This window comes from Primulina eburnea, chromosome 16, assembly GCF_022965805.1.
Source record: "Primulina eburnea isolate SZY01 chromosome 16, ASM2296580v1, whole genome shotgun sequence".
Taxonomy (NCBI): domain Eukaryota; kingdom Viridiplantae; phylum Streptophyta; class Magnoliopsida; order Lamiales; family Gesneriaceae; genus Primulina; species Primulina eburnea.
The window spans coordinates 14,727,617-14,799,705 of NC_133116.1; the positions used below are offsets into that span (position 1 = coordinate 14,727,617).

A 72,089-nucleotide genomic window follows, 5' to 3' on the forward strand; every position below is an offset into this window, starting at 1 on the left:
AACCACAAAAAATAAAGTTACATGCAACAACATCATCTGGTTCTTCTTGTGCCTGTTCTTCCGTCAATGCAAATACCCTGGCCTGCTGTCTCAGAGGCTGGCTAACTGTCTGGCTTCCTCCTGGCCTCGGTTGTGACTGTGTAATGTGATAACTGCAATTTATTGTAGTTTTATTACTTGTTTTTAACTTGGAATTTTGTGATTCTTGAGCAGGTTTTATTTGATTTGTTGTTGTTTTTGTTATTGTAGTTTGGAAGCTTAGAAATGAGAATTTGGAGTAGTATAGTGATGAATTAGAAGGTGCAAAGGATTTTTCTGCCGAAGCAGCACCGCACCCGCGGTCCCTCCTAGCACCGCACCCGCTGTCTCACATGTTTGAAGAATGATTTTTGTTGCGAAGCACGACCGCACCCGTGGTCCTACTTACACCGCACCCGCGGTCATGCACAGACAGAGTCCGGAAATTCTGAAACTTTGGTGTGCTGCGCATGGGAGTTGCTGACTTTGATGTTTTGCGTATAAGATTTGTCTAGGACTATAAAAGGCCTCTATTATTCATCATGTAGGTCATAGAGGAGCAAAGGAAAAGGGTGGAGGCTACAAAGAAGAGATTGAAGATCTTGGGAAAGTTCTTGCACAATTTTGGACAGAAATTTCATTACACTCCAAAACTCTTGTTCTAAGTTCTTCTTTCTTTATTTTTACTCTTATTTGATATGTTTTGTTTAAGATTCATGTATTGTTGTGTTATTTTTATTATGAACTAATTTTTATTTCTAGAGGAATGATGGAACAAAAATAGAAACCATGTGTTGGGATTTATGATTTATGCTATATAAGTTTTCTTATTGTTCATTTGTGTTTTTCCAATCTTAATGCTTTCAATTTATTGGCCATATCTTGAATGATTCTTATGTTTATAAATTATCACTTGGAAAAGGGAATTTATAAACAAGAAAGGGAAAAATACATCAATGGTATTTATATAGTTCGGGAGGACATCTATTTCTATTGAAGCCATAAAAAGAAGTTAGTGCTTATTGTGTTATTTAATTATAGATTGTTGATGGGGACGTTACAATCTTTTGTTAGATAATTAGTATCTACTTAGCACTCGGGAGACGGAGTAGATAATTATAGAATTCTTGGCTAATGAATAAGAAGGACATTTATAATATAGCTACACAAAATAGCACATGGTGGATAGTTGCGTGAAATTGGACCACTAGATCTTTATTTCCATCATTGTTCAACTTTGTTTGGTACTACAATTAAATTTATTTTCAATCTAGTTATTTAAGTGAACAAATCTGTTAATTGAATATTCTAAATAAAGTCGAGACTATTTTAATTACAAGCATTAATATAAATTTAGAAATACATTCCTCGTGGGATCGATACTTGTACTCGAAATTACATTTTATTATAACTTGACGTCGTGCGCTTGCGAGCAATCAAGAAAACACGCAACAAGTTTTTGGCGCCGTTGGCGGGGAGTGTCAAATTTGAATTTATATTAGTATTGTTACCAATTAGTCTAGATTTTAATTTAGAGCTGCTTTTATTGTATTACATTGAACATTGATTTGTTTATTGTATTTGTTTGACAGTGCATGCGAAGATCGCAAAATCCTGACTTGCTTATCTTTGATCCTGAAATCGAAAGAACCGCAAGAAGATTAATAAAGGCAAGAAGAGAAGAGATTCGAGCAATGGCTGAAAATAGAGACAATGAAAATCCACCCCCTGCAATACCCATCAGAGATCATTTTAGGCCGGTATTGAATGCTCATTATTGGGGTATAGCACGAGGAACTATTAATGCAAACAACTTTGAGCTCAAGCCTGCATTGATAAACATGGTTCAACAGAATCAGTTTGGAGGAGCCGCTACTGCAGATCCTCATTTACATCTCAGAACATTCTTTGAAATTACTGACACGGTAAAAATAAATGATGTTTCTGATGATATAATTCGATTGTGTTTGTTTCCTTTTTCTCTTAGGGACCAAGCAAGAGGATGGCTCCAATCGCTTCCTTTGGGGAGTATCACTACCTGGCAGGATTTAGCAACCAAGTTTCTTGCAAAATATTTCCCACCTGCGAAGTCTGCACAGTTGAAAATTGAGATAAGTACTTTTAGGCAGACTGATTTTGAGCAATTATATGAAGCATGTGAACGGTATAAGGAGTTGTTGAGGAGATGTCCAAACCATGGTTTTGAAGATTGGGTACAGATTGAATTGTTTAATAATGGTTTGAATGGACAAACAAGATGCACTGTTGATGCAGCAGCTGGTGGCACGATATTTGCCAAATCACCCGATCAAGCATATGATTTGCTTGAACAGATGACCATTAACAGTTATCAGTGGCCGTCTGAAAGGTCAGGAGTAAAGAAGCAAGCTGGAATTTATGCCATAGATCCTATTACATCACTCACCGCTCAAGTTTCAGCTTTGACAACTCAAATTGCAGCAATGAATAAAGCTAGTACATCAGAGGTTGAAAATGCATCTGTTGTTACTGAAGAACCACATATTCCCGATGAGGCTCATTATATCAACAATAGGAATTTTGGTGGTTATGGAGGATATCGAGGTAACCCTCCCCCTAACACTTATCATCCTGGTTTGAGAAATCACGAAAATTTTTCATATGCTAATAATAAGAATGTGTTGAATCCTCCACCGGGGTTCAATGCATCAAAGGGGGAAGGAAAACCTTCACTTGAGGATCTTGTTGGAACATTTGTTGTTGAATCGAGTAAAAGGATGGCTAGGACTGAATCTCGTCTTGATGGCATGGAAACTCACATGGGAAATATGGGAGCCACAATGAAATCATTGGAGACACAGATTGGTCAGTTGGCTAATGCATTGAAAGATCAAAATAAAGGTCAATTCCCAAGTAACACTGAAGTGAATCCAAAGGAGCAATGCAAAGCTGTAACTTTGAGAAGTGGAAGAGAACTTGAGGGTAAAAATTCCAATGAGAAGGATGAGAAAGAGGTGACTGTTGAAGAAGTTGAAACTGAGGTTTCCAAAGCTGAAGTTGAAGTTGAACAACCTCCTGTATTCAAACCAATTCTTCCATATCCGCAGAGGTTCAAAAAGAAGAAATTGGATGAGCAATTTGCCAAATTTTTGGAAATTTTCAAGAAGATTCACATCAACATTCCATTTGCTGATGCTTTAGAGCAAATGCCAAACTATGCAAAGTTCATCAAAGATGTGATGTCAAAGAAGAGGAAGTTGCATGAGTTTGAGATAGTGAAGTTGACAGAAGAGTGTAGCGCCATACTCCAAAGGAAACTACCACAGAAACTCAAAGATCCAGTGAGTTTTACTATTCCTTGTGTTATTGGTGGTTCTAGAATAAATAAAACTTTATGTGATTTAGGTGCCAGTATTAATTTAATGCCTTTTTCTATTTACAGGACTTTAGAGCTTGGCGAGGTGAAGCCTAGCACTATTACTCTGCAGCTGGCGGACAGATCACTTACATATCCACGGGGTATAGTGGAGGATGTTCTGGTAAAGGTAGACAAATTTATATTTCCTGCTGACTTTGTCATTCTAGATATGGAAGAAGATCAGGACACTCCACTTATCTTTGGAAGGCCATTCTTGGCCACTGAAAAAGCTTTGATTGATGTGCACAAGGGTGAGCTTACATTGAGAGTAGGTGGAGAAGAAGTCATGTTCAAAATCTATAACACAATCAAAGAACCAAATGAGGTAAGTACTTGTAATAGTATTGATGTAATTGATTCATGTGTATCTCATGTTGGTGCAGGTAGATTGACAAAAGATTCCTTGGAGAGATGCTTGTTGGAATCCGCGTCTATACTGAATGAAGATGATTGGGACGTGCAAGAGGAGTTACTTGCTCTCGATACAGTGCCTAAAGAAAATATTGATGTGCATCATGTAGAGCTACTTGAAGATGCAAGTATAGAGGTACCAAAAGTATCCCCTGGATTGAAGGAACTTCCAAGTCACCTTTGTTATGCATTTTTAGGTGAAAATTCAACATATCCGGTAATCATCTCTTCTTTACTTACTTGTACTGAAAAAGAGAAATTGTTGAGGGTGTTGAGGGAATTTAAATCTGCTTTGGGATGGACAATTGCTGATATAAGGGGAATTAGCCCTACTGTTTGTATGCATAAAATCTTGATGCAGGAGTCATATTCACCCTATGTTGATCATCAGAGAAGGCTTAATCCAGCAATGAAAGAAGTTGTGAGGGCTGAGGTATTAAAAATGCTAAATGCTAGTGTTATTTATGCTATATCTGATAGCTCGTGGGTTTCACCAGTACAAGTAGTGCCTAAGAAGGGAGGAATAACTGTAGTGAGAAATGATAACAATGAATTGATTTCAACTCGTCCAGTGACTGGTTGGCGAGTATGCATAGACTACAGGAAACTGAATGATGCGACTAGGAAAGATCATTTTCCTCTTCCTTTTATTGACCAAATGCTTGATAGAGTTGGTGGTTATCATTATTATTGCTTTATAGATGGTTATTCAGGTTACAATCAGATTGTCATAGCACCGGAGGATCAGGAGAAGACTACCTTCACTTGCCCTTACGGTACATTTGCTTTTAGGAGAATGCCATTTGGATTGTGCAATGCACCTGCTACGTTTCAGAGGTATATGATGGCCATACTTTTTGACATGGTTGAGGAAATAATGGAGGTTATTAAGGATGATATTTCTGTGTTTGGTTCATCTTTTGATCACTGTTTGCAAAATCTGATGCTTGTTTTGCAGAGATGTCAGGCGAAGAATCTAGTTTTAAATTGGGAAAAATGTCACTTCATGGTTCCAGAAGGTATTGTGCTTGGCCATAAAATTTCGGCTAAAGGAATAGAAGTTGACAGAGCCAAAGTTGTGGCAATTGAAAATCTTCCACCACCAAAGAATGTTAGAGGGATCAGAAGCTTATTGGGACATGCTGGGTTTTATCGTCGTTATATTAAAGATTTCTCTAAAATTACTAGACCTTTATGTAATTTGTTAGAGAAAGATTCGACATTTATTTTTGACGATGATTGTTTGCAGGCGTTTAACAGGATCAAGAAAGCATTGATTTCTGCTCCCATTATGATAGTACCTGATTGGAAGGAGCCATTTGAGCTTATGTGTGATGCTAGCGACTATGCTGTGGGAGCAGCATTGGGACAGAGGCGAGACAAGATGTTCAAGGCTATTTAATATGCAAGTCGTACACTTAATGCAGCACAACAGAACTATACAACTACTGAGAAAGAGATGCTAGCAGTGGTGTTTGCATTTGACAAGTTCAGAACATATCTTATTGGCACTAAGGTAACTGTTTTCACTGACCATGCAGCTCTTCGCTATTTATTTGCCAAAAAGGATGCCAAGCCCAGGTTGATACGATGGATACTCCTACTTCAAGAATTTGACTTTGAAGTCAAAGACAAGAAGGGTTGTGAGAACCAGGTGGCAGATCACTTGTCACGACTAGAGCTTGAAGAAAGAACTGAAGGTGGAGCTATCAACGAGTCGTTTCCAGATGAACAACTTTTCAAGATAAGTGTTACACATCCGTGGTTTGCAGATATAGCTAATTTCCTTGCTGTAGGAGAATTACCTTCAGATTTAAATTATCATCAAAAGAAGAAATTTCTTCATGATGCCAAGTTTTATCTGTGGGACGATCCGTTCTTGTTCAAGAGATGCGCTGATCAGATAATCAGACGATGTGTAGCAGAGGAAGAAGCGGGTATGATTCTAGAGCAGTGTCATTCCTCACCCTACGGTGGACACTTTGGATAAATGCCAAAGAGTTGGCAATATTTCTAGACGACATGAATTACCACTAACAAATATTTTGGAGGTGGAACTTTTTGATGTCTGGGGTATTGATTTTATGGGTCCATTTCCATCCTCTTTTGGTCAATCTTACATTTTACTTGCTGTTGATTATGTGTCAAAGTGGGTGGAAGCAATCGCCACCAGTACAAATGATGCTAGAGTTGTTGTTAAGTTTGTCCACAGGAACATCTTCACAAGATTCGGAACACCTAGAGCCATTATCAGTGATGAAGGTACGCATTTCTGTAACAAAATTTTTAACTCACTATTGGCCAAGTATGATGTGAACCACAGGGTGACACTGGCATACCACCCGCAAGCTAATGGGCAAGCAGAAATATCCAACCGAGAGATCAAGCAAATACTAGAAAAGACCGTGAAGACAAACCGGAAGGATTGGGCGATCAAGCTAGATGATGCATTATGGGCGTACAGGACTGCATACAAGACCCCTATTGGGATGTCACCGTATAGTTTGGTCTTTGGGAAAGCTTGCCATCTGCCTTTGGAACTGGAGCACAAAGCATTTTGGGCTGTCAAAAAGCTCAATTTTGATATGGGAGCATCGGGAGAGCAACGACTGTTGCAGTTGAATGAGATGGAAGAATTCAGGAATGATGCTTACGAAAATGCCAAGATCTACAAGGAAAATACCAAGAAATGGCACGACAAGCAGATTCTTCGACGAGACTTCGAACCAGGACAACGGGTGTTACTATTCAATTCTCGACTGAGATTGTTTCCTGGTAAGTTAAAATCACGATGGTCTGGACCATTCACAGTCGAAACAGTGTACCCACACGGTGCAATTGAGTTGAAGTGCAATGAGGGACGAACTTTCAAGGTCAATGGACAGCGAGTTAAGGCATACTATGGAAATGAAGTAAGGCACCTTGACAACATTCATTTGGGCGGATCAACTTGATATAGACTGATGGTAGTCAGGCTGATGACGTTAAACCAAACGCTTATTGGGAGGCATCCCAAATTTTTTGTTTCTTGTTTGCATTGTTGATTTCGGTGTTGATTTTATTTTTGTATCATGTTATTTTTTGTATTGTATTTTTGATATAATGTGTGCTTATATCTTCCCAAAATTTAATGAATCCCAATTGTTTTATTTTCAGGACTGAAAATTTGAAAAGAAAATATTTTGACGAAACAGGAGTGCCCCTGCGGTCTCATGTGCACTGCACCTGTGCTTGAGGTGCATTCAAAATACAAGAAAATTCGAAGCAGGAGTGTACCCGCAGTACAAAGACACCGCCCCTGCGCTAGGTGTGCCGAAGCACCACCGCACCCGCGGTGCTAACACAACCGCACCCGCGGTCGTGCAGTGTCGAACAAATGCATGAAATGCCGAACATGCACCGCACCCGCGGTCTTACATACGCTGCACCCGTGCTGCACAGCCCGAAGAAACACCGCACCCGCGGATAATTAAAATGAAAAATGTGCTGCAGCCCCGAACGTATACCGCACCCGCGGTCGCACCATTTAAAGAAAGAATCGGTCAGAAACACACATAAACGAAGAACACTTCTCACAATTCCCTCTTCCATTTCGAAATCTTAACTCCAACAAACACTCTTCACACTAAATTTTTATATTCCTTCAACAAAAGTTACCACTCCAAACCGAAAAGCTTCATTAATTCCATCAAATATCACATTCCTTTCCACCAAATTCAACATCAAACCTAGGGTTGAAAAGGGGCTCGAAAATTTCTTCAAGAATTTGAAGGAAACTTTGATTTTGTTCTTCAAGAAACAATTCAACACACCCAAGGTGAGCAAATTCATTGCAAATTTGTTGATAAATTCGAAAATTGTTGGTGATAGTTGCTTTGGAGGAAAAATTCATTTGGTGAAGCACATTCTTAATTTTGGGGATATATTGATTGATTGTTGTGTTCATTGTTGAGTTGTGGATATTGTGAGTAGTAGTTTGGGGGAGTGCAAGAATCCTTGTATTTTGAGAAGTGGGTTGAAGTGAAGTTACTGTTTGAAAGGTGTTCGATACAATGCCTCCAAGAAGAAAACTATCTAAGGGTGCATCATCCTCATCAAATGTGAATTACGATGCAAGTCGGTTTTATGATGAGAAGGCGGAGGAGCAATATGGCAAGATTTTGAATAGAAGCATTATAAAAGAAAGGGGATTTGATCTTAGTGCCCCTCATACTGAAATTGGACAAATGCTTAGGGCTCGGCAGTGGGAAGAATTTGGCAGGCAGCCACAAGATGCTGTCATTTGATTGGTGAGAGAGTTCTATGCTAACCTCAAGGTTAGGTATGATCGGTTGACGGTGTTTGTGCGAGGAAAATGGGTAGCCTTTGATGCACATACAATTAACACGTTATATGGTATCCTTGCAATCATGCACGACGAATATGAAGAATACAGGAACGAGCATGTTGATTATAACAGTATTCTTCAAACAATTTGCATACAGGGAGCCGAATGGAGAATGAGGGACGATGTGCACTTGAGCCTAGCAAAGTCTGATCTAAAGATTGTTGTGAAACATTGGTATTCATTCATTTCTGCTAGGATCAAGCCTACCGAACACACCACTACTGTCATCAAGGAGAGGGCCATCCTCACTTTTTGCATTATGACAGGGAAGACAATTGATCTAGGTCAATTGCTTCAAAATTCGATTCTCGACTATGCAAGAGGTAACTCTCCGAGTGGACTTCTCCACCCCTCTCTCATCATTGTTTTATGCCAACATGCGGGAGTTACTTGGGCTACGAATGAAGAGTTGTTGAAGCCAAAGAATGAAATTTTGGTTATTCAACCATTTGTGGGAGTCAGAAATGACCAAGCTGCAGCACGTAGAGCTGAAAGGGAATTCAATAGGAGAGCTGCAGAGAGACGTGACCAAGCCCAGGCTCAAGAACCACCACCGCAACAAAGGCACAGGAGAGACAGATTGACTATGTTGGAAGAGGACATGCGAGTTCAACGCCAAGAGATGGATGCATTTCGGTATAGAACCGATACATTCATGGGGTACATGATGGATTTCACATCGGTGTTGGCTCAGCAATTTCCATCTGCTTCCACTTCTGGTCATCCATTTCCACCTCCTCCACAGTGGCCACCCGTTTACCACCCGCCGGAGTTCCAACCACCCCACGACGACGAAGATGAGGATGATGGCAATGACCACTGACGGTCGTTGCCCAGTGTATGTGTATTCTTCTATTTATCATGCTTATTTACATCGAGGACGATGCACATGTTTAAGTTTGGGGGAGATTTAGTTTATTTTATTTGGTGTGTTTAAATTTTTTGTGTTTTATTTTATTTTATTTGGTGTGTTTATTTATTTAGGTTATTTTGTGTGTTTTTAGTCATGAAATTTTTTTATGAATTGGCCAATGATGAAAATATTTTGAAAAGAAAGGTCATGCATTACATTCATGTTAATCGATCAATTTGAAAAATTTAGAGAATAATCATGAGAATTGGTAAGTTTGAGAATTATAATTTCTATAAAACTTTGTGATTTTCATTGGATATTGAAATAAATTTTTTGCAAACACATAAATGATTGAGGCAATCTTTGATTTATTTGGGCTATTTATTGTAAGGCCCGAGAAATTTATCATGTTAATCCGAAATGATTTGACAATGGTTATTATAATCGGACACGATTCGCTGATAATTGACATGATTGAGGTTATACGGACTTGAATGAAGAAGCCGGGCGTCGTTGCATTATGAGCCAAGAGTTCGGACAGAATATGTGGCGCCCGAGCGGTAGAAAAGCACCGCCCGAGCGCCAATGTATCACAAGAAGAAATTCGGACAGAACTGGTGGCGCCCGAGCGGTAGAAAGTTACCGCTCGAGCGCCAATGGATTGTAAGTCAAGCACCGAACAGTATGTTCAGCGCCCGAGCGGTAGTTTATTACCGCCCGAGCGCCGCTGAAAGTTTGTGCAATTGTGACACGTTTCAGTTGCATGCACGGTGAGTATATATATATATATATATATATATACACGATTCTTGCTTCAGAAGAAAGGAGAAGAAATCGAGAAAAGGGCCGAGGAAGGTTATAGAAAATCATTACGCCTTTCGTGAGAAATCCGTCCGTCTGTTTTTGAATCCGATTACAGTACTGAGTTCCTGTCAGAGCAGGCTTCATCTGGATGTAAGTTTTGTTACGTTTAGACATGATTTGAAATTATGATATTGTCAGAATTGAATAAAAACCAGATATGGTGTTTCTGCTGCAATAGACATTGTATAATTGAAGTCAGATTAAAGAATAGACTGGTTATGCAATTGTTATGAATTTCAGAGTGAAATTGATTGAGATTTGATATCAGAATTGAGTTATTATTGATTTTGAGTGTACAGATATTGAGATTATGAAATGTACTGATATTGATTATGAATTCTGGTAGTATATCTGTGATGTTGAGATTGACGGGGTATCAAGACTGTATTGTTATGCCGTTAAAACATTAGTTGATTAGATTGATCAGATTCAGTAATGATTTCGATTGTAACGTGATATCGTTGATATGCATTAGATTGTACCTTGTTCAGATATGGATCTGATTATATACTGAGTTGAGTATTGATCAGAACAGGTTTTGAATCAAGATATAGACTGATATCGTATTTATGTGATTGTCATTGCCAGATCGGGTATGGACAGATCAGAATACAAGACTTCGTCTTCGTCAGAGCGGGAAGACAAATGTATAAATTAAATTGTGTTGGGATTGCACAACTCGAGTGTGGTTTGGCTCGAGTCTCCCTAAATCACATACTTAGTTTATTACATTGATATTTGTAATTGTTGAGATTGATGTTTTTAGTCTATTGATTCATAGCCACTGCATGTATCGTTTACTGATTTGTTGAGTCATTGGCTGAGTCGCCTAGTCACCGACTGATTCGTCTAGCTATCGGCTGTTTCGCCTAGCTATTGGCTGATTCGCTTAATTATTGACTGAGTCGTCTAGCTATCGGCTAATTCGCCTAGCTCTTGGCTGATTCGCTTAAATCTTGACTGAGTCGTCAATTCTGTGGCTGTTTCGCCCAGACATCGGGATCCCTAGGTTAGAGTTGAGTCGAGTCTGAGATGACGCGTTGTTTGAGTTGAGTTTGAGTCTGAGTATGATTCATTGCTTGTCAGTGATTTATGTTTCTGATTCGATACATGTTATGAATGTTGATTATATGCTTTTATATATGTTTCTATATGACTGCATGTTTACATTGTTTATACTGGGAGTTATTCTCACCGGAGTTATCCGGCTGTTGTCTTGTTTTGTATGTGTGATGACAACAGGTGGGGCAGGTTCAGGGTCAAAAAAAGAAAGAGGCTGGACTGGATAGCGTGGAGATCCGGGCTTCGAATCAACTTAGGATTCAGCACTGATATGTAGTTGAACCTAGTTGAATCCTTGTAGATAATACAGGATGTGTATGTTTATGTTTAATATGTAATTTGAATTTAATTACATTACGTTTCCGCTTTGTATATTAAAAGAAAAAATTTTAGACCCTGTTTATAATTGATTAATTAGTCCCAATGATGATTAAGAACTTGATTAGCGTCCGGGTCCCCACATTTATATTGTTCATAAACATTCATTTGAAGACCTTATGAGCCAATATGAACAAAGAATTGTGTTTTTGAAATTCCTTGGAAGCCAAGCACTTTTCTTTTTGAATATATATGTATTTGGTTGATGCATTGAGACACCATTTTCACGAGGATTAGATTCTACTCTGTGTTGGTGAATTGAGATTTTGTCTAGAACTATCCAAACATCACTCGAGGCGAAATACGGACAAATTATGATTTAGGAATGATTTAGGTGATTTTTGGATCGATTGAGCCTTTCAAGCTACCAAATAAAATTAATTTATCATTTTTCACCTCTTTGAGCTTATATGAATTTGAATGGCACACGTAAATATGTGTAAAAGACCCTCATTCGAATATTTTTTTCAAGTATCCCACAATTACCAACCTTTTGAATATCTTATACAATTATTTCCTACCTTCTCAAGGGAGTAAGAATTCAAAAGATTAAAGCAAGTGATATTCTCCTACAAAAGAAAACAAAAGAAAAATGAATGATTTTACATTGATGAAGTTGGAGAAAAAGGGGAGAAAAAGAGATGAAATGAATAAATAAAAAAAATGGAGATAAAAGAAATAGTGGAGTTTGCAAAAAGAGATGAAATTCAATTTACTCCCTTATTTGAACTCTTAATCTTTATTTGTAGCCATGAACCGAGGCCTAACATTATAACCATTTAAAATCCTATTAACCTAGTCATAGTTGTCCAAAATACTAGTGGAGAGTGATTGGGAGGATCTAGCTTATGGACAATTGATAAACACTTTCATTGAGTAAGAATCTTGATCAATTTTACACACACCTCATTGCATCAAATATTTATTGGGTATCCCTTTCTTGAATGAATATTGCGTCGAACCCAATTTTTACCGAAAAAGACCTTGTGTTGTGTGTTTGTAAAAATTTGAAATCAATTGAAAATGATTTGAAACATGGTTGAAGAGATTAGAAGTTAAGAGAATTAACTGATCACATGATTTTATCCGGATGAACTAGTGGTTGAATTGATGTGAATTGTGAATGCATGAAACGTTTTAAATTTATCTTGAGGCCAAGTTCTATAAAATATTTCATGATTTGTTTGGTTGTTTTTGTTGTTTTGTTTTGCTCTGGAATAGCAAATCTTAAGTTTTGGGGAGTTTGATAAGTGCAATTTATTGGACTTTTATTACTTGTTTTTAACTTGGAATTTTGTGATTCTTGAGCAGGTTTTATTTGATTTGTTGTTGTTTTTGTTATTGTAGTTTGGAAGCTTAGAAATGAGAATTTGGAGTAGTATAGTGATGAATTAGAAGGTGCAAAGGATTTTTCTGCCGAAGCAGCACCGCACCCGCGGTCCCTCCTAGCACCGCACCCGCGGTCTCACATGTTTGAAGAATGATTTTTGTTGCGAAGCACGACCGCACCCGCGGTCCTACTTACACCGCACCCGCGGTCATGCACAGACAGAGTCCGGAAATTCTGAAACTTTGGTGTGCTGCGCATGGGAGTTGCTGACTTTGATGTTTTGCGTATAAGATTTGTCTAGGACTATAAAAGGCCTCTATTATTCATCATCTAGGTCATAGAGGAGCAAAAGAAAAGGGTGGAGGCTACAAAGAAGAGATTGAAGATCTTGGGAAAGTTCTTGCACAATTTTGGACAGAAATTTCATTACACTCCAAAACTCTTGTTCTAAGTTCTTCTTTCTTTATTTTTACTCTTATTTGATATGTTTTGTTTAAGATTCATGTATTGTTGTGTTATTTTTATTATGAACTAATTTTTATTTCTAGAGGAATGATGGAACAAAAATAGAAACCATGTGTTGGGATTTATGATTTATGCTATATAAGTTTTCTTATTGTTCATTTGTGTTTTTCCAATCTTAATGCTTTCAATTTATTGGCCATATCTTGATTGATTCTTATGTTTATAAATTATCACTTGGAAAAGGGAATTTATAAACAAGAAAGGGAAAAATACATCAATGGTATTTATATAGTTCGGGAGGACATCTATTTCTATTGAAGCCATAAAAAGAAGTTAGTGCTTATTGTGTTATTTAATTATAGATTGTTGATGGGGACGTTACAATCCTTTGTTAGATAATTAGTATCTACTTAGCACTCGGGAGACGGAGTAGATAATTATAGAATTCTTGGCTAATGAATAAGAAGGACATTTATAATATAGCTACACAAAATAGCACATGGTGGATAGTTGCGTGAAATCGGACATCTAGATCTTTATTTCCATCATTGTTCAACTTTGTTTGGTACTACAATTAAATTTATTTTCAATCTAGTTATTGAAGTGAACAAATCTGTTAATTGAATATTCTAAATAAAGTCGAGACTATTTTAATTACAAGCATTAATATAAATTTAGAAATACATTCCTCGTGGGATCGACACTTGTACTCGAAATTAAATTTTACTATAACTTGACGTCGTGCGCTTGCGAGCAATCAAGAAAACACGCAACATAATGCCCGAAAATTTTTCTGTTGTAATTTGAAATGATTTATTGATAATTGATGTGATTATAGAAGGAAAGGATCAGACCGGGAAAGACGAGAAAAGACGTGAATTATGTGCGAGGATAGTACCCCTCGCGCATATGCGCTACATGATGCGCACACATGCGCGAGATGGGAAGAGGACCTCGCGCATATGCTCGAAGGTGAGCGCGCGCGCGCATAGCAGGAGATTATGCCAAGTCCAGAGAACCTCGCACATATAAGCGGAGATGGTGCGTGCATATGCGCGAGCTGCCGAGAAGAAAATGTTGAGACCAGTAGGTCTCGTGCATATGCGCTGAATTGTAATCCGAGTTCAGTACCGTGTTTATATTGACGAGAGCTTCAACCGGACGTAAGTTTTACTTAGTTTTGTTATGATTTGAAAATATGATACTGAAGGAATTTGACATGAATAATATATGGTGTTCTTAAGATGTTAGACATCGTATAATTGAAATTAGATTGAAGAACAGATACCGTATAAAATTGTTATGATTTTCAGAATGGATTTGATTTTTATTTGATATCAGATTTGTATTGTTATCGATTATGAGTTGTGGAAATTGATATCTGTTGATTTGTATTGCTGGGTATATTGAGACTGTGCAGTTATGCCATTGAAACAGAATTAGACGGAGTTCTGATTATATCCAGTATTGATTTGAGTGGTGTATTGATATTGTACTCTGATAGGACTCGTTTTTACGTGTTTTTAGTGTTGGTTTCGAATCGTATTCATACATCATATTAGTTTGTTTTAGTTTATTCTTGCATTTTGTTTGCATTATTTAGCATATGACTGATCTCGTGTGTTTTGTGGTATTTTGAAGGAATGGAACCAAATAGGGCAGAAAATGGGCACAACAACGAAGAAGCCTCGCTAGGGCGGTCAAAACTGACCGCCCCAGCGAGCATTCTAGCCTTACCGAGGATATCGAACAGAAGACCTCTCGCTAGGGCGGTTAAAACTGACCGTCCCAGCGAGACTGCTAGCCTGGACAAGAGAATTTAACAGAAGATCTCTCGCTCGGCGGTCAAAAGTGGCCGCCCCAGCGAGACTAGAGAGAAGGCTCAAAGTTTTTATTCGAGAGTCACTCGCCCCAGCGGTCAAAACCTACCGCCCTAGCGAGTCACGCGATCCAGCAAGATTCTGCGAGATTTGTTTCTATTTTCATGGACTCTATCCAAGACCACTAACCTAATACACGAGATTGGGCGCCTCTGGGAGGATTATTCATCATATTTTCATCATTTTTTCTGGGAGAGAAGGCGAGGAGTAAGGAAGACTTTCGAAGAACTCGAGAATTCCAAGCATCGCAGCCATCTTCCATCGTCATATTTAGTATTTTATTATTCAGTATTTTATTCTCTTGCATAGATTGTTGATTTCTAGTATGAATTTGGTTGGCTAAACTCTAAATTTGTTGGGATTTGAGGGGATCCTACCCGTACTCGTTGTTTAACATTATTTCTTGACGTTTTTACAAGTGATTTGTTTATGCTATTGTTATTTCTTGTTTCAAGCGAAGCCTAGCTATCTTCCTTTGATTATTGCATGTTGTTAACGATGTCGACAGACTAATTAACAATAGGATCGCATAGTATAAACCTCGGCCTTACAATTTTAGTAGACATACGGAATTGGGTACGTGTCGATAGTGATAGTTCACCCGGATAAAAGCTAGAGGATTCCATAGAACGTAAGGCGATCTTAAACTGTTAAATAATTGAGGACACTTGATTACTGCATGTTTATGATTAGTATTAATATAGCTCGACAGAGTATATTGATTAGTCTAGGGAATTCCGTCGAATGCACGAGTAAGAGTCGAGGGTAATTATTAAAACACGAGTGGTAGGTGAACTGATAATTCCCGACAAAGTCATCTTTCATTTGATTTAATCCAACTTAATCATTGCATTATTGCATACATTCTCTTTGTGCTTTAATTCTTTTAGTTATTTGATTTACATTAGTTTAATTACCAAACCACTTTATCGTTGCTAAAGAAATTTTAATTGAGAATAAAAAATTATTGTAACGCAGTCCCTGTGGATCGATACTCGTATTCACGTACGTTTATTATAACTTGACTATCGTGCACTTGCGATATTTAAATCGAGCTTTCATATATAAAACAAATTTTGGGACCATTCACTGTGCAAGTTTTGCTCGATCAAGTTTTTGGCGCCGTTGCCGGGGACTGTTGATTCACAATTTTTTATTTTTCATTTAAATTCTTTAGTATTATTTATTTCATTTTTATTTGATACTCTCATTGTGTTGCAGATTTTTCTTGTGGTGCATGCCAAGATCACTTGACGTGGAGCTTGAATTTGACCCTGAAATCGAAAGAACTTTCCGCAGACGAAGACAGCAACAAAGACTCAAAGAACAGATGGAAAGACACGAGCAAGAACGTGGAGAGGAACAGCGTGACAATAGACAAGTTGAGATACCACGTCGCATTCCGATGATGGATTATGCACAACCGTCTCTTGATGGAGCACGTCCAAGCATCGTGAGACCAGTCATCCGAGCTAACCAGTTTGAGATCAAGCCAGCTATCATTCAGATGATTCAAAACACTGTTCAATTTGGGGGAAGTGCACTTGACGACCCAAATTCTCATATAGCTGACTTTCTTGAAATTTGTGATACTTTTAAGTTTAATGGCGTATCTGATGATGCTGTTCGTTTGCGTTTATTTCCATTTTCACTAAGAGATAAAGCTAAGTCGTGGTTGAATTGTTTACCTGTAGGGTCTATCAATACATGGGAGGATATGGCAAAGGCATTCCTGACCAAGTACTTTCCTCCGTCGAAGACTATGAAGTTCAGAGCCGACATTACTACTTTTGCTCAACATGAGCTTGAGTCACTTTACGAAGCATGGGAGCGCTATAAGGACTTGTTGAGGAGATGTCCCCACCACGAGCTACCTCTCGGGTTAGTTGTTCAAACTTTCTACTACGGTCTGCTTACTTCTAACCGTACTATGATAGATGCTGCTGCCTGTGGTAACTTACTGAGGAAGACGGCTGAGGAAGGATATGAGTTATTAGAGAAGATGGCTGCTAGTAGCTATCAGCCTCAGTCTGATAGACAGAGACGAGGTGCTGGGGTTAATCAAGTTACTGATTTGTCTGCGGTGTCAGCACAGTTAGAGGCTTTGAACAGAAAGATTGATGGGATGAGTGCGAGTGGATCGGCTATGCGTCTGCAAGAAATTTTCTGTGATAAGTGTGGAGGTGAGCATGACGTGCAGGATTGCCAAGATGGAAATCCATTCTATGTGCCTGAAGGAGCACCGGTAAAGCAAGTGGTATTCCAGAACCGTCCAAGAAATGACCCGTATTCAAACACATATAATCCGGGATGGAGGAATCACCCAAACTTTTCATGGGGAGATCAAAACAACCAGAATCGCCAGCAAAGAGGTCCACCATATGGGATGCACCAAGGGTTCAAGCCAGAACCGCCTAGGGAGGAGAAGTCAAATTTAGAGCAAATGATGACTAAATTTATTTCTGCACCCAAGACGAGATTTCATAATCAGGATGCATCCATAAAAGGGTTAGAGAATCAAATTGGACAATTGGCTAAGTTAATTGCTAATAGGGAGCAAGGAACTTTGCCGAGCAACACGGAGACTAACCCGAGAGAGCATGTGAAAGCTGTGGAATTGCGCAGTGGAAAGGCAATTGAGTCTAAGGAGGAAAAGAACAAGCAAGGTGAGGATGAGGTGGAACAACAAGGAGGTAAGACTTCTAACTCTACTTTTACCCCTATTGCACCGAGTAAAATTGTTATCCCCCCACCTTTTCCTGCAGCACTGAAAAAAGCTAAGTTAGATGCACAATTTGGTAAATTTCTTGAGATATTCAAAAAATTGCATATTAACATTCCTTTTGCTGATGCTTTACTGAATATGCCAAGTTATGCAAAATTCTTGAAAGATATCTTAGCAAACAAGCGGAAGCTAGAAGATCATATGACTGTGAACTTGACTGAAAATTGCTCCGCTTTAGTTCAAAACAGGATGCCTCCTAAGCAAAAAGATCCAGGGAGTTTCTCTATACCTTGCATTATTGGTGATATTAATTTTCATAAAGCTCTATGTGATCTTGGTGCGAGTATTAATTTGATGCCGTATTCTGTGTTTAGGAGACTGGGATTGGGTGAACCCAAGCCAACTAGGATGTCATTGCAGCTGGCTGACAGATCTGTCAAGTATCCACGTGGGATTATCGAAGATGTCTTGGTGAAAGTGGATAAGTTTATTTTTCCTGCAGATTTTGTAGTACTTGATATGGAGGAAGATTTGGAGATGCCTTTAATCCTAGGGAGACCATTTCTGGCTACAGGGAAAGCACTGATCGATGTTGACGAGGGAAAATTGAGACTGAGAGTTGGAGAAGAAGAAATTATTTTTGATGTCTTTAATACTCTCAAGCACACAATGCACGATGATAGTTGTTTTCGCGTTGATGTCTTAGATTCTCTTGTTTTTGATTTTGTGCAGGATGGATTGCAAGAGCCATTGGAGGCTACTCTCACTACTGAAAAACAGGAGGACGAGCTGGACGAGGAAAGGATGGAGATGGTAGCTCATTTGAATGCCATTCCACCTTGGAGAAAGCAAGTGAGGCTTCGACTAGAGGAATTGGGGGATAGAAAAGATTTAATGCCTCAAAAGTCAAGCCTAGAGGAGCCACCCACTTTGGAGCTCAAACCACTACCTCCACATCTCAAGTACGTATATTTAGGAGAAAATAATAAACTGCCTGTTATTATTTCCTCTTCTTTGACAGATGATATGGAGAGTAAGCTCTTGGGAGTCTTTAAGGAGCATAGAGGAGCATTCGCTTGGAAAGTTTCGGACATCAAGGGGATAAGTCCTTCGATCTGCATGCACAAAATCCTAATGGAGGATAAGTACTCACCTCTAGCACAACCACAAAGGAGACTCAATCCAAAGATGCAAGAGGTAGTAAAAGCTGAAACGATCAAACTTCTGGACGCAGGTATTATCTATCCTATCTCTGATAGTGCGTGGGTAAGTCCTGTACAATGTGTGCCTAAAAAGGGTGGGATTACTGTTATTACCAATGAAAAAAATGAGTTGATTCCCACTAGAATCGTCACGGGTTGGCGTGTGTGCATGGATTATAGGAAATTAAATGATGCAACCCGTAAAGATCACTTCCCCTTGCCATTTATTGATCAAATGATTGAACGATTAGCCGGTCATGAATTTTACTGTTTTTTGGATGGATATTCGGGATACAACCAAATCACAATTGCACCCGAGGACCAAGAGAAAACTACTTTCACTTGCCCTTATGGTACTTTTGCGTTTAGGCGTATGCCCTTTGGTCTATGCAATGCACCTGCTACATATCAAAGATGCATGACCGCTATTTTTCATGACATGATTGAGAATTTTCTTGAAGTTTTTATGGATGATTTCTCTATTTTTGGCTCTTCATTTGATGAATGTTTAAAAAATTTGAATTTGGTGCTCATTAGATGTGAAGAGAGCAATTTGGTGTTAAATTGGGAGAAATGTCACTTCATGGTGCAAGAGGGGATTGTGTTAGGACACAAAGTATCGGAGAATGGAATCGAGGTCGACAAGGCCAAGGTGGAAGTGATCAAAAATCTACCACCACCTTCATCGATAAAGGGAGTTCGAAGTTTCCTAGGCCATGCGGGTTTTTATAGGCGTTTTATTAAGGATTTTTCTAAAATTTCTAAACCTTTATCCTCTTTGTTGATGAAAGATGTTGAGTTTAATTTTGATTCTACTTGTCTGCAGGCATTCGAAGTACTCAAGAAGATCTTGGTGACAGCACCTGTGCTGACTGCCCCTGATTGGGAGTTACCGTTTGAGGTAATGTGCGATGCTAGTGATACAGCTGTTGGTGCGGTGCTGGGTCAAAGGAAGAACAAGAATTTGATCTCGAGATTCGAGATAAAAAGGGTGTAGAAAATGTGGTTGCTGATCATCTGTCTAGGCTTGAGGATGTTAGAATTAATGGCGTTAACACTGATATAGATGACTGGTTCCCTGATGAGCAATTGTTTGAGGTAAATGCGTGCCCTTGGTATGCCAATTTCGCAAATTTTCTTGTCACTGGCACACCTCCCCCAAATTTATCGTTTCACCAAAGAAAGAAATTCTTTTCTGACGTGAAATATTATTTTTGGGAGGAACCGTTTTTGTTTAAAATCTGTGCAGATGCCATGATAAGGAGATGTGTAGCGGAGGAGGAAACCAGTCAAATTCTGAACCACTGCCATGACCGTGAGGTAGGTGGTCACTTTGGACCCATACGGACGGCATCTAAGGTACTCGAATGTGGCTTCTATTGGCCAACTCTTTTTAAGGATGCTCGTTTGTATGTTCTCAATTGTGATAGATGCCAACGCACAGGTAATATTTCTAACCGTCATGAGATGCCTTTGAATAACATTATTGAGTGTGAAATATTTGATGTGTGGGGGATTGATTTTATGGGTCCTTTTCCTGCGTCTTTTACAAAGAAATTTATTTTGGTGGCAGTGGAGTATGTATCTAAATGGGTGGAGGCGGAGGCTTGTGCCACGAATGATGCACAAGTGGTGTTAAAATTTTTGAAAAAACACATTTTTAATCGATTCGGTACACCACGTGCAATCATAAGTGATGGTGGCACCCATTTTTGCAACAAAATTTTTGATAAACTGATGGGCAAATATGGTGTCACCCACAAAGTTTCCACTCCATACCACCCTCAGACTAGTGGACAAGTTGAAGTGTCCAATCGAGAGATTAAGAGGATTTTAGAAAAGACGGTTAATGTGAATCGAAAGGACTGGTCCATTCGGTTAGATGATGCTTTGTGGGCTTATCGTACTGCGTTCAAAACACCTGTAGGCACTACACCATATAGGTTACTTTTTGGTGAAAAACGACTGTTGCAGTTGAGTCAGTTGGATGAGTTCCGAGGTACAGCGTATGATCTTGCACTATCTTACAAGGAACGCACCAAAAGAGCCCATGATAAACACATTGTAAGAAGAGAATTCAAAGTGGGTGAAGCGGTGTTGTTATACAACTCTCGCTTACGACTCTTTCCGGGCAAGCTGAAGTCAAGATGGTCAGGACCATTCGTTATAGCCGAGGTGTTCCCATCAGGTGCAGTGGTGTTGCATGATGGGAAGGAAGGGACGTTTACTGTGAACGCCCAAAGGTTAAAGCACTATATTGGTGGCACAATTGAGCCACAAATTGGAGTCACTCGGCTCCAAGACAGTCGTTGAGGACATGGGTGAAAAGTCGAGCTCTAGACTATAAACTGAGAACTACTTCTACTCCTTATTCTGATTTTAATTAGATTTTTTTTAGCATTCGCATCATTTGCATTTAGGTAGTTGCATTCTCTTCAGAAAATACCTCGCTAGGGCGGTTAGTATTGACCGCCCCAGCGAGAGGTTCAAATTTTTCATGAATTTCGGGCAGAGAGATTCTCGCTCGGGCGGTCAAAACTGAACGCCCTCGCGAACACTCGCAATTTTTCAAAAAAATTTTTAAAACAGAAAACCCCTCGCTAGGGCGGACACTTGTATCCGCCCCAGCGAGCACTCGAGTTTTTCGGACAGAAAGACTCTCGCTAGGGCGGACACTTTTGACCGCCCTAGCGAGTCGCGATTCACTTAAAAACTGCGCCTCACTTCTCTCCTCTCCCACTCGAAACCCTACACTTTTCTCTCAAAATTCCGCCCCCCCACGCCAGATCTGAAGCGATTAACGTGGTTTCTTGCCAATTTACAGGTATATTTGTGAATCTCCTTTGTTTCAAAGCTCAAGACACGATTTTTCCGGGCAAATCTACACTCTCCTACCACCTACGCCGCCACCGCCGCCTCTACGCCGCCGCCGCCGCCATCTCTTCCGTTCTTTTCAAGCTCCGGCAACATCTACTACTCCGGGCTCCTCCTTTGTGCACTCATCTCAGACCATGGCTTCCAAACGCTCGAAGGTAACCCGCGGTACCTCTAGTTCTCGATCCACCCCCTCTATATTTGTGAATGACAGGGCTAGGGAGCGATGGGAGCACGCTAAACTCCATAGAAAACCAATCCCTGAGAGGGGATGTACTTCGTGGATTTTAGATAATGTTTTTGAGGAGTTAGAAGTTGCAGGACGAGGGTGGACAAATTTTTTAGCTCAACCGAATGCGGCTGTGGTGCCGGTTGTACGTGAGTTTTATGCTAACGCCCCGGAAGGGACTGAAAATAAGGCTAGGGTGAGGGGACGTCAAGTCCCATATGATCCTAAAACGATAAACGATTTGTTGGGTTTACCGGCAGTGGATGATTCGGTATTCCAGGCTTGGGTGCTGAATCCGGATTACGATCTGATCATTCACACATTGTGTTATCCGGGCAGTACGTGGAAGCAGCCGGGAACGTATACGGTGTTTCTTGAGAAATTTTTGAAGGTGGAGGCGGCACTTTGGTATGCCTTTCTATCGAAGAGACTGATGCCGGTAGGGCATACAAGTGATGTACAGCGGGATAGGGCGGTGGTTCTTTATGCGATCTATACCGGGATGCCGATTGATGTGGGCAAACTCATATTCGGGCAGCTGACTATCTGTATCAATTGCAACAATTTAGCCTTTTATTTCCCCACTATCATGACTGAGCTATGTGCCCGCGCGGGTGTGATTTTCGCGCACGATGATGAGTGGCTACCGCCACTGAGAGCCATCGATGAAGCTCTTCATACCTCCAAGTACGCGAAGAGACGGGATGAGCTGCCCGCTGATGTATTTTACGGTCACGTGCAAGCCGCTCCACCACCTCCGGTCTTCGGACATCCACCACCACCGCAGCCACGCCGCCGTGCCATTCGAGACCGAGTCGACGAGTTGGGCGCTTGGGCCACCTACCAAACTCATTATCAGGCCATCGACCAAGCCCACACTCTGAACATCGAGTACTTGGTGCAGGGCATCTCGACTCAATTGGGCTTAGACACTTCCGGCCGGCCGCCTGTTCCAGCATACCCGCCACCTTTCCACTTCCAGTACACGTATCCTATGCCGCCTGCAGCTGACGAGGGCAATCCACCACCTGAGCATGATGAGGAGGAGGAGTTTTGATCAGGGGAGTTCACTGTTTCCCCTTTCTTTTTCTTGTGCATTTTCTATTGTTGCATTTGAATTCATAAGTTGTTATTGTTTTTCGTGTCTGTTTCGTTTTGTGCGATGAGGGCATTGCACAACTCTAGTATGAGGGGGTCGGGTAGTTTGTTTTGTTTGTTTGTTCAGTTATTTAGTTTGTTATTTGGGTTTTTAAGTCGTTGTATTTTCGTTGTTAGATTGTGAGTCGTTTATGGTGAGTTGACATGATTTATGAGCCGATGATGATGTTGCTTTGAGAAATATTGATTGGGTCAATGCATGAATGATACTCTGGATTGTTGAAACATGAGTTTTGGTGCAAATTTTGAACTTTTTGAGCACATATGTGTGGGGCCTAGAATTTTGTAGGAATAATGGTGAAATTTGAAATTCTTGTTGGTTAACTTGAAAGACATCACGTATGAATTGATTTAGCATGAAAACCCGTGGAAATAAGTCACTGATTGAGGTCGTGCATGATAGCATTTGACTGACCTTGAACTGTACATATGCCCCCTTGTCAATACCCTGAATTCAAATACAGTACTCCTAACCAGCTATAATCCAAAAAGATATATTTTTAGCCTAGGGAGTACATGTGTGAAAATTGTGCATCAAAATGTTGAAACAACAAAGTTCTTGTAAAAAGAACTTTGGGAAAAAAGGAGATGTAAGGTGAGGGGGAGCCGAAAATAAAAGGAATGAAATTCTATTCCTAGGCTAAAAGTTGGAGATGTAAGGAGTCGAGGAAGTCAGACGCACAGTCTTGACAATTGCACAATGAAAATGATCGATGTACTCCCAACTTTTCGCCACTTGAGCTTAGTTTCTTTCCTTTCGACACCCTTCTATGCACTTAAAAAATTAACTAAAGTTCAAAATGATGGTTAGTGATGAATGGACACGGGGATGCATGCTAGTGAGATTTGTATTGAAGTGTTGATTGAGTGACTTGCATAACTTGACGATTGATCTATTTGACGTACGAATGACTAGACCCACCATGACACACACACACGTTCGAATTAGTGCCAAGACTTATTTGTAGATGAGAAAGAGTATTTATTTGTGAAATGACTTGATTATGATGTGGAAAAAACTTACTGAGGCATGAACATAAAGTTATTAACTCACCATTAACTTTTTCTTGTGTTGGTTATTTCGTGTTTATTTTGTCTGTTTAGAATCTCGTGCTTTAACCTATTTTACTCGAGGGCGAGCAAAAGGTTAGTATGAGGGGGTTGATAGGACTCGTTTTTACGTGTTTTTAGTGTTGGTTTCGAATCGTATTCATACATCATATTAGTTTGTTTTAGTTTATTCTTGCATTTTGTTTGCATTATTTAGCATATGACTGATCTCGTGTGTTTTGTGGTATTTTGAAGGAATGGAACCAAATAGGGCAGAAAATGGGCACAACAACGAAGAAGCCTCGCTAGGGCGGTCAAAACTGACCGCCCCAGCGAGCATTCTAGCCTTACCGAGGATATCGAACAGAAGACCTCTCGCTAGGGCGGTTAAAACTGACCGTCCCAGCGAGACTGCTAGCCTGGACAAGAGAATTTAACAGAAGATCTCTCGCTCGGCGGTCAAAAGTGGCCGCCCCAGCGAGACTAGAGAGAAGGCTCAAAGTTTTTATTCGAGAGTCACTCGCCCCAGCGGTCAAAACCTACCGCCCTAGCGAGTCACGCGATCCAGCAAGATTCTGCGAGATTTGTTTCTATTTTCATGGACTCTATCCAAGACCACTAACCTAATACACGAGATTGGGCGCCTCTGGGAGGATTATTCATCATATTTTCATCATTTTTTCTGGGAGAGAAGGCGAGGAGTAAGGAAGACTTTCGAAGAACTCGAGAATTCCAAGCATCGCAGCCATCTTCCATCGTCATATTTAGTATTTTATTATTCAGTATTTTATTCTCTTGCATAGATTGTTGATTTCTAGTATGAATTTGGTTGGCTAAACTCTAAATTTGTTGGGATTTGAGGGGATCCTACCCGTACTCGTTGTTTAACATTATTTCTTGACGTTTTTACAAGTGATTTGTTTATGCTATTGTTATTTCTTGTTTCAAGCGAAGCCTAGCTATCTTCCTTTGATTATTGCATGTTGTTAACGATGTCGACAGACTAATTAACAATAGGATCGCATAATATAAACCTCGGCCTTACAATTTTAGTAGACATACGGAATTGGGTACGTGTCGATAGTGATAGTTCACCCGGATAAAAGCTAGAGGATTCCATAGAACGTAAGGCGATCTTAAACTGTTAAATAATTGAGGACACTTGATTACTGCATGTTTATGATTAGTATTAATATAGCTCGACAGAGTATATTGATTAGTCTAGGGAATTCCGTCGAATGCACGAGTAAGAGTCGAGGGTAATTATTAAAACACGAGTGGTAGGTGAACTGATAATTCCCAACAAAGTCATCTTTCATTTGATTTAATCCAACTTAATCATTGCATTATTGCATACATTCTCTTTGTGCTTTAATTCTTTTAGTTATTTGATTTACATTAGTTTAATTACCAAACCACTTTATCGTTGCTAAAGAAATTTTAATTGAGAATAAAAAATTATTGTAACGCAGTCCCTGTGGATCGATACTCGTATTCACGTACGTTTATTATAACTTGACTATCGTGCACTTGCGATATTTAAATCGAGCTTTCATATATAAAACAAATTTTGGGACCATTCACTGTGCAAGTTTTGCTCGATCAAGTTTTTGTGGTCGGGTAGTTTGTTTTGTTTGTTTGTTCAGTTATTTAGTTTGTTATTTGGGTTTTTAAGTCGTTGTATTTTCGTTGTTAGATTGTGAGTCGTTTATGGTGAGTTGACATGATTTATGAGCCGATGATGATGTTGCTTTGAGAAATATTGATTGGGTCAATGCATGAATGATACTCTGGATTGTTGAAACATGAGTTTTGGTGCAAATTTTGAACTTTTTGAGCACATATGTGTGGGGCCTAGAATTTTGTAGGAATAATGATGAAATTTGAAATTCTTGTTGGTTAACTTGAAAGACATCACGTATGAATTGATTTAGCATGAAAACCCGTGGAAATAAGTCACTGATTGAGGTCGTGCATGATAGCATTTGACTGACCTTGAACTGTACATATGCCCCCTTGTCAATACCCTGAATTCAAATACAGTACTTCTAACCAGCTATAATCCAAAAAGATATATTTTTAGCCTAGGGAGTACATGTGTGAAAATTGTGCATCAAAATGTTGAAACAACAAAGTTCTTGTAAAAAGAACTTTGGGAAAAAAGGAGATGTAAGGTGAGGGGGAGCCGAAAATAAAAAGAATGAAATTCTATTCCTAGGCTAAAAGTTGGAGATGTAAGGAGTCGAGGAAGTCAGACGCACAGTCTTGACAATTGCACAATGAAAATGATCGATGTACTCCCAACTTTTCGCCACTTGAGCTTAGTTTCTTTCCTTTCGACACCCTTCTATGCACTTAAAAAATTAACTAAAGTTCAAAATGATGGTTAGTGATGAATGGAAACGGGGATGCATGCTAGTGAGATTTGTATTGAAGTGTTGATTGAGTGACTTGCATAACTTGACGATTGATCTATTTGACGTACGAATGACTAGACCCACCATGACACACACACACGTTCGAATTAGTGCCAAGACTTATTTGTAGATGAGAAAGAGTATTTATTTGTGAAATGACTTGATTATGATGTGGAAAAAATTTACTGAGGCATGAACATAAAGTTATTAACTCACCATTAACTTTTTCTTGTGTTGGTTATTTCGTGTTTATTTTGTCTGTTTAGAATCTCGTGCTTTAACCTATTTTACTCGAGGGCGAGCAAAAGGTTAGTATGAGGGGGTTGATAGGACTCGTTTTTACGTGTTTTTAGTGTTGGTTTCGAATCGTATTCATACATCATATTAGTTTGTTTTAGTTTATTCTTGCATTTTGTTTGCATTATTTAGCATATGACTGATCTCGTGTGTTTTATGATATTTTGAAGGAATGGAACCAAATAGGGCAGAAAATGGGCACAACAACGAAGAAGCCTCGCTAGGGCGGTCAAAACTGACCGCCCCAGCGAGCATTCTAGCCTTACCGAGGATATCGAACAGAAGACCTCTCGCTAGGGCGGTTAAAACTGACCGTCCCAGCGAGACTGCTAGCCTGGACAAGAGAATTTAACAGAAGATCTCTCGCTCGGCGGTCAAAAGTGGCCGCCCCAGCGAGACTAGAGAGAAGGCTCAAAGTTTTTATTCGAGAGTCACTCGCCCCAGCGGTCAAAACCTACCGCCCTAGCGAGTCACGCGATCCAGCAAGATTCTGCGAGATTTGTTTCTATTTTCATGGACTCTATCCAAGACCACTAACCTAATACACGAGATTGGGCGCCTCTGGGAGGATTATTCATCATATTTTCATCATTTTTTCTGGGAGAGAAGGCGAGGAGTAAGGAAGACTTTCGAAGAACTCGAGAATTCCAAGCATCGCAGCCATCTTCCATCGTCATATTTAGTATTTTATTATTCAGTATTTTATTCTCTTGCATAGATTGTTGATTTCTAGTATGAATTTGGTTGGCTAAACTCTAAATTTGTTGGGATTTGAGGGGATCCTACCCGTACTCGTTGTTTAACATTATTTCTTGACGTTTTTACAAGTGATTTGTTTATGCTATTGTTATTTCTTGTTTCAAGCGAAGCCTAGCTATCTTCCTTTGATTATTGCATGTTGTTAACGATGTCGACAGACTAATTAACAATAGGATCGCATAGTATAAACCTCGGCCTTACAATTTTAGTAGACATACGGAATTGGGTACGTGTCGATAGTGATAGTTCACCCGGATAAAAGCTAGAGGATTCCATAGAACGTAAGGCGATCTTAAACTGTTAAATAATTGAGGACACTTGATTACTGCATGTTTATGATTAGTATTAATATAGCTCGACAGAGTACATTGATTAGTCTAGGGAATTCCGTCGAATGCACGAGTAAGAGTCGAGGGTAATTATTAAAACACGAGTGGTAGGTGAACTGATAATTCCCAACAAAGTCATCTTTCATTTGATTTAATCCAACTTAATCATTGCATTATTGCATACATTCTCTTTGTGCTTTAATTCTTTTAGTTATTTGATTTACATTAGTTTAATTACCAAACCACTTTATCGTTGCTAAAGAAATTTTAATTGAGAATAAAAAATTATTGTAACGCAGTCCCTGTGGATCGATACTCGTATTCACGTACGTTTATTATAACTTGACTATCGTGCACTTGCGATATTTAAATCGAGCTTTCATATATAAAACAAATTTTGGGACCATTCACTGTGCAAGTTTTGCTCGATCAAGTTTTTGTGGTCGGGTAGTTTGTTTTGTTTGTTTGTTCAGTTATTTAGTTTGTTATTTGGGTTTTTAAGTCGTTGTATTTTCGTTGTTAGATTGTGAGTCGTTTATGGTGAGTTGACATGATTTATGAGCCGATGATGATGTTGCTTTGAGAAATATTGATTGGGTCAATGCATGAATGATACTCTGGATTGTTGAAACATGAGTTTTGGTGCAAATTTTGAACTTTTTGAGCACATATGTGTGGGGCCTAGAATTTTGTAGGAATAATGGTGAAATTTGAAATTCTTGTTGGTTAACTTGAAAGACATCACGTATGAATTGATTTAGCATGAAAACCCGTGGAAATAAGTCACTGATTGAGGTCGTGCATGATAGCATTTGACTGACCTTGAACTGTACATATGCCCCCTTGTCAATACCCTGAATTCAAATACAGTACTCCTAACCAGCTATAATCCAAAAAGATATATTCTTAGCCTAGGGAGTACATGTGTGAAAATTGTGCATCAAAATGTTGAAACTACAAAGTTCTTGTAAAAAGAACTTTGGGAAAAAAGGAGATGTAAGGTGAGGGGGAGCCGAAAATAAAAGGAATGAAATTCTATTCCTAGGCTAAAAGTTGGAGATGTAAGGAGTCGAGGAAGTCAGACGCACAGTCTTGACAATTGCACAATGAAAATGATCGATGTACTCCCAACTTTTCGCCACTTGAGCTTAGTTTCTTTCCTTTCGACACCCTTCTATGCACTTAAAAAATTAACTAAAGTTCAAAATGATTGTTAGTGATGAATGGACACGGGGATGCATGCTAGTGAGATTTGTATTGAAGTGTTGATTGAGTGACTTGCATAACTTGACGATTGATCTATTTGACGTACGAATGACTAGACCCACCATGACACACACACACGTTCGAATTAGTGCCAAGACTTATTTGTAGATGAGAAAGAGTATTTATTTGTGAAATGACTTGATTATGATGTGGAAAAAATTTACTGAGGCATGAACATAAAGTTATTAACTCACCATTAACTTTTTCTTGTGTTGGTTATTTCGTGTTTATTTTGTCTGTTTAGAATCTCGTGCTTTAACCTATTTTACTCGAGGGCGAGCAAAAGGTTAGTATGAGGGGGTTGATAGGACTCGTTTTTACGTGTTCTTAGTGTTGGTTTCGAATCGTATTCATACATCATATTAGTTTGTTTTAGTTTATTCTTGCATTTTGTTTGCATTATTTAGCATATGACTGATCTCGTGTGTTTTGTGGTATTTTGAAGGAATGGAACCAAATAGGGCAGAAAATGGGCACAACAACGAAGAAGCCTCGCTAGGGCGGTCAAAACTGACCGCCCCAGCGAGCATTCTAGCCTTACCGAGGATATCGAACAGAAGACCTCTCGCTAGGGCGGTTAAAACTAACCGTCCCAGCGAGACTGCTAGCCTGGACAGGAGAATTTAACAGAAGATCTCTCGCTCGGCGGTCATACTCCTCGATATTGTTATTGCCAGATTGAGTATTGACAAGCTTTGAACTCGAGACTTTGACTTCATCAGATCGACAAAAGAAAGGTATAAATCAATTTTAACCGGGAGATTGACTCGAGTTAGACTTGACTTGAGTTTTCCTAAACCACATACTTGTTTGTCATTGTATTAATACTGTTGTATTACTTTAATGAATATGTTTATTCTATTGACTTATGGAATAACAGAGATAACAAGATAAATTATGATAACGAGTCATTGGTAGAGGTGACAAGTCTTGGGCAGAGGTGCCTAGACATTGGATGTTTGGTTTATATCGATGTTGCTTAGAAGTAGATCGACTTCTATTGCTGAGATTCGATATAGTATGCCAACGTGCGGGAACCGGGATCCCTAGACTAGACCAGATCAGAGTCGAGTCAGAGATATGAGTTTGAGTTATAGCTTTATAACATTTCATGTTTCAGATTGATACATGTTATTGATGATTGTTATATGCTTTTATAAATGTTTTTATATGATTGCATGTATACGTTGTTTATACTAGGAATATTATTCTCGCCGGAGTTATCCGGCTGTTGTTGTGTTTGTATGTGTGCATGACAACAGGTGGGACATGATCAGGGTCAAGACGAGAATGAGAGATTATATTTTAGCGTGGAGATCCGGACCCAGAAGTTGAGTTATTTTCATTACATGATATGTAGTGAAAGAACAATAGTTTATTATGACTTACTGTTGTATATGACATGTACTTTTACTTTTGATATGTATATCAGATTGATATTTAGACACAGTTTATTTATTTGATCCAATTTTTCCCAAAGACGATTAAAAAATGAATAAGCGTTCGGGTCCCCACAGCAGGTGGTATCAGAGCAGTAAGTTCCAGAACCATAGGTTCTTTAGACTGAGATAGAAGCTAGTGAGCGGGGTCGATTGAGTTTTCTTACTTGCTTTTGATTGCTAACCCTTTTGATAATCAGATATGCCTCCTCGAAGAGTCCCAGAACAGGGAGTACTTCTGCAAATCTGATGGATGTGACAGCAACACCGATGGAAACTCTACTGAAGAGGTTTCAGTCGTTCAAACCGCCAAACTTGAAAGGAACAAATACTTTTGTTGAATGTGAGTGTTGGTTAGATGATATTTAGATGCTGTTTGATTCCTTGGATTACACAGATGAACGCCGAGTCAGACTGATTGGGCGCCAATTGCATGACGTTGCAAAGAACTGGTGGATTACGACAAAGAGGGCTTTGGAGCATCGAGGTACGAATATTACTTGGAACGTCTTTAAAACTGAGTTTTATCAGAGATTCTTTCTAGTATCATACAGAAGGGACAAGGGGGCAGTATTTGCTAATCTGAGACAGGGTCAGTTGAAAATTGAAGAATATGTGGCCAAGTTCTCTACCTTGCTGCGATTTGCTCCACACGTGGCTGAGAATGACGAAGCTGTTGTTGTTTAGTTCATCACTGGGTTGAATCCTAAGATCTTTACATTGGTAAACATTGGGTGACCGAATAACCTGATGCCCTAACTAGAGCCAAAAGAGCAGAAGCGGGTCTGATGAGACAGAAAGGAGCTTTCTATGTTGCACCAGCACCGAGACCATAACATCCATCTACTACTCAGTTTTACCCACCGCCTCCTAGATTTGAGAGTGGTAGTAGCAGCAGTGGGAAGAAAGAGCAGTTGAAAGCCAGAGGGAGACATTTCAAGAAGTCTGGCAGCAGTTCTTCTAGCTCCAGTGGTTCCCGACAGAGTCAGAATTATACAAGGGCCTATTGCAGAACTTGTGGTGGAAGACATCCGACCGAGCATTGCCAAGGAGTGTTTGGTAGTTGCAATATCTGCAGACAGCAGGTACATTTCGCCAGAGTTTGTCCACAGAGAGGTTCCCAAAGATCCTAGGGAGCTGAATCATCCGGATCAGTGGCACAGCCTGATAGACTGTAATGCCCTAGATCGAATATGAATAGACAGAAATTGAGAAATGTAATGCCCAAGATTCTGGTAGATAGTTGAATATGAAACGCAAGAACAGACGGGGCGAAACGATGTGATAAAATATGAAATTTGGAATGTACAACACCGCACCCGCGGTAGAATTAGACCGCACCCGCGGTGCATGGACAGTAGGGTGCCCAAATTTGAGTTTGCAAGACCGCACCTGCGGTCCTAACCATACCGCACCCGCGGTGCTGAGACCGCACCCGCGGTGCTGAGACCGCACCCGCGGTCGATGCATTATGGAAAATATTAGAACTGCCGAGGGCATAGCGCACCCGCGCTCCTAGTGTGACCGCACCCGCGGTGCTGCGTGTTACGAAAAGACAAAGCCATGTGTTATAAATCATGCACAAGTATATATAGAGCTGGCTTCATTTCCTTCTTGCTCAGATGACACAGCCGAGAGAAGGAGAGAAAAGGGAAACTTAAGGAAGAAGGAGAGTTCTTGCTCTTGAATTTAGATATCTCATGATTTAGCCATCCAAATCATAATCCGAGTTAAGAATTGTGTTCCTTGCTTTGAAAGCTACAAAGTGATGTAAGTATTGCTTAATTCTAGCAAGTTTCACAATTTAGATGTTAGAGGAATTGGAATATGATATTTATATTATGTTCTTGACGTATTGGGCATGATATATTTGTAAACAGATCGAAGAACAGATATCATATGCAATTATTATGAAATTCAGCATAGTAGAAGTACATTATATCGATTTTGAATATGGTTTTGTGCATAGGATTTGAGTATGAGTTAAGGAGGATATAATGTTGATATCTGTTGAGATTTGGATTGACCGGTGTTAAGAATATACATCGTTATGCCGTCAAATTGTATCGAGATCACGTAGTGACTTGGATATGTGTTGATTTAGATTAGAGATTGATAGATTGTATATCAACATTTCCATTTCAGATTCAGTTTGGCGACCGTGACAGCAATTGTGCGACGAAAGGTATAGTACATGTTTTGTTTGGGGACTTGCGACTCAAAGGAGATCACATTTGAGTTTCCCAACCAAAATCACATACTTGTTTTATTAATTATATCTTGATATGATTATGATTGTGTATAGATTTGTTTATAGAACTTGTATACAAATCTTGCTATGCTTTGTTTACAGATCATGTGGCATTGCATTAGAATGATTATGCTTGTTTACAGATTTTGTATTCATGCGTTAAGATAGGACAGTCTGGAGATCAGGCAGACTTCTAGATGTTCGGCGATATCTCAGCTTAGGGGAAGATCACCGCCCCTTTGTAGACGTGGATACAGATCAGGCCGAAGTCTAGGAATAAGACGTACAGCAACTCGATCGGTAGGGTAGGTGACAGCCAGTGATGTCTTATTCACAACGGGATCCCTAGAGTTATAGTCGAGTCGAGTCTAGACATGATTAGATTCGCATTGCATGATTTTATATGAATGACATTCATATCAGCATGTTTCATGTTTAGATTGTTTATATGCATGTTTACATGTTTATACTGGGATTTGTTCTCACCGGTTTTTCGGCTGTTGTTATGTCTGTATGTGTGCATAACAACAGGTGGGGCAGGATCTGGGTCGAGACAGAGATGATCGTGTTAGCGTGGAGATCACGGGCGTAGCAGATGGACCAGTAGTTGTCTTTTATTATGTACTGTCTTTTAATACTGGTTAGTTGAGGACATACAGAATAAGACATGTATATTATGTTTGTATGTTGTAAATTAAATAAAGACTGATGCTTGTTTAATTACATTTGATTAAATGTAAAAGCGAAAAAAAAATGACCCCTGGTTTAGAATAATGATCCATTCAATCCCAAGAAAAAGAATTAGAGCCCGGGTCCCCACAACAGGTGGTATCAGAGCCGATAGTTCCTTTAGACTAAGATAGGATAGAATGAGCGGGGTAGATCGAGTCTTCTTCCTTGCTTATGATGTGCTAGCATGATTATTGCTTTCCTTATTACATGTTGTTGTTATTTGATTTCGTTCAGCATGTGATTGACTGAATCAGAACTGATTCTAGATCAGAGGTAACTGACTAGAGGATGGCTGAGACAGTTGTATATTTTGTTTACTAATCCGTTGGTTTATTAGATATGCCTCCTAGAAGAGCAGCCGTACCTCTACGACCAGCAGCGCCAGAACAGGGGAGCACATCCGGAGATCCTATGGATGTTACGGCGACCCCTATGGAGACGTTGCTGAAGCGATTCCAATCTTTTCGACCTCCCACATTAAAAGGTACCGAGAATGCCATCGAGTTCGAAAGTTGGCTTGAGGACATTGAAATGTTATTCGACTCTTTGGAGTACAGTGACGAGAAGAGAATAAAGCTAATTGGCCATCAATTGCAAGATATAGCCAAGAATTGGTGGTTGAACATTAGGAGAGCTTTAGAGCAGCGGGGTACCGAGATTACTTGGAAGGTATTCAAGACGGAGTTCTATCAGCGTTTCTTTCCCATCTCCTATCGCAAGGATAAAGGTGCAGAATTTGCCAATCTAAGGCAAGGGCCACTGAACATTGAGGAGTACGTTGCCAAATTCTCTTCTTTGCTTCGTTTTGCACCCCATGTTTCAGGTAGTGACGAGGCGGTGGCGGACCAATTCATAAATGGCTTGAACCCGGACATCTTTACCTTGGTAAACACGGGAAGACCTAATAACTTTGCGGATGCATTGAATCGAGCCAAGGGTGCAGAAGCAGGATTGTTGAGGCAGCGGAGTGCTCCTTATGTTGCTCCGATACCGAGACCACTAGCACCTACCATTCCACCCCCTCCAAGATTTGATAGTGACGGTAGTAGCAGTGGCAGAAAGGAACAGCTGAAGGCGAAAGGGAAACAGTTTAAGCGACCTGGGAGCAGTTCGTCGAGCTCCAGCGGATCAAGACAGACTGGTTTTGATCAAAGTTCAAGGACTCCAGGTGTCTACTGCAATTCTTGTGGAGGTAAGCATGCGACTGAACAATGCCAAGGAGTTACAGGCCGATGTAACCTTTGTAGGCAACCGGGGCATTTTGCCAAAGTCTGTCCACAGAGAGGTGTACAGCAAGGCCAGAGTGGAAGAGCATCCGGGTCAGTACCTCAGTTTGAGCGGCAGGCATCATCGGTTCACTCTTTTCAGCCTCCACCAGCACCGACTCAACCCAGAGCTCGAGGTAGTCAGACAGTGAGTCAACCTCCAAGGCAACATGCTCAAGTGTTTGCATTGACAGAAGAGCAAGCACAAGATGCACCAGATGATGTTATAGCAGGTAACTGCTCTCTTTATGGTTATCCTGCTTATATCTTGATAGATACAGGTGCATCGCATACATTCATTTCGGAGCGATTTGCATTGTTGCATTCATTGCCTGTTGAGTCTTTGTTAGAAGTTGTATCTATTAATTCTCCGTTGGGAAGTGAATTGATATCTGTAACTACGGTTAAACATTGCATTCTACAGTTTGAGGGGCATGAGATTGACCTAGATTGTATAGTATTGGGTCTAGCTGATTTTGATTGTATAGTCGGTATTGACATGCTAACAAAGTACAGAGCTACCGTGGATTGTTTCCACAAGATTGTCAGCTTCAGACCCGAGATGACAGACGAGTGGAAATTCTACGGGAAGGGTTCCAGATCTCGGATTCCCTTGATCTCAGCTCTTACTATGAACAGATTGTTACAAAAAAGAGCAGATGGTTTCTTTATTTATGCTGTAGATATGCAGAAGTCGAGCCCGGCATTAGCGGATTTGCCAGTAGTACGGGAATTTCCAGATATTTTTCCAGATGAAATCCCAGGATTACCTCCGGTTCGAGAGGTAGATTTTAGCATTGAACTTGTACCAGGTACCGTTCCTATTTCGAGAGCTCCGTATAGGATGGCACCTATTGAACTAAAAGAATTGAAAGCACAATTAGAAGATCTTCTAGCCAAGGGATATATCAGAGCTAGTGTATCTCCTTGGGGCGCTCCTGTGCTATTTGTGCGAAAGAAAGATGGTTCGATGCGTTTATGTATTGATTACAGGCAACTGAACAAGGCAACGATCAAGAATAAATATCCTTTGCCTAGGATTGATGATTTATTTGATCAGTTGCAGGGATCCTCCGTGTATTCGAAGATTGATTTGCGTTCTGGGTATCATCAGCTCAGAGTTCGAGATATAGACATACCGAAGACAGCATTTCGAACCAGGTATGGACATTACGAATTTATTGTCATGCATTTTGGTTTAACCAATGCTCCTGCGGTATTTATGGGCTTGATGAACCAAGTGTTTCAGAAATATTTGGATGAATTTGTTATTGTTTTCATCGATGATATTTTGGTGTATTCGAAGAACAGATATGAGCATGCAGAGCATCTCAGAATTGTTTTGCAGACGTTGAGAAACGAGCGACTGTATGCTAAATTGTCAAAGTGTGAGTTTTGGTTGAATCGAGTTGTCTTCTTAGGACATATCATATCAGGAGATGGTATTTCTGTAGATCCGAGTAAAGTGGAAGCTGTGATCAGTTGGTCGAGACCGACTTCTGTACCAGAAATACGCAGTTTCATGGGCTTAGCCGGATACTACAGAAGATTTATCAAAGATTTCTCCAGTATTGCAAAGCCAATAACTCAATTGACGCAAAAGAATGCACCATTTGTTTGGTCAGAGGAGTGCGAGTCTAGCTTTCTAGAGTTGAAGAAAAGGCTGACCAGTGCTCCAGTACTGACGATACCTTCAGGTAAGGGTAATTTTGTTGTGTATTGTGATGCTTCTCATAGAGGTTTGGGATGTGTTCTTATGCAGCGAGGCCATGTGATCGCATACGCCTCGAGACAATTGAAGCCACATGACGTTCGATACCCCATTCATGATCTGGAATTGGCGGCTATCGTATTTGCATTAAAGATTTGGCGTCATTATCTCTATGGAGAGAAATTTGAGATCTTTTCCGATCACAAGAGCCTAAAGTACCTATTCTCTCAATCAGAATTGAACATGAGGCAGCGTAGATGGTTAGATTTATTGAAAGATTTTGACTGCGAAATCAAATACTATCCAGGAAAGTCAAACGCAGCAGCAGATGCCTTGAGTCGAAAGGTATGTTCTTTATCCTTGTCGACGATAGGTGTTACGAATATGATTGAAGACTGTTGTTTGGCTGGATTAACATTTAATACAGATAGTAAGCCACTACGACTTGCTATGATTCGAGTTGAACCAGACTTGATAATGAGAATCAAAGAAGCACAAAGAACAGATCAAAATGTGCAGAAATCAATTCAAATGGTCCAAGCAGGGCACATGTCAGAATATCAGGTACGTGATCATGTGCTATATGTGAATAACCGTCTTGTTGTACCAGATGTTGCAGAGTTGAAACAGCAGATTCTGTCAGAGGCACATTGTAGTCGGTTCAGTATTCATCCTGGTGGCAGGAAGATGTATAATGACTTGAAGACACAATTCTGGTGGAAACATATGAAATCAGATATTGCAGAATTTGTGTCTAAGTGTTTGAACTGCCAACAGGTAAAAGCTGAAAGGAAGAAGCCCGGGGGTTACTTCAGAGTTTATCTATTCCAGAATGGAAATGGGACCACATTTCCATGGATTTTGTGACGAAGTTACCTCGATCATCGAAAGGCTGTGACGCGATTTGGGTCATTATTGACAGATTGACCAAATCTGCTTGTTTCATTCCGTACAGAATGACGTATAGACAAGATCAGATGGCGGAGATATATATTCGAGAGGTAGTCAGATTGCATGGAGTACCGAAGTCTATCGTATCAGATCGTGATCCACGATTTACTTCTCACTTTTGGCACAGTTTGCAGCAGGCCTTAGGTACGACTTTACAGCTAAGTACTGCTTATCATCCTCAGACAGACGGACAGTCAGAACGGACTATCCAGACTCTAGATGATATGTTGAGAGCCGTCGTGCTAGATTTTGGCATTGGTTGGCAAGATTCTCTACCTCTTTGCGAATTTTCTTACAATAACAGCTATCAGACGAGCATTGAAATGGCACCGTTTGAAGCTTTGTATGGCAAGAAGTGCAGATCTCCGCTATATTGGGATGATATATCAGATGTACCAGAACTTGGGCCAGATATGATTCGTGACATGACAGAGAAGGTGAAACTCATTCAGAAGAGGATGAAGACAGCACAAGATCGACAAGCAAAGTATGCCAATATCAGACGTAGACCGTTAGTATTTGAGGCGGGAGATAGAGTATTCTTAAAGATTTCTCCATTCCGAGGCGTTGTTAGATTTGGCAAACGAGGGAAGCTGTCTCCTAGATACGTCGGTCCTTACGAGATTCTTGAGAAGATTGGCGATCGAGCTTATCGACTTGCACTTCCTCCTTCTCTATCCGGAATACATGACGTGTTTCATGTATCAATGTTACGAAGATATATGCCAGATGTTTCTCATGTCATTCAACCTGACGAAGCTGAACTTGATCAGACTTTGAGCTATGTGGAACAACCGATACAGATCCTGGATCGGAAAGAAAAGAAACTCAGAACGAAGAATATTCCACTTGTGAAAGTTCAATGGAGTCGTCATGGCATCGAGGAAGCGACTTGGGAAACAGAGGCAGGCATGAGACAAAAACACCCCGAGTTATTTATATGATATAATTATTTAGTCAGTTTTGATTTTAATACTGTCTTAAATACTTTGATTGATTTATTCAGTTCGAGGACAAACTTATGTCTTAGAGGGGGAGAAATGTAATGCCCTAGATCGAATATGAATAGACAGAAATTGAGAAGTGTAATGCCCAAGATTCTGGTAGATAGTTGAATATGAAACACAAGAACAGACGGGGCGAAACGATGTGATAAAATATGAAATTTGGAATGTACAACACCGCACCCGCGGTAGAATTAGACCGCACCCGCGGTGCATGGACAGTAGGGTGCCCAAATTTGAGTTTGCAAGGCCGCACCTGCGGTCCTAACCATACCGTACCCGCGGTGCTGAGACCGCACCCGCGGTGTTTACATGACCGCACCCGCGGTCGATGCATTATGGAAAATATTAGAACTGCCGAGGGCATAGCGCACCCGCGCTCCTAGTGTGACCGCACCCGCGGTGCTGCGTGTTACGAAAAGACGAAGCCATGTGTTATAAATCATGCACAGTATATATAGAGCTGGCTTCATTTCCTTCTTGCTCAGATGACACAACCGAGAGAAGGAGAGAAAAGGGAAACTTAAGGAAGAAGGAGAGTTCTTGCTCTTGAATTTAGATATCTCACGATTTAGCCATCCAAATCATAATCCGAGTTAAGAATTGTGTTCCTTGCTTTGAAAGCTACTAAGTGATGTAAGTATTGCTTAATTCTAGCAAGTTTCACGATTTAGATGTTAGAGGAATTGGAATATGATAGTTATATTATGTTCTTGACGTATTGAGCATGATAGATTTGTAAACAGATCGAAGAACAGATATCATATGCAATTATTATGAAATTCAGCATAGTAGAAGTACATTATATCGATTTTGAATATGGTTTTTTGCATAGGATTTGAGTATGAGTTAAGGAGGATATAATGTTGATATCTGTTGAGATTTGGATTGACCGGTGTTAAGAATATACGTCGTTATGCCGTCAAATTGTATCGAGATCACGTAATGACTTGGATATGTGTTGATTTAGATTAGAGATTGATAGATTGTATATCAACATTTCCATTTCAGATTCAGTTTGGAGACCGTGACAGCGATTGTGCGACGAAAGGTATAGTACATGTTTTGTTTGGGGACTTGCGACTCAAAGGAGATCACATTTGAGTTTCCCAACCAAAATCACATACTTGTTTTATTAATTATATCTTGATATGATTATGATTGTTTATAGATTTGTTTATAGAACTTGTATACAAATCTTGCTATGCTTTGTTTACAGATCATGTGGCATTGCATTAGAATGATTATGCTTGTTTACAGATTTTGTATTCATGCATTAAGATAGGACAGTCTGGAGATCAGGCAGACTTCTAGATGTTCGGCGATATCTCAGCTTAGGGGAAGATCACCGCCCCTTTGTAGACGTGGATACAGATCAGGCCGAAGTCTAGGAATAAGACGTACAGCACCTCGATTGGTAGGGTAGGTGACAGCCAGTGACGTCTTATTCACAACGGGATCCCTAGAGTTATAGTCGAGTCGAGTCTAGACATGATTAGATTCGCATTGCATGATTTTATATGAATGACATTCATATCAGCATGTTTCATGTTTAGATTGTTTATATGCATGTTTACATGTTTATACTGGGATTTGTTCTCACCAGTTTTCCGGCTGTTGTTATGTCTGTATGTGTGCATAACAACATGTGGGGCAGGATCTGGGTCGAGACATAGATGATCGTGTTAGCGTGGAGATCACGGGCGTAGCAGATGGACCAGTAGTTGTCTTTTATTATGTACTGTCTTTTAATACTGGTTAGTTGAGGACATATAGAATAAGACATGTATATTATGTTTGTATGTTGTAAATTAAATAAAGACTGATGCTTGTTTAATTACATTTGATTAAATGTAAAAGCGAAAAAAAATGACCCCTGGTTTAGAATAATGATCCATTTAATCCCAAGAAAAAGAATTAGAGCCCGGGTCCCCACATAGACGATCATCTGTTGTTCACACTTTCCAGCCAGCACCAGCCCAGTCACAGCCGAGGAAGCCAGTTATTTAGTTATCCTCCTAGACAGTAGGCCAGAGTATTTGCTTTGACTAAAGAACTGGCCCAGGAAGCACCAGATGATGTTGTTGCAAGTAAATGTTCTTTATGTGGTTATCCTGATTACGTATTGATTGATACGGGTGCATCACATACATTTATTTCTGAAAGATTTGCATTGATTCATGCATTGCCTGTGGAATCATTATCTGCGGTAGTATCTGTCTCTTCTCCTTTGGGGACATGTTTTATATCAGTGAATTATGTGAAACATTGTATGCTACAGTATGACGGGCATGAGATTGAGTAAGACTATATTGTACTTGGGTTGTCTGATTTTGACGGCATTATTGGTATCGATATTCTGACCAAGTACAGAGCTACCGTGGATTGTTTCCATAAGATTGTGAGATTCAGACCTGAGATGGCTGATGAATGGAAATTTTACGGTAAGGTTTCTAGATATAGAATTCCTTTGATATCTGCTATGTCTATGACTCGATTGTTACAGAAAGGAGCAGAGGGATTCCTTGTCCATTCAATAGTTGTACTGAAGTTGAGTCCATCATTGGAAGACCTGCCAATGGTATGTGAGTTTGTTGACGTCTTCCCAGATGAGATTTCGGGATTGCCTCCAGTCAGAGAGATAGATTCCAGCATTGAATTGGTACTAGGTACAGTTTCGATTTCTAAAGCTCCGTACAGAATGGCACCAGTTGAATTGAAAGAGTTGAAAGAGCAGTTAGAAGATTTACTGGCCAAGGAGTAGATCAGACCGAGTGTTTCTCCTTGGGGTGCTCCAGTGTTGTTTATAAGAAAGAAGGATGGTTCAATGAGACTCTGTATTGACTACCGGCAACTGAACAAGGCTATGGTAAAGAACAAATACCCTTTGCCTCGTATTGATGATTTATTTGATCAGTTGCACGGTTCTTCTGTTTATTCCAAGATCGATCTGAGATCTAGATATCATCAGCTGAGAGTCAGAGATTCTGATATATAGAAGATAGCTTTCACAACCAGGTATGGCCATTATGAGTTTATAGTCATGCCGTTTTGTTTGACAAATATGTTAGAGTTGGTGCCCGTCGAGCCAAGTGTTGGCCGAGTGTTCACAATGAAACTCTATGTATAAACGATCTTTATTTTAATAATATTTGAAATATTTATTTTTGCACATCTTTATCTGTAAACCCATGCTAGTTTTATAAATAAAGCCCTTGAATATACAAATAGTAGAAAGAATATGAGATGCTATTTTGTAACCGGACTTTGATAGATATGGTTCGGTCTATGATGGGGTTCACGGAGTTGCCGCCATCCTTTTGGGGATATGCGCTTGAGACAGCGGCACTGTTGTTGAACAATGTCCATTCAAAGGCAGTTGAAAAGACACCATATGAGATATGGATGGGTAAGCCTCCCAAATATTCATATCTTAGAATATGGGGGTTTCCTGCTTATGTGAAGCAGGTAGTGGGAGATAAATTGGATAGTCGATCCATTTTATGTTACTTTGTGGGTTATCCAAGGAATTCAGTTGGATACTATTTCTATCATCCCCAAGAAACAAATGTGTTTGTTTCTAGGAATGCTACCTTTTTGGAAAATGAATTTCTATTGGATAGAAAAGGGGATATGATAGAACTCTAAGAGGTTCGAGAAACACCCACAATTACAGAACCCACACCCGAAGAGCCAAGAGAGGAGATGCAAGCTCCTAGAAGATCCGAGAGAGTCTCGAGACCACCTACGAGGTATGGTCTGCTTCTTGAAGAGGGCCATGATGAGCCTAACCATGGATGTTATCCAAGGACCTTCAAGGAGGCGTTATCTGATGCCGATTCATCCATGTGGCTTGAAGCAATGAAATCTGAGATGAATTCCATGCATTCAAACCAAGTGTGGAATATCGTGAACCACCTGAGGGAATTGTTCCCATAGGGTGTAAATGGATTTACAAGAGGAAACTTGGGGCAGGTGGGAAGGTATTGACCTTCAAGGCGCAATTGGTAGCAAAAAGATATACTCAAAGACAAGGAGTTGAATTTGAGGAAACCTTTTCTGCAGTTGCAATGTTCAAGTCTATAAGGATATTGCTAGCCATAGCTACATGGTATGACTATGAGATATGGCAGCTGGATGTCAAGACAGCCTTTCTTAATGGAGATATTAAGGAAGAGATTTACATGTCTCAACCTGAAGGGTTTACACACTACAACAAATTCGCCAAACGACAACGGATCAAATCCGTTGTCGTAGGCCATTTTCGACTGTTGTAACTGAGGGTGTTGTTGAAAGTGTCTTCAACGACAACGGTTTTAAACCGTTGTCTTTTCTACCTTCGACAACGGTTTTGCAATGGTGTTAAACCGTTGTAATTTCTACCAACGACAACGGTTTTGCAAGGGTTTTAAACCGTTGTCTTTTATACCAACAACAAGGGTTTTGCAATGGGTTTAAACCGTTGTATTTCATACCAACGACAACAGTTTCGCAACAGTTTTAAACCTTTGTTATTTAACTCTATTGACAATAGTTTTGCAACAGTTTTAATCCGTTGTCATAATATATTCGAAACTTTTTAGACCTTTGTTTTTTGTAACAACGACAACAGTTTTGCAACGCCTAAAAACCGTTGTCTTATCTATCAATGACAACGGTTTTGCATCTGTTGTCTTTAATAATTAATTTTATTAGGTAAAAATTTTGTATTTAATTTCTGTTAATTTACAATCTATATAATAATAATTAAACCAAAAATAACAACAGAAAACAAAATATTTACCACGTTAAATCCATGACTATGTTATGTTCAAAATCCATCATCCAAAATATGCCAACGATAAACAAAAATTTTACAAATTTGAATTCAGTATTGCAATTGACCGTGATCCATGTTCGTCATCAACGTGGCAATGTGGTAGCTAGTAGAGTCCCACAATATAAAGTTTTTCCAAACAAAAAATACGGATATACTGCAATCTTTTGTCATCATCGGCCTCGATCTCCTCAAACCTCATCAACATTTATGCATCAAAACCTTCCATTTCATCCCTGGCATATAATCCACACATAGAAAGCCCATTAAAAACCCATGTAAGAGATGAGATTGCAAGCAAAACAGGCACTGGATACGCAGCTAACACAAATGGTGCATAGAGACGAAAATAAAGTCATAACTAATATATACTGAGGAAAATAGAAATTTCGGCATGACCTCCGCATAAATAGGACATCCCAAAAATTTCCATCCAACACAAACAACATTTATATACTCGAAAGTAAGTCATAACATCAATTCACAAACGAATAACATTTATATTCACGTGATAACAATACGAGAGATTTACAATATACACAAAGTGCTAACAGCATGTAGCTGAACTTGATTCATTGAGAAAGGGCTAACAGCATGTAGTGATAACAATACTCCAAATGTTAATCTTTAATAAATCACATGACATTTCAAGCAACTGGCCTTGAATTATTGTGGGAAAGGGCTAACAGCATGTAGCTGAACTTGATTCATTGAGAAGTTAATTGCAATATTGAAGAAAATAGAAAAATGATTGATTTGGTTCATTGTAACACAAAGCACTTCATCAACACTTGGCATACCTATTCGTAAATATAGTCTTGTATGCATTCCGCCCACTCGGATCGCACTTCATCAATCTCTTCCTTGGAATACTCAGTGTTCATGAACTGTGAAAAAACACAATGTCAATATTAGTAAAAAAACAATCAATAGACATTGAAAAATGAGAAATACACAATTATTTGTGAATATTGAGAATATGTCGAATATTACAATTGAAGATATCGAGTTCTTCTCACTGGTAGCATTTTTTTCAATCATTTCTCTCATAAATCTCATAACATAAAAACCACACTGTTTCGAATCTGGTCGTCGTGGACCCTAATTTTTAAAAAAAAAAATGTTAGTGATTGATACACAAATTGAAAAAAACGTTAATTAATGACAAGTACACATGCATACCTTTACTACTTCCCATGTAGCTTGTTTTTTCCCTTTCCTTTCCTTATTTGAATTAGACAATCTTACACTCCTGCATACATCATTAACAGTCAACATATGAGTGTTTTATTCACTGAATTAAATTTGATATAAAAAACAAAATATTAACTTACATATCCACCACATATTTCCAGTCATCGTAACGGTTTCGATGACCAAGTGAATCCAGCAAATAAACCATCTCCTTGTAAGGATCGATGACGGTAAGAATCCAATGGTAACTATGCACATAACACATAGTCAGTGCATACAATTCAATAAAATGTCAAGAAAACAAATTAAATTTGATATTGTAATTTTGACTCACCCAACATTATGCGGCACTAAAAATAATTGATTTGTTGATGCAACACTTAGCCTTTCTGCCAAAACACTTGCTCTTTCGTTCAAGTGTTCGATTTTTGCGTTTTTGTCAAGTTTGGATACATATGGCATGTATGGGATCGTGTGTGGATTGACAAATCTGAACTTGTCAGTCTTGTTGTCTTCTTTCATCTTTTTATACAGATGCCTACAATTTCCAACAGAAAATGTGAATATGATAAATTAATTAAGTTTATACAGCTTAAGTGGTCAACAAACAAAAGAAGAAGACTTACCACATGTACACAACTATACAGTTGGCAGATATTGGATCCAAACTGTAGAAAGGAATGATGTCTTCAAGGTGCAGAAATAGTTCGTAACTCTGTCGGAAGTGAGCATATGGAATGCAAACTTCAGAGATCTATTTATGGTCTAAAGCAGGCATCTAGGAGTTGGAACCTTAGATTCGATAGTACAATAAAAGAGTTTGGTTTTACTAAGAATCCTGAGAAACTCTGTGTGTATAAGAAGGTCAATGGGAGTGCTGTGACATTCCTGGTGCTGTATATTGATGACATTCTACTCATTGGGAATGATGTAGGAATGTTGCAGTCAACTAAAATATGGTTAGCGAGTAAGTTCTCGATGCATGACTTGGGTGAAGCATCTTTTGTATTGGGAATGCAGATCTATAGAGATAGATCAAAAGGTTGCTTGGTCTCACCCAGTCCACATACATTGATACCATCGTGAAGTGGTTCTCGATGGATGAGTCCAAGAGAGCACATCTACCAATGTATCATGACGTGTCCCTATCCAAGTCTATGTCTCCCAAGACTGATGCAGAGATAGTGGCGATGACAAGCATTCTTTATGCATCTGCGATTGGTAGCATCATGTATGAGATGATATCTGCACGTCCTAACGTGGCTTTCGCACTAAGTGTAGTGAGTAGATATCAATCGAACCCTGGTCTTCTACATTGGAAAGTTGTGAAAGACATCCTCAAGTATTTGAGAAGGACCAATAAGTTGTTTTTTATCTATGGGGTGGAGAACTGAAATTGGAAAGCTATACCAACTCTATCTTCCAAAGCGATATCGATGACTCGAAGTCAACCTCTAGGTTTGTATTCATTCTCAATGGTGCTACTGTCTCTAGGAAGGGTTCAAAGCAAGACAATACTACGGATTCCACCATAGAGGCGGAATACATTGCTGCATCAGATGCAGCAAAGGAGGCTATTTGGATAAGGAATTTCGTCCAAGAGTTTGGCATCATTCCTGATGATGTTGCTCCTGTCCCGGTGTTTTGTGACAACACGGGAGCTATAGCTCAAGCAAAGGAGCCAAGGTCTCATCAGAAATCCAAACACGTATTGAGAAAGTACCACATCCTCCGAGAGATTGTGGAAAGAGGAGATGTCTCGGTTGACAAAGTCGGCTCCGCAGATAATGTTGTTGTTCCGCTAACTAAGCCTTTACCTAGACCATTATTCGAGAAGCATCGCGAATCGATGAGTTTGAAGCATATGGGTAGTTGGCTTTGGTGCAAGTGAGAGATTGTTAGAGTTGGTGCCCGTCGAGCCAAGTGTTGGCCGAGTGTTCACAATGAAACTCTATGTATAAACGATCTTTATTTTAATAATATTTGAAATTATTATTTTGGCACATCTTTATCTGTATACCCATGCTAGTTGTATAGATAAAGCCCTTGAATATACAAATAGTAGAAAGAATATGAGATGCTCATATTATGAGTATCATGAAACTTATATTTGGAATACTGTATATTCTAAACAGTTCCTAGTCTATTCAGCCGCCGCTAAGAATGATATAGGCCGCTCGAGTTCGAGACTAGTATCTGCGATGTGAGTACCATGTTTCATTGGTAGGAGATATTGTGACGTCCGATCATGCAGATAGCTGCTCCTGGTAGAGTGCATTGAACAACCCTTCATAAAGGACTTTCCAAGTGGTTCTCACTTATCGATTGGAAACGTCCTAGTTTATGGTTGTACACCATTAGTCCTTATGACCCGGGACAACATTGAGACTCTATGTGCTAGCATTACACTTAGACTTGTTTACCGACTCTCATGGGGTCATTAGTTGGCAAGGTTGGGTGTTTTGTCGAAACATATAGGAGTCGATGCATTGTAGTCGGGGATTCACCGCTTACCTTCGGGTATGGATATCCTATGTGTATGTAGTATGAATCTCCGATCAGAGTATGTTGGTAATTATGAAATGGGTTTCATTGATTACATCATCGATGCAACTACAACATGACACCGATTCATTGACAAATCTCGATATACCAATGGTTGCCGAATCGGTCGGGATATATGAGTTGAAGGGACCGTACTGTACGCTAACCATAATTGAATGGTTCTTGCAGGCACTATTATTTTATACCTAGGGAATCATGTAAGCGATGCTGCTAGGCGTTTAACATGATTGGTTGGGTACTATCAGACTTGAGTTCTTACATTCTTGTTATCAAGGAGTTGATAAGTAAGAATGGAGCAATTGGGGTATGCTTGTATAAGGACATGTTTAGTCCGAATCACATGGAGATGTGAACCCACGGCTAGTTGTATCAATGAACCATTGAGGGTCACACAAGTGCTAATTTTTTAGATCTCGTTGAGAAGTAAAATAGTACAATGTGTTGAACGGCTTATAAAGGAGTTTATAAGCGTAAATAAAAATAGAAGTATGACTTCTATAAGGAGAATGTAACCTTTAATTTGAGGAAGTGTTCCTAAATTAAAATTTGTCCAAACAAATAATTTATTTGAAAATTGTGATTTTTATAAATATTATTATGGACTAAATTAAATTAATTCAAGTGTTGAATTAATTAAACACTAGTGGGCCTAGTAGAGTCCAAAATAATTAAATTAATTCAAGTGTTGGATTAATTAAACAACATTGGGCCTTGTAGTGCCCAATTAGAAATAATTATTAAACTAGTGGGCTTGAGTAAAATCAAGTAATGGTTAAATGGTCTCAAATGTTTTTTAGACATTTAAATAAAAGTCCATGGGCCTTGTAATTGTTACAAGCCCAAATAGAATTATATGCATGGAAGGTGAAGGGTTGGAGACTACTTTTTCAATGTCCAATGCTTGGCATGCAAAAAGTGGCTTTAACTTTTCACAAAACCAAGACAACTCATTCTCCTTCCCTCCCACTTGAGATGGCCGAATTTTCTATTGATTATTCTCTCATTTTTCTTCAATTTTTGGTTGAGAAAAATATACACTTCTCAAAGAAAAATGCTCTAATTTTTCTAGTGCAAAATTAGAGTGGATCTATATTGTTAGTGGTGGACCTAATTTGAAGAAAGGAGTCCAAAAGAAAGGTGAAGGTTGTAGCTTGTCTTGCCATTCAAGAGCTTAGCTGTATATCAACTAAGTTGGAGCCAACATCAATCCTTTGTGATTGATAGGTAAAATTTCTAAACACCCTATGTATGATATTTCGTGTTTTTCTTATATGCTACACACTACTATATGAGGCGGTTTTCTTGCTAAAAATTAAAATTTTGAAACTTCCGTTGCGCAACTGGCACCTTAATCGATCCTCTTTCAAGTGGTATCAAGAGCTATGGATACTATTTTGTGTAGCTTATACAAAATATTATATTGAGGTCGATTTCTAATCGCATGAGATGATTTGTTGCAACGAATTCAAGGCCGATTTTAGGGTGTTTTTGGGCAGCAAGTTGCTGCCCATTTCGGCAGCTCGGGCTGCCCGTACGGGCAGCAAGGGCTGCCCTGACGGCCCCTAGTTTTTAATAAAAAAAATTTGTAAGTTGGTCGGAATCCGGCGACGGAGCTCCGACGACGGCGATGACGACTAGGGTTTAAAAAAATGTTTTTGATTATCAAAGTGTCATGGGCCTTGATGTTGTTGGGCCACTAGTGTAGTGCCCAAATTCAGTACACGTATAACTCATGCATTTATTTAATTATTAAATCATTTAACTAAATTTAAATTGATTTTAGCAATGCATGATTTATGAAAAAACATTATTTTAAATTATTCATGTTTATGTGATGCACGTTAAAATAATTTTTCGAGTTTCATGTTTCAGGCGATTATCCGAGGCGGGATCGAGGAAAAAACCGGTGACGATTTTTGACAATTTTAAAATGCGGTATTTTTATTTTAATTTAGAAGGGGTATTTTGAATGATTTATTTAGTTTTAGTATTTTTAAAAGTCTAATTTTATCACTATGTGATTTAATTATTTTAAACTTTTAAAATTAGCATTTTTGGTGTGTTATTTTAATTAAGGAGTTTATTTAAAAAATTAGTATGTATTTTATTTCTAAGGAATTGAGGAGCTAGTGTTGGATTAACTTTTAATTAGTGGTTAACTTATTATTAAGCAATTTATTATCCCTAAATCACACCACTAACTCACGCCACACACACACACTATTCACACACTAATATCGGCTAACACACACACACAAGTTTTAATTCAGATTTTTATTATCTTGAGACAGCAGAACCTAGGTTCCTAAGAACCCTAGCAGCCGCCCCACTTCCCCCTATAATTCCCAGCGAATTTGCGTTGGTTTTCTTCAAGAATTTTAGCGCCACAGTCGTTCCGGATCAAGCCTCGCTCCGTTCCCGCGTCGGCCATTTCGGTAAAGTTTATCATCAAAAGGCACGTATAATCTCTCTTTGGCTGTGTTGATCATGTCATATTATGTGTTGCGTTGTTTTTATGCGTAAAATTCATGTATGATGTTCATAGTTTGAGCGGATAATTGATTGGATCGATTTTGAAGGAAATTTTTTGATCTAAATCCCATTTTTACTGTTCTTGTTAAAACTGCGAATTTTCGGTCAAGATTTCGAGAAATATTTCAATACTAAAAAGGTAGAAATTTTCGATACCTTCGATTTGATATAATATTCGAAATTTTTGGACGAAAATTGAGTGAGTTATGGCGATTTTCGTGGGACTGCTCAAACTGCGAATTTTACGTAAATTGTGTTCTTGAAGTTATTTGTTGCAGGCTTCTTTGGGGATCGACGGGTGATCGTGAAAGGGGATCGGTTACGGTGGCCGGAAACGCAACGGAAGCACAAAAATTTTCGATTTTAGCATATAAATTTCGGCCACCATGATTTTGTGTAGGAAATACAATAAAACACAAAAATGACATTCATAGTGTGTTTAGAAATGTACCTATCAATCTTAAAAGATTGATGATGGCTCCAACTTAGTTGATATACAACTAAGCTCTTGATGGCAAGACAATCTACAAGCTTCACCTTGTTCTTGAATCTTTCCTTCAAAATTAGGCCCACCACTAGCAAACTAGAACCCCTTTTATTTTGCACTAGAAAAATAAAAGGATTTTTCAAGGAGAAGTATTTTTCTTCCTCAACACTTGAAGAGAAAAATTGAGAGAAAAACTTGGTAGAATTATGCATCAATATTTCGGCCATTGTATGTATCAATGGGGAGAAGGGAGACTTGTCTTGGTCTTGCAAAAAGTAGAGACAAAAGTAGCATGCCAAGCCTTGATAGTTGCAAAAGTTGTCTCCAACCCTTCACCTCCCATGCATGCATATTATATGGTTTATTATCAAAATAAAAACCATGGACTAAATTTAATTATCTCAAACATATTTGAGACTAATTAAACATTACTTGAATTTACCCAAGTCCCACTAGTTAAATAATTAATTTAAATTGAGCTCTACAAGACACAATATAAATTAATTAATTCAACACTTGAATTAATTTAATTATTTGGACTCTACTAGGTCCACTAGTGTTTAATTAATTCAACACTTGAATTAATTTAATTTAGTCCATAATAATGTTTATGAAAATCACAATTTTCAAATACATTATTCACTTGGCAAAATTTTAATTTAGGAACACTTCCATAAATTAAAATTTACATTTCTCTCATAGAAGTCATACTTCTATTTTTCCATACACTTATAAACTCATTTATAAGCCGTTCAACACATTGAACTATTTTACTTCTCAACGGGATCTAGAAAGCTAGCACTTGTGTGGCCCTCAATGGTTCATTGATACAACTAGCCGTGGGTTCACATCTCCATGTGATTCGGACTAAACATGTCCTTATATGAGCATACCCCAATTGCTCCATTCTTACTTATCAACTCCTTGATAACAAGAACGTCAGAACTCAAGTCTGATAGCACCCAACGAATCATGTTGAACGCCTAGCAACATCGCTTACATGATTCCCTAGGTATCAAATGATAGTGCCTGCAAGAACCATTCAATTATGGTTAGCGTACAGTACGGTCCCTTCAACTCATATATCCCGACCGATTCGACAACCATTGGTTTATCGAGAGTTGTCAATGAATCGATACTATGTGTCATGTTGTAGTTGCATCGATGGTGTAATCTATGAAACCCCTTTCATAAGGACTAATGGTGTACAACCATAAACTAGGACTATTCCACTCGATAAGTGAGAACCACTTGGAAAGTCCTTTTATGGAGGGTTGTTCAGTGCACTCTACAAGGAGCACCTATCTGCATGTTCGGACATCACAATGTCCCCTACCAATGAAACATGGTACTCACATCGCAGATAGTAGTCTCTAACTCGAGCGGCCTATATCCTTCTTAGTGGCGGCTGAATCGACTAGGAACCGTTTAGAATATACAGTATTCCAAATATGAGTTTCATGATACTCATCATATGAGCATCTCATATTCTTTCTACTATTTGTATATTCAAGGACTTTATCTATGCAACTAGCATGGGTATACAGATAAAGATGCGCCAATATAATAAATTCAAATATTATTAAAATAAAGATCGTTTATACATAGAGTTTCATCGTGAACACTCGGCCAACACTTGGCTCGACGGGCACCTACTCTAACAATCTCCCACTTGCACTAGAGCCAACTACCCATATACTTCAGACCCATGGATTCGCGATGCTTCAAGAATGATGGTCCTGGTAAAGGCTTAGTTAGTGGATCAGCAACATTATCTGCGGAGTCGACTTTGTCAATCATGAAATCTCCTCTTTCCACGATCTCTCTGAGGATGTGGTACTTTCTCAATACGTGTTTGGACTTCTGATGAGACCTCGGCTCCTTTGCTTGAGCAATGGCTCCCGTGTTGTCACAAAACACCGGGACAGGAGCAACTCTATTAGGAATGACGCCCAACTCTTGGACGAAATTCCTTATCCAAAATGCCTCCTTTGCTGCAGCTGATGCAGCAATGTATTCTGCCTCAGTGGTGGAATCCGATGTACTGTCTTGCTTGGAACTCTTCCAAGAGACAGCAGCACCATTGAGCATGAATATGAATTCAGAGGTTGACTTTGAGTCATCAATATCGCTTTGGAAGCTAGAGTCGGTATAGCCTTCCAATTTTAGTTCTCAACCCCCATAGACCAAGAACAATTTATTGGTCCTCCTCAAGTACTTGAGGATGTCTTTCACAGCTTTCCAATGTGGAAGACCAGGGTTCGTTTGATATCTACTCACTACACTTAGTGCGAAAGCCACGTCAGGACGTGTAGATATCATCCCATACATGATGCTACCAATTGCAGATGCATATGGAATGCGTGTCATCGCCACTATCTCTTCATCAGTCTTGGGAGACATGGACTTGGATAGGGACACGCCATGACACATTGGTAGATGTCCTCTCTTGGACTCATCCATCGAGAATCGCTTCAGGATGGTATCAATGTATGTGGACTGGGTGAGACCAAGCAATCTCTTTGATCTATCTCTATAGATTTGTATTCCCAATACAAAAGATGCTTCACCCAAGTCTTGCATCGAGAACTTGCTTGCTAACCATATCTTGGTTGATTGCAACATTCCTACATCATTCCCAATGAGTAGAATGTCATCAACATACAGCACCAAGAATGTCACAGCACTTCCACTGACCTTCTTATACACACAGGGTTCCTCAGGATTCTTAGTAAAATCAAACTCTTTGATTGTACTATCGAATCTAAGGTTCCAACTCCTAGATGCCTGTTTTAGACCATAAATAGATCTCTGAAGTTTGCATACCATATGCTCACTTCCGACAGATGTAAACCCTTCGGGTTGAGACATGTAAATTTCTTCCTTAATATCCCCATTAAGAAATGATGTCTTAACATCCATCTGCCATATCTCATAGTCATACCATGCAGCTATGGCTAGCAAAATCCTTATGGACTTGAACATTGCAACTGGAGAAAAGGTTTCCTCAAAGTCAACTCCTTGTCTTTGAGTATATCCTTTTGCCACCAATCGCGCTTTGAAGGTCAATACCTTCCCATCCGCCCCAAGTTTCCTCTTGTAAATCCATTTACACCCTATGGGAACAGTTCCCTCAGGTGGATCCACAAGATTCCACACTTGGTTCGAATGCATGGAATTCATCTCAGATTCCATTGCTTCAAGCCACTTGGATGAATCGGCATCCGATAACGCTTCCTTGAATGTCCTTGGATCACATCCAAGATTAGGCTCATCATGGCCCTCTTCAAGAAGCAGACCATACCTCACAGGTGGTCTTGAGACCCTCTCGGATCTTCTAGGAGCTTGTATCTCCTCTCTTGGCTCTTCGGGTGTGGGTTCTATAATTGTGGGTGTCTCTCGAACTTCTTCGAGTTCTATCATCTCCCCTTTTCTATCCAATAGAAATTCCTTTTCCAAAAAGGTTGCATTCCTAGAAACAAACACTTTTGTTTCTTGGGGATGATAGAAGTAGTATCCAACCGAATCCTTTGGATATCCCACAAAGTAACATAAAATGGATCGACTATCCAATTTATTTCCCACTACCTGCTTCACATAAGCAGGGCACCCCCATATTCTAAGATAAGAATATTTGGGTCGCTTACCCATCCATATCTCATATGGAGTCTTGTCAACTGCTTTTGAATGGACATTGTTCAACAACAGTGCCGCTGTCTCAAGCGCATATCCCCAAAATGATGGCGGCAACTCCGTGAACCCCATCATAGACCGAACCATGTCCATCAAAGTCCGGTTACGACGCTCCGAAACACCATTCAACTGCGGTGTAGCGGGCGGAGTCCACTGCGAGAGAATCCCATTCTCCCTAAGATACTCTTGGAACTCGGCACTCAAGTACTCACCACCTCGATCCGATCGAAGTGCCTTGATGCTTCGTCCCAATTGCTTCTCTACTTCACTTCTGAATTCTTTGAACCTTTCAAAGGCTTCAGACTTGTATTTCATCAAATACACATACCCATACCTCGAAAAGTCATCGGTAAAGGTGATGAAATAGGCATGTCCATGCTTAGTAGTGATGCTAAGCGGACCGCACACATCGGTATGGATCAAATCCAATAACCCTTTGGCTCGCTCCACATGGCCCTTAAAGGGAATCTTGGTCATCTTTCCTTTCAGACATATTAAACATGCCCACTCCCACTAGCTTGTTCATCCTTCTTAGGGAAAAATGTCCTAATCGAGCATGCCATAATTGTGCCGAATTTAGAGTATCTTGTTTGCGCTTGTTTGTTGTTGTTACAGCTTGGACATTGTTAAGTGGAATATCTTTCAATTTTAAGGTGTAGAGATCGTTTTCAAGTTCTCCGGTACCAATTAAACATTCGTTCTTGTAAATGTTGCAAACACCTTTGCTAAATAAACAAGAAAGTCCATCTTTGTCCAACATAGAAATTGAAATAATGTTCTTCACCAAATCTGGTACAAACAAAACATCTCTCAAAACAAACTTAAAATCATTGTTCAAATGCAAGTAAACATCTCCAACAGCCTTGGCAGCAACTCTTGCCCCATTGCCCATCCTCAAGATGGTCTCACCTTCCCTGAGCTTCCTACTTCTTCCCATCACCTGCAAATCATTACAGAGATGTGAGCCACAGCCGGTATCTAATACCCAAGAAGTAGAGTTTATTGAAATGTTTACTTCAATATAGAACATACCCTTTCCAGAACCCTTCTGGGCAAGATATTCCTTGCAATTACGCCTCCAATGTCCAGGCTTCTTGCAGTGATGACAAATATCAACAGTCTTGTTAGCTTTATCTGGTGTAGCTACCACAACGGGACTCGGAGCTTGCCTCTTCAAGGGCACGTTCTTCTTGGGACGTTGGAAAGAACGCTTCTTCCTCTTCCCACGTGGATCGGTCTTCGTACCAGATGAAGAACCCACATAAAGAACCGACTTCTCTTTCTTGATAGTGGACTCAAAAGTCACAAGCATCTTCACCAACTCCTCAAGGGTCGGTTCCATCTTGTTCATATTGAAATTCACCACAAAAAGATCAAACGAGCTAGGCAGCGATGACAGCAACAAGTCGGTGGTCAACTCCGAAGGCAACATCAAATCCATGCCAACAAGCTTGTCCACGAGTCCAATCAACTTTAGGCCATGCTCATGGACCGAGGCCCCATCTCGCATGCGCAAAGTGATTAGCTCCTTGACGGTAGCATGCCTAAGAGGCCGAGTCTGCTCACCAAAGAGCTCCTTGAGGTGCAAATGAATGTCAGCAGCACTCTTTGCACCCTCAAAACGCCTCTGCAGCTCATCATTCATAGAAGCCTGCATATAACACTTGGCCTTCAAGTCATGGTCACACCAATCCTTGTAGGTCTGCAATTCCTCAGGAGTGCAGTCAGTCGGAGCCTTATCAGGGGGCGACTCATTTAGTGTATATGCAATCTTTTCCGAGTTCAAGACAATTTTCAGATTTCTTAGCCAAGTGAGGTAGTTAGGTCCGGTTAACACATGTTTTTCGAGTATGGCAGAAAGCGGATTGCGAATTGAAGACATTGTCAAATTGTACTGAAAAGTAAATAGATAAATGTTAATGACTATTTTAAAATATTTAGTAAGATATAAAGTATGGACTTTAACTTTATAAATGTTTACTCCCACTGTTTTGACATCTTTCACTACCCTCTAGTGAAAACGGGAAACTCCTTTCCTCAGTAGGTACGTAAGGTCCAATTAGCAAATCATGATCCCGAATAATATCAGCCAATCATAATTCCTAAAAGGTAGTTTCCAATTGCATCACAATGCAACCCTCTACGTAAACTTTTGTCTCACGTTTGATTAGGACCCAATAATATGACGTCGTTCATCTTTACGTGTCAAGCCTAACCCATCGATATTGAACCTTAATGGACGGTCGCCATGAGTTCCCCCAATAATATGAGCCGAAATCATGGGAGTTCCACGTAGTTCACATCACCATGTCAATGGATGTCACAGCTTTCCGGCACCCAAAGCTCCCCCAATAATATGAGCCGAGCCCCGAGTACGGGTAACGTTCATCATGCACCCATTGTCGATGGAAGACAAGGAATTTATAAACAAATTTATAATTCCTCTTTTCGGGCTTGATATTAATTTTGAATCTTATTCAAAATGAGGGTTTTTAATTTTGAAAGGTCTCATCATTAATTTTATTTTAAAAGCTCGCCATGTTTTATCGTATGTTTGCCGGATTCATGCAACTTTGTTATTATCATAATAATAACGCACATACTCATTATTTATAACATATCATGCATATATTATAAACAATAAACAAACAAGGATGATCAATCGCCCCAATACTAACGGACCGTGTGAGCTAAACACGGGCCTAGGTCCAATCCTAGGGTAAATGCACGGGATGCAATGCAACTATTACATTAGCTTCCAATATTTACATGTCTTCGATCTTCATAATCATCATGGCCACCATCTTCCAATCTTGATCATCCACTATACTAATATTTACAAATAAATATCCATGGCAAATAGGGATACATCTCATGGGGTGGGAACAGGCCATAAACCAAGCCCACTTTATGAATTGATAATTATTACAATCATTCAACACAAAATATCCTAGCATACACCTAGCAAATTGGGCTTGGGCTTTTGATCATCCTTCATGTATAATATCACATATCATACACCATCAATTAATTATCACAATAATTAATTGATCCAATATTATATATCTTGATCCAATCACTAACCGCCACGATTATAAACTAAATTAACAAAGTATACAAACACCTTTGTCTACTTTCCAATTAATTTATTTATAACCGAATTTCTTGTAAATCACCATTTACTATAAATATTTAAAGTCCAACTTAAAATATTTATTTCATGAGAAAATATTTGCAACTTTTGTAATTTTAAACTTAAGGGCCCAAAAACTCATTTTTCACCAAAAACATTTTCGGCCCATTTAAAATTCACAAACATGTTAGCCATCCAATGGCCCAACAACTCAAGGCCCATGACACTTTGATAATCCTAAACACTTTTGGAAAACCCTAGTCGTCATCGCCGTCGCCGGAGCTCCGTCGCCGGATTCCGGTAACAAAAAAAATTTTTTTTTATTTCAAAAGAGGGGCGTTCGGGTAGCCCCTCGGGCTGCCCTTGCTGCCCGAAACGGGCAGCCCTTCGGGCAGCCCGAGCTGCCCGACACGGGCAGCAACATGCTGCCCGAAACTTCCCCCAAAAAGCCTTGGTATTTTGTTGCAAAAAATACACTCATGCGGTTAGAAATCGATCTCAACATAATATCTTGTATTTGCTACACAAAAACGTAACCATAGCTCGGATACCACTTGAAAGGGGATCGGTTACGGTGGCCGGAAACGCAACGGAAGCACAAAAATTTTCGATTTTAGCATATAAATTTCGGCCACCATGATTTTGTGTAGGAAATACAATAAAACACAAAAATGACATTCATGGTGTGTTTAGAAATGTACCTATCAATCTTAAAAGATTGATGATGGCTCCAACTTAGTTGATATACAACTAAGCTCTTGATGGCAAGACAATCTACAAGCTTCACCTTGTTCTTGAATCTTTCCTTCAAAATTAGGCCCACCACTAGCAAACTAGAACCCCTTTTATTTTGCACTAGAAAAATAAAAAGATTTTTCAAGGAGAAGTATTTTTCTTCCTCAACACTTGAAGAGAAAAATTGAGAGAAAAACTTGGTAGAATTATGCATCAATATTTCGGCCATTGTATGTATCAATGGGGAGAAGGGAGACTTGTCTTGGTCTTGCAAAAAGTAGAGACAAAAGTAGCATGCCAAGCCTTGATAGTTGCAAAAGTTGTTTCCAACCCTTCACCTCCCATGCATGCATATTATATGGTTTATTATCAAAATAAAAACCATGGACGAAATTTAATTATCTCAAACATATTTGAGACTAATTAAACATTACTTGAATTTACCCAAGTCCCACTAGTTAAATAATAAATTTAAATTGAGCTCTACAAGACTCAATATAATTTAATTAATTCAACACTTGAATTAATTTAATTATTTGGACTCTACTAGGTCCACTAGTGTTTAATTAATTCAACACTTGAATTAATTTAATTTAGTCCATAATAATGTTTATGAAAATCACAATTTTCAAATACATTATTCACTTGGCAAAATTTTAATTTAGGAACACTTCCATAAATTAAAATTTACATTTCTCTCATAGAAGTCATACTTCTATTTTTCCATACACTTATAAACTCATTTATAAGCCGTTCAACACATTGAACTATTTTACTTCTCAACGGGATCTAGAAAGCTAGCACTTGTGTGGCCCTCAATGGTTCATTGATACAACTAGCCGTGGGTTCACATCTCCATGTGATTCGGACTAAACATGTCCTTATATGAGCATACCCCAATTGCTCCATTCTTACTTATCAACTCCTTGATAACAAGAACGTCAGAACTCAAGTCTGATAGCACCCAACGAATCATGTTAAACGCCTAGTAACATCGCTTACATGATTCCCTAGGTATCAAATGATAGTGCCTGCAAGAACCATTCAATTATGGTTAGCGTACAGTACGGTCCCTTCAACTCAAATATCCCGACCGATTCGACAACCATTGGTTTATCGAGAGTTGTCAATGAATCGATACTTTGTGTCATGTTGTAGTTGCATCGATGGTGTAATCTATGAAACCCCTTTCATAATTACCACCATAATCTGATCAGAGATTTCAATCTACATACACATGAGAACACATAGGATATCCATACCCGAAGGTAAGCGGTGAATCCCCGACTACAATGCATCGACTCCTATATGTTTCGACAGAACACCCAACCTTGCCACCTAATGACCCCATGAGAGTCGGTAAACAAGCCAAAGTGTAATTCTAGCACATAGAGTCTCAATGTTGTCCCGGGTCATAAGGACTAATGGTGTACAACCATAAACTAGGACTATTCCACTCGATAAGTGAGAACCACTTGGAAAGTCCTTTTATGGAGGGTTGTTCAGTGCACTCTACAAGGAGCACCTATCTGCATGTTCGGACATCACAATGTCTCCTACCAATGAAACATGGTACTCACATCGCAGATACTAGTCTCTAACTCGAGCGGCCTATATCCTTCTTAGTGGCGGCTGAATCGACTAGGAACCGTTTAGAATATACAGTATTCCAAATATGAGTTTCATGATACTCATCATATGAGCATCTCATATTCTTTCTACTATTTGTATATTCAAGGACTTTATCTATGCAACTAGCATGGGTATACAGATAAAGATGCGCCAATATAATAAATTCAAATATTATTAAAATAAAGATCGTTTATACATAGAGTTTCATCGTGAACACTCGACCAACACTTGGCTCGACGGGCACCTACTCTAACTGATCGTTGCTGCGTATAGGTATATTGGTAATGATGTTTGGGGTATTTTTGAGGTTTCATTTCATGTCGTTAGGCACTTGAACTAGTTGGAAGTCGTAGGAATCGATTTGATGTCAATTCCCGTATTTTGTGTCGTACGTGTTGTAGGGTGAACGTCGTGCTTTGGCGCATTTGCACAAGTTTGGTTCGATGTTATGGAATGCTAGGATGGGTCTCGAGGTGTCGGTTCACGGTCACTATAATCGAGTCTAGAATGATAAACATTGTGTGTTAAGAATGTTCGTGAGTTTCAGAGTTGCGCAGGTACCCGGACCCAGACACAGACCCGGGCACGGGGTCCGTGCCTTTGATTTCTTCTTGGTGCCATTTTTGCGTGCATACACGGACCCCCACACGGACGAGAGCACAGGGTCCGTCTCCTTGTTTCTTCTCGGAGTCAGAATTTTCGAAGCTACCCGGACCTCTACACGGATCCTAGCACGGGGTGCGTTCCTTCTTCTCGGTAAGTCTTTTAGCGAACCTACACAGACCCATACATGTACCCAGGCACGGGGTCCGTTTACCCACGTTTTTGAAAAAAGCTTAATGTTTTCGTTGGGGTTTGATGTCATGGTTTAGTGCAAGGATTATCAAGGTCGAGTCATGGGAAATTTTAGAATGTTCTAAGAATTGATTGAGCTTTAGAGTAAGCATGATAATTACGTCTAAGTTATGCAAGCTAAGCTTTTGATGTCATGTAGTATGTGCAACAGCGGCCCCAATCGAAGTCCAACGAATCCATCAACGCCAAGTAAGTATGTTGACGTGCAAGAAAATATTTTTAAGTTTTGTGGTATGCTAAATGTCTTGTGACCAAATTATGTTTAGGATTGGAAAGCGTTAAATTATGAACGGGGACCAATCTGCCCGTTAAATTATGAACGGGTTTAGATCATGATTGGAAACCGTTAAATTATGAACGGGGACCAATCAGCCCGTTAAATTATGAACGGGGATATCATGTATGTGGCAGTGGATACATCCCTGTCATCCCAGTACTGTGTTTTAGTCTGATCAGACGAATTATGTTAGGGGTCACTTGCTTTGAAACATACCTCTACGCAAAGAAAATTATGAAGTATGTATGTTTCAAGTATGCAAGCATGTTTATGAAAGTTTCACGTTATGGCACGTCTAAGATATGTACGTATGTTCAAGTTTATTTCAAGTTCAAGTTTAAGTATGTACGCTCTATTTTGAAATTGCATGTGGTTTTATTACGTATTATTCGTTACTTCCAGTTTATGCGTGTTGAGTCTTTAGACTCACTAGACTTGATCGATGCAGGTGAGGATGAACATGATGAGACGAGGGGTGGGGACCAAAGAGCAGGCTTGGACTAAGCAGAAGGCTAGACCCGAGGACCGCCCACGTTATTTTAAGATTTTAAGCATGAAAATATTAATACTCTGATTTTATGCTTTGATGCGAGATGTTTTGAGCCAGCTTTTTTTTCAGCAAAATTTTTATTGGTGATGGATGATTTCAAAGATATAATTTTGATGAACGATGAGTTGACGACCATATGGATGTTTATATTTAAGAAAATTTTTAATTTTTCCGCAAATTTTAAGTAGTAAAAGTACGGTACGTTACAATTAGATGGCTAACATATTTGTGAAATTTAAATGGGCCAAAATGTTTTTGGTGAAAAATGATTTTTTGGGCCCTTAAATTTAAATTTACAAAAGTTGCACATATTATCTAATGAAATAAATATTTTAAGTTGGACTTTAAATATTTATAGTAAATGGTGATTTACAAGAAATTCGGTTATAAATAAATTAATTGGAAAGTAGACAAAGGTGTTTGTATACTTTGTTAATTTAGTTTATAATCGTGGCGGTTAGTGATTGGATCAAGATATATAATATTGAATCAATTAATTATTGTGATAATTAATTGATGGTGTATGATATGTGATATTATGCACGAAGGATGATCAAAAGCCCAAGCCCAATTTGCTAGGTGTATGTTAGGATATTTTATGTTGAATGATTGCAATAATTATCAAATTTAAAGTGGGCTTGGTTTATGGCCCGTTCCCACCCCATGAGATGTATCCCTATTTGCTATGGATATTTATTTGTAAATATTAGAATAGTGGAAGATCAAGATTGGAAGATGGTGGCCTTGATGATTATGAAGAACGAAGATATGTAAATACTGGAAGCTTATGTAATAGTTGCATTTGCATCCCATGCATTTCCCTAGGATTTGACCTTGGCCCGTGCTTAGCTCACACGGGCCGTTAGTTTTGGGGCGATTGATCATCTTTTTTTTGTTTACTGTTTATAATATATGCATGATATGTTATAAATAATGAGTATGTGCGTTATTATTATGATAATAACAAAGTAACATGAATCCGGCAAACATACGATCAAAAATGGCGAGCTTTTAAATAAAATTAATGATGTGACCTTTCAAAATTAAAAACCCTCATTTTGAATAAGATTCAAAATTAATATCAAGCCCGAAAAGGGGAATTATAAATTTGTTTATAATTTCCATGTCTTCCATCGACAATGGTTGCATGATGAACGCTACCCGTGCTGGGGGCTCGGCTCATATTATTGGGGGGGCCCTGGGTGCCAGAAAGCTGTGACATCCATTGACATGGTGATGTGAACTACGTGGAACTCCCATGATTTCGGTTCATATTATTGAGGGAACTCATGGCGACCGTCCATTAATGTTCAACATCGATGGGTAAGGCTTGACACGTAAAGATGAACAACGTCATATTATTGGGTCCTAATCAAACGTGAGACAAAAGTTTACGTAGAGGGTTGCATGGTGATGCAATTGGAAACTACCTTTTAGGAATTGTGATTGGCTGATATTATTCGGGATCGTAATTCGCTAATTGGACCTTGCGTACCTACTGAGGAAAGGAGTTTCCCGTTTTCACTAGAGGGTAGTGAAAGATGTTAAAACAGTGGGAGTAAACATTTATAAAGTAAAAGTCCATATTTTATATCTTACTAAATATTTTAAAATAGTAATTAACATTTATCTGTTTACTTTTCAATACTTTTTGACAATGTCTTCGATTCGCAATTCGCTATATGTAATACTCGACAAACACGTATTAAACGAACCTAATTACCTCAATTGGCTAAGAAATCTGAAAATAGTCTTGAATTCGGAAAGGATAGCATATACACTTACTAAGTCGCCTGTGACACCCTGACTCTCAACATTAAAATAATACAGCGGAAATAAAATTTTCTTTAAAATATGGAAGGAGTTTCAAAATACATTTCGTAAAAATGTTTACAAAATAAATACATGATCATTCAAATGATATACAAAATGCAAAACAATCATTCTTATGATCATGTCCCAAAATGATACAAAATAATCTTCCTTCCAACGGTGTATGCATATGACTCCCTTCCACGATCACTGTCCTGGTCGGTCACTCTTATCTGCATCACATGAATAAACTGAAATGAGAATAAATCTCAGCAAGTGGAACTCTACATAACAATGATACATATTATACTCTGTAAAACATGGCTTTGAAATCATAAATACCATCAATTCTGAAACATGAATAACGTAGCAATAACTGTAGCAATAGCATAGCAATAAGATAGCAATAAGATGGTATTCTCTTTTCTCTGGTTGGATTGATATCAATAGTATCTCTGCTCTGGTGCTAATATCCCTATCGATATAAACCGATAACTCTGAGGGATAAAAGCCTATGGTCGTTGATCAACTAATTGCATGCAATGCTCTGACTATGATTAATCAATCCAATAAAACATTTGAACTCTGAATAACATTTAAAGCCGTCGTTTCGCAATCTCTATCTTTTCTCTTGTATTCCCTTTTTAACAATAGTGAGATATACAATACCTCCAATAGATAATCAATGAAATCAATACATAACAATGGATCAATGGAAGGGAATAACACTTCGAAACCTTTAAAACACAATACATATAATATCATGTGAGCAAAGGGATGAAATTCCACTTACAAACCAATAGAACACCTCAAACTTAGCTCTTGGTCACCACCTACAACAATAATCCATAAACAACACCAATATCATCTCTATATCCAAAAATACAAGTTAAATAATCCATTAACCAACTCAAACATCAAGACTAAGTCAACCCTAGAACAACTCATCTCCAAAAATCATGATAGAATCGCACCAAAAACTTACCTAAGCTTCCTTATACCACGGAGAACGTCGATCTCAAGTCGGAAATGTAGTGCCCAAATTTAATACACGTATAACCCATGCATTCATTTAATTATTAAATCATTTAAATTAATTTTAAATGAGTTTCGGCGATGCATGATTTATTTAAATGCATTATTTTAAATTAATTATGTTTATGCGATGCACGTTAAAACGTTTTTCGAGTTTCATGTTTCAGGCGATTATTCGAAGCGGGATTGAGGAAAAGACCCGGTGACGATTTTTGGCAATTTAAAATGTGGTATTTTATTTTAAGTTGAGGATGGGGAAATTTATTAAGTTATCAAGTTTTATTATTTTAAAACATTATTGTGTATTTAGATATTCAAGAGTTTGAAACTTTTAAAATTGGTGTGTAATTATTTTAATTGTAGAGTTTGAATAAATTAGTGTGTGTTAACTTTTATTAGTATTTTAAATAGTCTATTTAGCTAGAGTTTCTCCTAATTAAAACACACACACGTTACACACACTCACACGCACTTACACGTTTTTACACACACTAAACACACACACTCACCTTACGTTTCAGATTTTTTATTTTTAAGAGAGAAAATTCTAGGGTTTTTCTCCCCATAGCAGCCGCCCCCTCCTCTGAACTCTTCCAGCAAGCTTTGTGAATTTTCTTCAAAGAATTTTAGCGTCACAATCGTCCCGGATCAAGCCTCGCTCCATCTCCGCTTCGGTGTCGTCGTACGGTACTTTTAAATATCAAAAAGGCACGTATAATCTGTTCTTGCTGTGTCGATCAAGTCATATATTGTATTGCATTGTTTTTATGCGTAAAAGTTATGTATGATGATAGTAGTTTAAGCGGATCATGAATCGGATCAATTGCGAAGGAAAATTTTTAGATCTAAAACTCGTTTTTACTGTTCATGTCAAAACTGCGATTATTCCGTTCATATTTTGGGAAAACTTTCAACGGCAAAAACGTAGAAATTTTCGATACCTTCGATTTGATATATGATTTGAAATTTTTGGACGAAAAATGAGTGAGTTATGATATTTTCCGTGCAACTGCGCAAACTGAAATTTAAGAAAATTATGTTATTGATACGTTTCTTGAAGTTTTAAGTTGCAGGCTTCGTTGGAAATCGACGGGCGATTGTTGCTGCGTACGGGTATGTTAGTAATGATGTTAAGAGTGTTTTTGAGGTTACGTTTCATGTCGATAGGCACTCGAGCTAATTGGAAGTCGTAGGAGACAGTTTGATGTCAATTGCCATATTTTGGGTCGTGGGTGTCGTAGAGCGAGCACTGTTGTTTTGAAACGTTTGTACAATTTGGGTTTATGTTATGGTATGCTAGGATGAGTCTCGAGGTGTTGGTGCTTGGTCCGTATAATCGAGTCTAGAAGGATAAGCATTGGGTGTTCAGAATTTTCGTAAGTTCGCGATCACAGTGGGTACACGGACCCGTACACGGACCCTGACACGGGGTCCGTGCCTTTGTTTTCTCCTCGACGTCTTTTTCCAGTATCTACACGGACCCCTACACGGATGAGGGCACGGGGTCCGTGCCTTTGGGTTTCACTTATTGTCTTTTTCCAGTGCCTACACGGACCCTCACCCGGACCCTGACACGGGGTCCGTGCCTTTGCTTCTTTTCGGTGTCTACTTCCAGTACCTACACGGACCCCTACACGGATGTAGGTACGGGGTCCGTGTCCTTCTATTTTTTGGGAAAAATAATATAGTTTGTTTTGAGGTTGATGTCATGATTTAGGGCAAGGGTTATCGAGGTCGTGTCATGGGAAATTTTAGAACGTCCTAAGTAATGATCGAACTCGAGAGTAAGTATGATTTCTACGTTAAGTTATGTGAGTTGAGCATACAAGTTTATGTTAGTATGTTGCAGCAACGGCCCCGATCGAAGCCCAACGAATCCCTCAACGCCAAGTAAGTATGTATGACGTGCAATAAAATATGTTAAGTTTTTGAGGTATGCTAAATGTCTTGTGACCAAGTTATGTTAGGATTCGAAATCGTTAAATTATGAACGGGGACCAATCCGCCCGTTAAATTATGAACGGGTTAGATCGTGGTTGTGAAGCGTTAAATTATGAACGTGGATCAATTGGCCTGTTAAATTATGAACAGGGATCTTATGTATGCGGCAGTGGATACGTCCATGTCAGCCCAGTACTGTGGTATAGTCTGATCAGGCTCTTTTACGTTATGGGTCACTTGCTTTGAAACATCCTCTACGCAAAAATGATGACGTTATTTATGTTTACGTATGCAGTATGTTTATGAAAGTTTGAGTTATGGCACGTCGAAGTATGTATGTACGTATGTTCAAGTTTTAATGCGCAAGTTCAAGTTTCAATTATGTATGTCCTATTTTAAAGTTGCATGCGATCTTATTATGTAGTACTCGTTATTCCAGTTTATACGTGTTGAGTCTTTAGACTCACTAGACTTGATCGATGCAGGTGACTATGTTGAGGAGACGGGAGGTGATGACCAAGGGGCAGGCTTGGGCTGAGTGGCAGGCTAAACCCGAGGACCGCAAGTTTATGTTTATGCAAATTTTTAAAATACTCTGATGTTTTGATTTGAACGTGAGACGTTTTGAGACAGTTTATTTTAGCAAAATTTTATTGGTAACGGATGATTGTGAGATTTATTTTTATGAATGTTGAGTGACGACCGTATGAATGTTTTATTTAAGAAAATTTTTAATTTTTCCGCAAATTTTAAGTAGTGTAAAATACGGTTCGTTACAGGAAATCCAAACAAACCCAAGAATCAAAGGTAGGAAGCAAAAGAAATGGAGGAAAACCCTTGCAAATGGAGAGAAAAATCGGAAATGAAGAAGGAGATAAGGTATGGTATGGCCAACAACTCCCAAAAGCAACTAAATATCTCGCCCATACCTACACCGCGGGTGCGGTCACACAAGCACCGCGGGTGCGCTAAGCTCACGGCAATGAACAGTACTCAATCAACTAAAATCGATCCGAAACACTGAAACGAACAATCAACAACATCTAATACCTCAAAACAATAATAACCAATAATACTATGGCCCAAAACACAACTCTAAACATCTAATCACATAACCCAAATAACATACGAAACTTAAATCGTACCGTACACCGGGCTCGGCCATTACAATCTCCCCTCCTTAGAGGAATTTCGTCCGCGAAATTGACGTCACTGCACGAACAACTCAGGATACTTCTCTCTCATCTCATCCTCTGGTTCCCACGTAGCCTCCTCGATCAAATGGTTCCTCCAAAGGACTTTAACGATGCCGATCTCTTTGTTCCTCAATACTCTAACTGTGCGATCCAAAATCTGGACCGGAATCTCTTGGTACGTCAAACTCGGCGTCAAGTCCAATGGCTCATGGTGAAGAACATGGGAAGGATCTGCAATATACTTCCTGAGCATCGATACATGAAACACATTGTGGACTCTGTCAAGATCGGGCGGTAGGGCTAATCTATATGCTCTGTCACCAACTCTGTCCAAGATCTCAAAAGGGCCAATAAACCTCGGACTCAGCTTACCCTTCTTGCCAAACCTCATCACACCCTTGAGAGGTGCTATCTTCAAGAACACGTGATCACCAACCTCGAACTGCAAAGGTCTACGACGAACATCCGCATAGCTCTTCTGTCTGGACTGAGCAGTCTTCATCCTCTCTCGTATCACAGCAACAACATCGGCCGTCTGCTGGACCAACTCTGGTCCCAACATCTTCCTCTCGCCAACCTCATCCCAAAACAAAGGCGATCTGCACTTCCTGCCATAAAGTGCCTCATACGGTGCCATCCCAATCGACGCCTGGTAGCTATTGTTGTACGTGAACTCCACAAGTGGCAATTTAGAATCCCAGCTACCAGAATAATCAATAGTACAAGCTCTGAGCATATCCTCAAGAATCTGAATGACTCTCTCTTACTGACCGTCGCTCTGAGGGTGATAAGCTGTACTAAACGCTAACCGCGAACCCATAGCTCTGTGCAGACTCTTCCAAAACTCGGAGGTAAATCTGGGGTCACGATCAGACACAATCGACACAGGCACACCATGAAGTCTAACAATCTCTGCAATATAATCCTCGGCATACTGATTCATGGAGTAAGTCGTTTTGACTGGGAGAAAGTGCGCTGACTTGGTCAATCGATCAACGATGACCCAAATGGAATTATAACCTTTCTGCACTCTGGGAAGACCAGTCACGAAATCCATCGTAATATGCTCCCACTTCCACTGAGGAATCGGCAATGATAACAATGTCCCAGCAGGTCTCTGGTGCTCGATCTTCACCTGCTGACAAGTAAGGCACTGAGAAATGAACAAAAGAAACATCTTTCTTCATACCTGGCAACCAATAGAGTCGACGAAGATCCTGATACATCTTCGTACTGCCTGGATGAATCGAATATGGCGCGGTATGAGCCTCTGTCAGAATGTCTCGCCGAATATCGTCGCCAACAGTAACACAAATACGGCCTCTGAAAGTCACCAAACCATCACCATTCGAACCAAACTCTGAATTACCCCTCTCCTCAGCTCTAGTTCTCAACTCTAGCAACTGCACATCAGTCGCCTGCTCACTACGGATCCTGTCCGTCAAAGTAGATCGGATAACTAACGCTGAAAGACGAGCAATGGTACCTGGAATAACCAGATCTATCTCCTCTCTCTGCAAATCCATCAACAATGGCCTCTGAATCAAAGAACTCAATGAAGCACTTGACTTGCGGCTCAAAGCATCAGCCACAACATTCGCCTTCCCTGGGTGGTAACTGACAGTCACATCATAATCTTTGACAAGCTCTAACCACCTCCTCTGTCGCATATTGAGCTCTTTCTGCGAAAACAGATACTTCAAACTCTTGTGGTCTGTGAAGATCTCACACTTTTCGCCATACAGATAATGTCTCCAAATCTTCAGGGCGAAAACCACAGCTGCTAGATCCAAATCGTGCGTCGGATAATTCTTCTCATAATCCTTCAACTGGCGAGAAGCATAGGCAATGACCTTACCTCGCTGCATCAGAACTGCACCAAGGCCTCTCTTCGACGCATCGGTATAGACAACGAAATCCTCTGAACCACTAGGCAAAGAAAGAACAGGAGCTGTCGTCAACCTGTCCTTCAACTCTTGAAATGCACTCTGGCAATCAATAGACCACTCGAACTTCACAGTCTTCCTCGTCAGATTGGACAATGGCAGGGCAATCTTGGAAAAATCTGAAATGAAACGACGATAGTAACCCGCCAAACCAAGGAAACTGCGTACCTCTGAGACAGTAGTAGGAATAGGCCAACTCTGAATCGCCTCTATCTTCAACGGATCAACAGCAATGCCATCCCTCGAAACAACATGGCCTAGAAAAGAAATCTGATCCAGCCAAAACTCACACTTCTTCAACTTGGCAAACAGTCTCCTCTCTCTCAACAACTGAGGAACAACTCTGAGATGCTCTGCATGAAGCTCTCTGGTCTTGGAATAGATCAAGATATCGTCGATAAAGACAATGACGAAGCTATCCAGATAAGGCTTGAACACTCGGTTCATCAGGTCCATGAAGACTGAAGGGGCATTGGTCAAACCAAACGACATCACGAGAAACTCAAAATGACCATACCTGGTCCTGAAAGCCGTCTTAGGGATATCAGACTCCCTAACCTTCAACTGATAGTAGCCAGACCGTAGATCAATCTTCGAGAACACAGTGGCACCATGGAGCTGATCAAATAAATCATCTATCCGTGGCAACGGATACTTGTTCTTGACAGTCACTTTGTTGAGCTCCCTGTAGTTGATACATAGCCGCAAAGATCCATCCTTCTTCTTAACAAAAAGAACCGGAGCTCCCCAAGGCGAAGAACTCAGACGAATGAAACCCTTATCTAGAAGATCCTGCAACTGCGCCTTCAACTCTTTCATCTCAGTAGGGGCCATCCTGTACGGAGCCTTAGAAATAGGAACCGTACCTGGAGCTAAATCAATCACAAACTCAACATCTCTGTCCGGTGGCAAACCCGGAACATCATCCTCAAACACATCCGCAAACTCCCTCACAACATCGATATCATCTAAATTCAACTTAACCAGTCTATCAACATCCACAATAGAAGCAAGAAACCCATCGCAACCTCTACACATCAACTTCTCAGCCTCAAGACAAGAAATAAAAGGAAGGACCAGCGAAGTACCTGTGCTGGCGAGAACTCCTCCCTGGCCATCATCTGCAAAAGTCACCTTCTTAGCAACACAATCGATAACTGCACGGTAAGTCGAAAGCCAATCCATGCCAAGAATAACATCAAAGGCAACCATAGGGATAACAATCAAATCAGCGAAGACAACTCGCTCCTCAATACGAACAGGGCACGCAAACACAATCGACGTCGGGCACAACACGTCCCCCGAAGGCAAAACAACACTAAGCTGGAGGGGAAGAACAGAAGGAACTATACCCAAAGATCTCAAAAACAATTCAGACATAAAAGAATGAGTAGCACCAGTATCTATCAAAGTCGTAGCTACTCTGCCTGAAATCAAAATAGTACTAGAGATCAATGAAGAATCATGATTAATACCTTCCTTGGTCATCGAAAAGATACGACCCTGCACCTTCCCTTGGCTAGCTCCTTGAGGACAATTCCTGGCAACGTGGCCTGCCGTGCCACAACGATAACAGGTATGAGTGCCATATCTGCACTCTCCTCGATGATGCTTGCCACACTTAGGGCAAAGTGGCTTCTCGGGATCAACTGGAACTGGCGGTGGTCTAGGACTCGGCTCCATCTTGCCCTTGCCCTTGAAACGATCCCTGCCCCTCTGATTAGAACCCTGGCCTCTCTGAGCAACAGCTTGATGCCTCTCTTGCCTCTCTCTGGCGATGTCCTTCTCATCCTGCTCGGCCAACAAAGTTTTGGACACGATCTCCTTGAAAGTAACAGCCTTGGACATGTTGATATCACGACGAATCTCAGCTCTAAGGCCTCGAATGAAATGAGCGCCTTTATCTTTGTCGTTCGAAGCAATATACGGAGCAAATAGGCAACCCTCCTCAAACTTCAGAATATACTGACCAACATCCATGCTCCCCTGTCGAAGCTCCAAGAACTCCGTAACCTTCCTCGCTCGAATTGCGTCGGGGAAATACTTGTCGTAGAACAAGTCTGTGAACTCTGACCACTTCAGTGTCGCAACATCAACTCCAACTTTCGTGGCATTCCACCAGATACGTGCAGCTTTAACCAACATGAACACTGCACAGCTGATCCTGTCTTTGTCCTCATACTGGAGATGATCGAAGATAGCTTCAAGCGCCTTGACCCACTCGACAGCAACTAGAGGATCGGTGCTACCTGCGAATTCCGGTGGATCCATTCTCTTGAAAGCAGAAAAGACGGCATCAGTGCCAACAGCCTGAGCAACCTGACCTCTCACTTGGCCTCGACCCTGTCCTGCTCCTTGCAATCGGAGCAACTGCTGAATCTGATCGCTATGAACTTTGGCCTGCTCCTTAAGCAACTTGCCGAACTCGTCGACAACTCTCGAGGAAGAACTATCCTCACCCTCTGCCGCCTTACGCTTAGGAGGCATACTCTACAATTGCTCACAAGACACCAATCAATATATAACAATGAATAGATAGATGCAAGAAAACATACCCGGACAGTTGAGAGTAGACGAAGTCATATGCATTGGTCCGAAGAACACCGCTCTGATACCACTAAATGTGACACCCTGACTCTCAACATTAAAATAATACAGCGGAAATAAAATTTTCTTTAAAATATGGAAGGAGTTTCAAAATAAATTTCGTAAAAATGTTTACAAAATAAATACATGATCATTCAAATGATATACAAAATGCAAAACAATCATTCTTATGATCATGTCCCAAAATGATACAAAATAATCTTCCTTCCAACGGTGTATGCATATGACTCCCATCCACGATCACTGTCCTGGTCGGTCACTCTTATCTGCATCACATGAATAAACTGAAATGAGAATAAATCTCAGCAAGTGGAACTCTACATAACAATGATACATAGTATACTCTGTAAAACATGGCTTTGAAATCATAAATACCATC

General features: G+C 39.6%; 1 protein-coding gene and 1 non-coding gene across 2 annotated transcripts; both read right to left on the reverse strand.

Annotated features, from left to right (window-relative positions):
- Positions 1 to 16,810: 16,810 nt before the first annotated feature.
- Positions 16,811 to 16,917, reverse strand: LOC140817614 (small nucleolar RNA R71). Its single transcript, XR_012114827.1, has one exon. It is a non-coding gene; the product is annotated as a small nucleolar RNA R71 (small nucleolar RNA).
- A 26,555-nt stretch (positions 16,918 to 43,472) lies between these two features.
- LOC140817123 (uncharacterized) lies at positions 43,473 to 45,422 on the reverse strand. Its single transcript, XM_073176724.1, has 7 exons — positions 45,341 to 45,422; positions 45,049 to 45,252; positions 44,855 to 44,962; positions 44,703 to 44,772; positions 44,514 to 44,621; positions 44,301 to 44,407; positions 43,473 to 43,742 (listed from the first exon to the last, which is right to left on the reverse strand). The coding sequence occupies exons 1-6, from the start codon at positions 45,343 to 45,345 to the stop codon at positions 44,321 to 44,323; spliced, it is 582 nt and encodes a 193-aa protein (XP_073032825.1). The 5' UTR covers positions 45,346 to 45,422; the 3' UTR covers positions 43,473 to 43,742; positions 44,301 to 44,320.
- Between the last annotated feature and the right edge of the window lie 26,667 nt (positions 45,423 to 72,089).

Coding starts and splice junctions, on each gene's coding strand:
- LOC140817123 (XM_073176724.1), bottom strand. Junction 44,963..45,048: donor TTAGTGCCGCATAATGTTGG/GTGAGTCAAAAT, acceptor TTATGTGCATAG/TTACCATTGGATTCTTACCG. Junction 44,408..44,513: donor AGAACTCGATATCTTCAATT/GTAATATTCGAC, acceptor GTTTTTTCACAG/TTCATGAACACTGAGTATTC.